At 34.5% G+C, this 72,089-nt stretch overlaps 1 pseudogene; it reads left to right on the top strand.

Moving 5' to 3' along the window:
* The first annotated feature begins 22,971 nt into the window (after nt 1–22,971).
* On the top strand, nt 22,972–55,968 carry LOC131755685 (chromobox protein homolog 1 pseudogene; annotated as a pseudogene).
* Nucleotides 55,969–72,089: the final 16,121 nt, after the last annotated feature.

Here is a 72,089-nt window from a genome sequence, read left to right as displayed (position 1 = left end):
GGAACAAACAAATTTTTAATTTGGATGGAAGCACAAAACACCCCAAAAAAACAAAACAGTCTTGAGAAAGAAGAACAGAGCTGATGGAATCATGTTCCCTGATTTCAGACTATACTACAAAACTATACTAATCAAAGAAGTATGATACTGGCATTAAAAACAGAGACAAAGATCAATGGAACAGGATAGATGGCCCAGAAACAAACCCATGCACTCATGGTCAATTAATCTACAACAAAGGAGCAAGAATATATAATGGAGAAAAAACAGTCTATTCAATATGTGGTGCCAGAAAACCAGACAGCTGCATGTAGAAGAATGAAATTAGAACATTTTCTAACCCCATATACAAAAGTAAACTCAAATTGGAATAAAGACAAATTTAAGTGTATACAGTAAGTCCCCTACATACAAACAAGTTCTGTTCCAAGAGCACGTTCATAAGTCTAATTTGTTCGTAAGTCCAACAAAGTTAGCCTGGTACCCAACTAACACAATTGGCTATATAGTACTGTACTGTAATAGGTTTATAGTACTTTTCACACAAATAATACATAAAAAACAATCATAAAAATAAAAGATTTTTAATTTTACAGTACAGTACCTTGAAAAGTACAGTAGTACAGTACAACAGCTGACATACAGGGGCTGGCATCGAGTGAACAGGCAAGAAGAGTTACTGATTGGAGGAGAGACAGGAGGTAGAAGATGGTAGAGCTGAAGGATCATCAGCAATAGGAGACAGAGGGCAAGCTGCAATTTCACTCACACCTGACGTAGATGGCACAGGTTCTGGTTCCTTGCTGAATTCAGTTCTATCTATCCTCTTGGAAAAATGATCCAGTGATACTCTTCTTTCTTCATCATAGATGACACAGTAGCACTGGATTGCATTCTGAATGGTTGCTGCAACCTTTGTGTACTAGTCTACATTCAGGTCCTGTGCCTCAGAAACTAATAGTGCCTCCTTAAATAAAGAAAATCCTCTTGCCATTTTCTGCATCGTGAATCTCTTCTTCAGTTACTTCTTCTTATTATTGTCTCTCTTTGTCCTTTCTCTGGGCTTCCAATTCCATCAGCTCTTCATTAGTAAGCTCCTCGTGTTGCACAGCAACAGTACTGTACAGTAAAGTACACAAAAGCACAACCACTTGTAGAGGATGCACGCACGTGACAATGTACACCAGACATGTGAATTAACTTACGTGGTTGGACATGCGCATACATGTTTGCATTTTTGAAAGTTCGCAACTTGAAGCTTTGTATGTAGGGGACTTACTGTACAATAAAACTCCTAGAGGCAAGCATAGGCAGAACACTCTCTGACATAAATCACAGCGATGTTTTTTTTGCTCTGTCTCCTAAAGTAAAGGAAATAAAAGCAAAAATAAACAAATGGGACCTAATTAAACTTAAAAGCTTTTGCACAGCAGAGGAAGTCATCAACAAAACAAAAAGACAACCTATTGAATGGGAGAAGATATTTGCAAATGATATGATTGATAAGGGGTTAATATCCAACATATGTAAACAGCTCATAGAACTCAACATCAAAACAAACAGCCTGATTAAAAATTAGGCAGAAAAACTGAATAGACATTTTTACAAAGAGGAAATGCATATGAACAATAGGGTCATGAAAAGATGCTCAGCATCACCAATCATCAGGGAAATGCAAGTCAAAACCACATGTGAGATTTCACCTTACACCTGTCAAAATGGCTATCATCAAAAAGAACAGAAATAAATGTTGGCAAGGATGTGGAGAAAATGGAACCCTGCTCCACTGTTGGTAGGAATGTAAACTGGTGCAGCCACTGTGGAAAACAGTGTGGAGGTTCCTCACAAAACTGAAAATAGAACTACCATATGATCTAGCAATTTCATTATTTGAAAAAAAAAGAAAACACTAAATTGAAAAGATACATGCTCCCTGATGTTCATAGTAACATTGTTTACAATAGGCAAAATATAGAAGCAACCCAAGTATCCATCAAGAGATGAATGAAATTCTGCCATTTGCAACAAGGTGGATGGACTTAGAGAGTACTGTGCTTAGAGAAATAAGTCAGAAAAAGGCACATACTGTTATCACTTATATGTGTAATCTAAAAATAAATATATATGTCAATAACAGAACAAAAACTGACTTACAGATAAAGAAAATAAACTAGTGGATACCAGTGGGGAGAAGGAAGGGGGAGCAAAATAGAGGTATGAGATTAAGAAATATAAACTACCATGTATAAAATAGATAAGCAACAAGTGTATATTGTACAGCACAAGGACATAGAGCCATAATTTTGTACTAATTTTTAATGGAGTATAAGCTATAAAAATATTGAATCACTGTACACCTGAAATTTTTATAATATTGTAAATAGATTATACTTCAATAAAGATTACTTTATAAAAAGTGTTGAAAACGACTTTTGTAATTGAAATACATTAATGTCCCAATTTATGATTTTGCATCCTCATTTCCTTTGATGGACTCTCCCAAACATCCAGTATCCCAACCTGCCTGCTCACAGCCTCTCCCTCTTCCTTCCACCCTCCATCCTTCCCCGTTTCTTTTTTCTTCTTCTGTTTCCACCTCTCACCTGTTGTGTTTCCTGCCTTTAGCTTCTCATGTGGTAAACAGTAGAGCCATATTCAGATTACATTAAGTATTTAGGGCATATGAAACTAATTTCTGGGGGAATTAGGTCAACAGAGCACAATGTCTCAGTAGACAAAAAGCCAGGCCTCAGACAGGATGAGATTTCAGTTTAGGATAATAGAGCAGAAAAAACTGGGGTCTGTCTGGCTTTGATGATTGTCAGTCTAGTAATTCAGCTTCTTTCTGTCTCCATCTGCTGCTCTAGTCATTTGGCCTGCTACTTTTATTTGCCTCACGTTTAAACTAGCTGAAATAAAGTCCATTTGAATCTATTAATCACTGGGAAAATAAAGCATATTGTTAGATACACCAGTCATGAGCTCCTGCACTAGCCTATTAAGGTGTAAAAGCTCTGCCAAATGGCATAGTTCTTGGCCTACCATTTATACAAGTACTCATCCTCTAACAGGGTGATAGGCATTCAGCCTAGATCAAGATCCCATAAATTTCATGTATACTAGTTTACTGTTCCTTTTCAACAATCTACTAAAGGCTTTGAGTTGTTTTCTAGTTTTAAGCTATCAGAGGAGACTGCTTAATATATGAGGCTCTTTGGGAATATGCAGCAGTGATGCCAAAGGCCATATATAGAGAGTCATAAAATTCTTTAATTCTTTGAGATCTGTATGAAAATCAGAAAAAGAAAAACTTACTATGATTTAAAATTGCAACCTGTCATATATGTTTCCTGTTAAATAATTCTTATCAGGCAGCTATAAATCACTTTTTTATTAGCACACACTAGTTTGTAATCTCTTCATTTATGTGTGCGTGTGTGTGTGTGTGTGTGCGTGCCTATGCATGTGTGTGTACTATATGTATAGTGTGTTTTATATTTATGTATATATAAAATAACACCAAAAACTAAATATTGAACTTAATGACTTACATTGCAAAACCCTGAAAAGAAATGGTCAATTCTTTATGTCATGTACTACACTATAGGGCATGCTTAGAACTCAGCAAACTAAAAAGATAATAATAATAAAAAATTTATGTAATAAAAATGGTCACAGAGGGAAGACAGGTAGCAGGAGAATTGAGCCCAGTAATAATAATTGATGTAATCTAATCTCTGGATGTACATGTAATTTTCCATCTCTTTTACCCCCAGGAGTCTCTTAAAATTATTCAGGTGAAGTCTGATTCACAGAACTCTAAGGATATGTAAATGTGAGGATTTATAGTCTAAGTTTGCTGTAAATAATGGGTCAGTGCATGTCTGGGACAAAAGCATAAAAGAATAGTCAGGTTGAGATATTTTATTTTTCATTTAATATCATTTATTTGCACATTTATAAGATCTGCACTGGGTGGCTACCTCACACTGAGGATAAGAGTCGCCAGCCCTCGGGAGCATCCATCCCAGTAAGGGGACATCTTGAGGGTCTACTTTGAGGAGAGTGACAAAGAGATGAAAAAGCTCAAAAACGTTCAACACCTTGCTCTATACATTTGTATAACATGCCTTGGTGAGGAATTCTCACTACTCAGTGCCCTTTTCTTCCAAGCCAAGTGTAATTTTAATATCTACACATATGCTATGTATACACATAGCCAGGGCACCTTCTGAGTTCAAATCAGGACTCTTAATGCAAGATAGGTAAGTACCAACCTACACACATTTTGGCTAAAGTGAAAAAAAAAAAGCCATTTTTCTAATAAAGATTTTAAAATAAATGTAGAAGAAATAGCAAGACAGGGACTGATTTCACTTACGTTGAATTGGGGAGTGGTAAGGGACACTGGGAAGAATTCACAGAGTTTTCCTGGGTAATTATAAGAACTTAAGAAGTAGGAGAGAAGAAGGACATAACTAATAGCAGCCTTGAATAAAGACACGTGCTGTGTAAACTACAAATGAGTCAGGGAGATTAGAATACTGGATATATCCAGGGGAGTAATTGCAAATGAGGGTGGAAAAATAAAGTCAAATTGTGAAAAGCCCAGTCTCAGGAATTTATAATAAATGGAGTGCCATTGATAAAATTTAAGCAGAAGACTATTACAGTCATATATAAATTTTGAAAATTTATTTCTGACAAAACATAAAAGATAAATTGGAAGCAGAAAAGGTAGAGATTAAGGATTATGAACTGAAGAAGTATGAGTATGCCATGGAAATGAGGATGGAGGTAAAGGGTTGGAAATGATAGGACTTAAAAGAATTGGGTTGGAAGATGAGGGAGAATAAAGAGTAGAGATGCATTCAGGTTTCTACTAACTGTGTGTGAAGCCATTCACTAAAATAGATAACATAGATTTATGAATGGGGAGAGGAAAAGAAATTTATTTAGTAGATTAAGTCAGGTTGCATTGTGTTACTCCTTTCATTCCTCCTGTGGCTATCATTTTCTTTTCTTCATATCTTCTTACATGGCATCTGTTATCATTGTACTTTAAGAATAAAGAACAAAGAAAATATCATTTGGGAATTATGGCAGTCAACTAAGAAAATGCAATCAAGAGGACTTTCAGTAGGAAGTGTCAAGTACCTGTGTCTCTCTTCTCTTAGCCGAGAAGACTCAGCCTCCTTTAACTTTGCATAGCAGGTATAACAACTTGAGCTGATGAATGTGTATTGATTTATTCATTTAACAAATAAACATGCATCTGCTCTGAAGTTGGTAAAAGAATTGTACAATGTACTGTGTATATTGAAAATGTGTAAATGTATACCAAGCTTGCTTCAGTTAAATCCAACATTTCAAAATATGGTAGGCAGAATAATAGCCCCCAAAATTATCTACATCCTAATTCCCAGATCCTATGCATATATTATGTTACATGACAAGGGTAGATTAAAGTTGCAGATGTAATTAAGTTTGCTATTCAGCAGAACTTGAGATGAGGAAATTTTATTGGGTTATCTAGGTAGGCCTAATAAAATCTGAATATCCTTATAAGTGAAAGAGCGAGGTATGATAGTCAGTGTCAGAATGCTGCAGTGTAAGAAAGACGCAACCAGCCATTGCTGGCTTCTAAGATGGAAGAGAGGCACAAGTCAAGGAATGCAGGCAACTTCTAGGAGCTGAAAGGGGAAAAAAACTAAAACAGGTTTTAGCCTAGAGCCTTCAAAAAAGAATACAGCCTTGCTAAACCCTTGATTTTAACCCAGTGAAACCCATTTTGAACTTCTGACCTCCAAAACCAAGATAATAAATTTGTGTTTTTGTAATCCACTAACTTTGTGGTAATCTGTTTTAGCAGCAAAAGGAAACTGCTACATAAAACACTCCATTTTTTACTGTTTGTTTTCTGTTGTTTAATTCTTTAACTGGATAACATAAATGTGGTAAATCAGCAAATGATTTTAATGTGTTATTTGAGGATATCAAAATTTTAATAATGTTTCTGCTTCATAAATGGCAAGATATTTCTGTAAGTCAAATTTTTTAATGGAAATGTTTTCCACTTAACCATCAGTCATCTCACATATCTTCATCTACATGGACAAGGAGGAATTATTTAATAGCTAAATTCTAGATAGAATTTTAACACAGATACTATGCAACTTTGAGACTAAAATTTTCCATTGGTGTATTAAAATATACACTGCTGCTTTGGAGGCTGATGAATGATAAATGTTTAACCATGGCAGAGACCATCTAAAATGGCCCCCAATCAGCCTGACCTCCTAGTTTTCATAAGCTTGGGTAATCTTCTACCCTAGTGTGAAAGCTAGACCTAGTAACTCACTTCTAAAAAATAGAATACAGCAAAAGCAATGGGATGTCAATTCTCTTGCTATAAACCTTTTTTGTCAGCTGCCCTATGGAGAGATCCAAGTGCTAGGGAACTGATATCTCTAGCCAACAGCCAGTGAGAAGTTGAGGTCTGTCGAAAAGCATGTGACTGATCTTGGAAGTGAATCCTCTCCCAGTCAAGTCTTGAGATGACTGCAGTACCAGCCAACTGTTTTATTGCAGGCTCATGAGAGATCCTGCACCAGAAGAGCCAGTTCAACTATGCCTAAATCCGTTATCCGCAGAATGGTAGGATCATATTCATTGTTTTAAACAGTGATGTTTCTGGGTAATTTGTGAAGCAGTAATAAATTAGTAATGCATAGCTGAAATACATGGAGAATAAATGCTATTGCATATATAGAAATTCAGTTGGGATTTGGAACCCCAATATTTTGACTCTGTCCTATATTTAAGTTTTGGCTCTATAGATAGAACCATAACCAAATTATCATTGACTTATATTTTATATTAAAAAGTCTAAACATATTATTGAAAGTTTTTATTTCCAAGTTCTATTTTTCAGCCAATAAAGATTCTGAGTGAGATTTGAGCCCAATAGGAAATGGCAGAGAATAGGTGAAGAATGTGGACATATCAATTATTAGAGTAAATTATGTGGAAAATTTCCAAAGAATATTTTTCTTCTATCACACCTTCATAAACTCAGAGCCAAGTTGAATATATTTGGAGGTAGTTTTTTGAATAAGCAATTTAAAGTTTATTTTTTACTGGTCACCATGACCCAGCCACTGAAATGTTTTGATCCCTGGTATTACTAAACTTTGCTTAAGACAAAAGTAATAGAGTCTATAATAGTAATTATACTCTGCTTTATTTGAGTTCTCCAAAGCAAAAGAGCAATAAAAGTCATCCCCTCTTTAAATTTAGGAACTTTGGGAGAGAGTTTCTACTCTGAGGGGTAAGAATGTGCCATGCAACATGGGAGATCCGGTCAGAAAGAGGGCCTCTGGGTGTTTGTTCACTCATTTGCTGGGCAGGGCCTGATCACTGAAGGATCTGGGCTTCTCCTCCTTGTCTATTCAATGAAAACTTGAAACCACATCCCAAATGGGGAGCAAGCTTTGCTGCGTAACAGTTAAAAGTAGGGTTCAAGAGCAAGATAATAGGAGACAAGTAGTTTTACAATATAAAAGTGAGGGGCTAGATTATCTATAAGAAAACTATAATTTTTTTAATGTTTTGCATCTTTCAAATCTTAGTCCAATATCTGCCTCAAAAGTATACAATGTTTGATGTGTTGAAACTGACCAAAGAAAGATACGATTTGTTTGGAGAATGTTGTTGGAGTGCTATGAAAATACCCTTCACTTCCTCCAATGGGTGAACCCAAGCCAATTGAAAAACCCCTTGGAAAAGTTGTCAAATGTTCATCCTGGTTGGGGGACCACAGTTGACTGAAATCTTATTCACCCTTGAAAAGTGCACAGCCAAGACACTGGCTAGACTGGACTATGAGAGCAGAATAGTGAAAGTAGGAGAAAGATAGTTATATTTTCCCGTGGACCACATGCAGACACCAAGAGAAAGTCCAACTAGGTCATTTTGAAAAGAACCATAAAACAAGATTATTTTCTTCCGAGGTTAATCAATCTTGGCATAAAGAGATACAGATGCACCATTAGATTCAGAAAGTACAAAAAAAGCAAGCATTACCTGTCAGAGAAAAGGACTCTTCAGTCACTGAAATGAAACTTTTGCGTGGGGAATTTTTATTATCTGAAAATGACCAAAATAACCCTCTGATTATAAATATAAAATATCAATTTTATATCAGTATAAAAAATACTCTTAATTGGGTACAGATTATTATTATGGAATTTCTTGGTATTATTTGGCAGTGATTCATTGTTAAATCTTGACATTTTAGTCACTCTCAATTTTATTTTGTCAATTTTTTGATATCAACTCTTTTAACTGATACAGATATGGTTAAGGTCAAGCAGATAATTTTTAAGAGCATCATGTAAAGCTTACTGAACCTCAGATCTATTTTAAGTAATAGTCCATAACCAAAGTAGATAATTTGTAAATAGATTATTTGCTATCAATAGATGTTTACAGGAATAGGCCAAGTGCAGAACAAAAAATAAAAAGCTTCAAACTATAAAGGGCCAATATCTGACCTTTTCTAACATGGCTTTGAAGAATCAATGTTTTTCATTTTCTTAACCTGAAAGGAAAGCACTATGTTAGTACCCAGAGACGTGTTGTCTGGATCTATTATTGTAGTTGCATTCCTAAAGTACACTTTGATATTAATAATTTAAAAATCACACTCAAATTTTTTAGAAAAATTCTTTTAAGCAAGGAAAATAAAATCTTGAAAATGATTAGATATTTGGATAAAATAAAAACTCTGTTTAAGCTGTGGAATATTAAACATTTGTTTAACAATTGTAGTATGGAAACTTATAGGAATATTAAGCTCAGTTGCTACTGAGTGAAGATGGACATTGTTTGAAAATATTCTCTTAGATATTCAAGAAAAATTAGGCTTAACCCACAAAGAGGTCTTTGGGAAGAACCTTCTCCCCATTTTAGAGAAATTTACCTTTCTTCCCCCCCTTCCTCTTTCCCTCCCTCCCTCCTTTCCTTCCTTCTTTCCTTCTTTCCTTTTTTCCTTCCTTCTTTCCTTCCTTCTTTTTTTCTTCCTTCCTATAAAATGCCAGTCATCTCACATAGTCATCTTTCCAGATTAAACAGGAAACGAATGTTGATTAATATAGAAAAATTTTATGATTGGCCTGAGTTCTCATTCTGGAGTGCTGTGTGAATGTTATTTCTGTTATTTAAGTTGATTCACTAGCATTAGGGAATCACATGACACAGTGTGATGCTAAATTCAGGGTACAAAATGGTACAGACACTATGATCCCATTTTGTAAATATTTGTACATAGATTCATATGTGAGTACTATGGAGAGGTGTGTACCAAGTGTTTACTCTTTGTATCTTGCTTGCAACATATAGATTTTTATTTTTCATCTTACAACTTTTGTTACATTCTAAATTTTCTACGAGTACACACACACACACACAACACAACTTTACTATTTTAAAAACCAGTGAGATTTTAAGAATAGAACTAGATTGTTTTCAAAAACAGAAAAATGTAAGCCAATTATAATTGTTATCATGCTAAATGAATAGTATTATAACTTGTATTTTGTCCACATTGTCCAAATAATATATTTCTGTGTATTAGTAATGTGAACATTTTCTGGACTTGGAAAAAGTCATAGATATCTTTACATGTCTATTCTGTATTCTGCCTTCAACCTAGTTATTAATCAAATGATTAGTGGCATTTCAATAGTATAGCAAAGGCAAAGTGATTGATTTGTCATGTAGACAAACTAAGAAAACTAGGGAGATACTGTGTAATAGCATACTGCTTAAGAAGGGAAACATAATTAAATACTTAACACATTCGTTACCTTCATTTACCACACCTAAGCCATGAAATGTCCAATAGGGAACACGACCAATTCCTTTTAAGTAATATTTCTGATATATTCTGAATTGCACATTCTTTATAAATAACTTGCTAATTTTTTAACATCTGAGAAATACTGATCATTTTCCTTATTAGCCTTTATCCTATCTGTTTTGACTTAGGTAGCATTATTGAGCATAGATTTAAACAGTTTTTAATCTGTCCCCAAATAATTTCAGAACAGTATATCATCCTAACACAAAGCAAGTGGCTCCATAAAATCTCACTTTTCATTAAACTATGAACCTCAGCAGCAGCTATGTCTTTCCTTTCCCCATCCTTGTAGCAGTGATGATGATAGAAGGAAAAGGAGGAGAAGAAAAAAAGAGGCAGAGGTAGAGGAGGAAGATGAAGGAGAAAGAGGAGGAGGAAAAGTAGGTAGAGAAAGGGGAAGGAAGAGGAGAAGGAAGAGAAAAAGAGAAACAAAAGGAAACGGAATCAACCATTTAATGAAATATGCCTGGCTTTAGAGTAAGCTATTCATATAAATTATTTTATTCAATCCATATAATAACCGTGTGAAGGTTGTATTAGTTTCTGCATTTTACAGATGAAAAAATCAACATTCACAAGGGTAAATAACTTAGTAAAGCTCACACGCATATTAGGTGAAACTGCACTCAGAGCCAGTTTTTCTGACTCCCAAGTGTTTCCCACTTTATTGCCTTGAGTTTTCTCTTCCCTTTTCAACACTCCTCCGTTTCTCGCCTCTCTGTTCCCCCTTTCAGTAAGTAAGCTACCCTCAGGGAGAAACACAGTCACAAGGTCACAGCTATATAAAATGACGCACTCTTTCCCATCTATTATGGATTTCCATCTCACACAGTTGCTAGACGTGTTTTATTGTGGTTGTACCATAAAATATTTGTGTGCATATTTTATAAATTTATTTATTTATTTGTGGCTGCATTGGGTCTTTGTTGTTGTGTGCGGGCTTTCTCTAGTTGCGGCCAGATGGGGCCACTCTACATCGCGGTGCATTGGCTTCCCATTCCGGTGGCCTCTCTTGCTGTGGAGCACAGGCTAGGCATGCAGCCTTCAGTAGTTGTGGCTCACGGAGTCCAGAGCGCAGCCTCAGCAGTTGTGGCACACAGGCTTAGTTGCTCCGTGGCATGTGGGATCCTCCCGGACCATGGCTCAAACCCGTGTCCCCTGAATTGGCAGGTGGACACCTAATCACTGCACCACAAGGGAAGTCCCTGTGCATATTTTAAGCAAACTAAAATACAAAAAATATTCACTTTCAAGTTCATTTTTACAGTGTTTCATTTTTCATATTTGCAAATAAACCTGCCAATGTTAAATACAGAATTTAACCTCCAACTAACTATACAAGTTAAAAGGCACATTTTAGGTAATTTCTATGAAAATACTAATTATTTTACCTTTCTGGGGGGTTAGGTTTAAGGGAAACCTTGATTAAATTCATCACTTATTCACTTAATTCTCTAAATTTGATATTCTAATGTATAGAATATTTTTACTGTTAGGTAATTATGAAAAAGACAAGTGTTCAAGATAGAACCAATACAATATGAAGTCACATAGGTAATTTAGATGAAATATTTTTGGTTTGAATTATCTTATTAATATTTATTTGATAACTATATTAAGCATTCAAACTATCAGTGATAAAATTTTTAATTTTGCAAAATTTTATACTTTAAGTGTTCAAGAAAAATATGCACACACATAGTTTGAATACATATCATTAAATGTCTAACTTTATAGCACATTGAAGATATAGATTTTTCACTGTATATATTAAAATATTTCATTTTCACACATCTGCCACACTCTATCATGATATTTAACCAATCTAATCCAAGAAATTGTGACTGAAATGACTAACTGGTATGCCTTCAGCTTAATTCTATTTCAAACCATAAAAAGAAGTAAAGTAAATATCTATATATTTTAATAACAAAATTTTGCTTAATAGAGAACTCAATCAACATTGAATTCTGGCTTATGGTTATGTTGACATAGTAACTATTATAGCTGTTGGTAAATGAAAGCAATGCATCCTTCTTCTGTGAGTTGGATTTATTTATTGAACTTTGGTATTTCATTTGTTATCTGACCTGCTTTTTGCAAAGTTTAAATCTATCCCCATAATTATTTATTAAATAAAACTAAACTTTACATTAAAGTTCAATCAAGGCATTTTAGTTGCCAATTAATAATGAAGAAAGAAAGCAACTGTACTCCAATAAAAATTAATTTAAAAAATAATGAAGAAAGCATGAAACAAAACTTATTTTAGCATGATAAAATTTTTGTTTTAATTAGTTTACAAAAAGTATAGAAAATAAATAATTGTTTACTTTCCAAATATGCCAGAATTATTATTTAGATCGATACTAATATTGAGTAAAATAAATGGAAACCTTGAACCAAATCTATAATAGTTAGCAGACTTGATGAATTACTACATAATTATTTAGTCATCATGAAACTGCACTTTGATTGCTTTGTTATTAAGTCAGTTTGCAGAATTGTGAAGATCAGTGTGTTTAGAGGGCATCAATAATCAAAATCGAAGGACTTCCCTGGTGGCACAGGTGTTAAGACTCCATGCTCCCAAAGCAAGGGGCCTGGGTTCAATCCCTGGTCCGGGAACTAGATCCCACATGCATGCCGCAACTAAGAGTTCGCATGCTACAATTGAGCGAGCAGGCTGCAACTAAGGAGCCTGTGAGTCACAACTAAAGACCCTGCAAGCCATAACAAAGGAGGCTACCTGCTGCAACTAAGGAGCCTGCCTGCTGCAACTAAGTCTCAACACAACCAAATAAATAAATAAATTTCTTTAAAGTTTAAAAAAATAATCAAAATCAAAGATAATAATTCAGAGAAGAAAAAAATTCAGTGCATATATGATTAAAGTTAAGACTCAAACAGGTCCCTTTTTAAATATAAAGCATATGGTACAAAAATTACAAACTGAAACATTTCTTATACATTTATAAATGTATCTCTTCAGCTGAGTTATCTGATTTTTTTAAATTGTTCTTTGGTTTTTATTTTCTTTTGGTTTGGGGTCACGATAATTATCTTCACAAATTTAACGCCGATGTTATAATACATATACAGATGTATCCATATATCTTTCTTTATACGTATAGGTATACTCAAACATGCTCACTGTTTATTCAGATTTAGTAAGAACACAGTTACAGCTCATAACAAATGCCATTTAGTTTTGGACGGTGTTGTTTTTGTCATTAATAAATTATTAACAAAAGTCAAGTATTTTACAGTTTAATATTTCCGGAAGTAGAAATACCCCAGTAAAGTAGTGAACATAAATCCGAGACAAGACAATAACCACGTTATTTTGGTTGTTTCACTGGGGAAGTGCTGAGCAGCGGGAATGTTAGAATCACAGCAGGAGGTTCAACTCAGTTCAGTGTCTCCTGTTGCTTTAAAAATGGCATTGATCTTATGCAGCAGATATGGTTCTTGCTTATTCTAAGCTCCTCCACTATGAAGAGCTTCCCTGACGTAAATGAAAACTTTACCCTTCCACGTTGGAAGCCCTGTTGTGGTTGACCCTACCTATCTTTCCAATGCCTTTACTGTTACCAGAGTTTCTGACCCTTCCTATTTTTGCTGCTTCTACACCTGTTTTTTAATATCTTGTTCAGGCATTCAGGTCTTCAGTGTTCAATTCAGTTTTCATTCTGAATTGAATCTGTCCTGCCTATTTTCTTTTTATTATGTCCATATTTAACTTCTAGTTAAAGATTCCTTAAGCATGGACTTTTATATCTAGCATTTGAAAGTAAAGAATAAAGCAGAACCAATAATGAGATACAAAATTCGCTGCTACACAATTTCAAGTTGATAAGGTTCAACTCAGAAAAAACTGCAGAGGATACATATGTTTGGGCTTTATTCTTTCTTCAACTCTGAATAAGAATGTTCTCTCACGTCCGCTTTCCACCCCCATCTCTTCCTCTTTCTCTCTAGAACAACCTGGCAGGTTTACACTCTTCTCTAACTGTCTGCTTGACTGAAATGTCACAAATCTGCAGGCACATCGTAAGTGTCATTTTAGACTTTTGCAAATACCTGTATTTGCACTTAACTCACTCTTTAGCAATTACTTGCATATATTTCCACCTTCACCACACGATTTTGAGCTCTTCAAACACAGGAAGTTTTTCTCACTGGCACAAGTTATTATTAAAACAGTGTTGAATTAATAAATAAATAAAATTAATGCTCAAGAGAATGAAGAAGGATAGAAAATAAGTTTGGGGACAAAAATCTATAATGGTGATTATGTATTTCCCTTCTTTATGCCACCCTCTCCTTGTTATGTAAATAGCACATTTTATCCTTATAGAAGATTGATTTTAGTCAACACTTAAACACTTTTATCATTAAGTCTTAAAATGATATTTTGAGTCTATATATTAAACAGCAACTACATAGCCCTGTCATATCTTTCATTCCATAATAATTTACTTAACATCAACACAACTGTGCAGTAGGGCCAAATTTTACTTTTACAACACAAGGAACCAAAATCTAGATGAATTATTGCTTTTATAAAATGCAACCCTGTAGCCAAGGAAAAGGAAATACAACCTCATTACAAACCACTTCAGATTTACTCACTTTAAAGCAGCCCTTGGATCTACACTTGTTTTGTTTCACATAGATACAAGGAACATAATAGAAAGAAGTAACAAGACTGCTACAAATATCAAAACAACCAAATATGTAATAAGACTGCCTATTATTTGTATCAAGGTTTTAACCTGATCAAGTTATTTAACCTAATGTCAATTTCATTGCCTGTTACGTGGACACGAAAAAACCTCCATCTTAAAGATGATCAGGGCTTCCCTGGTGGCGCAGTGGTTGAAAGCCCGCCTGCCGATGCAGGGGACACGGGTTCATGCTCTGGTCCAGGAGGATCCCACATGCCACGGAGCGGCTGGGCCCTTGAGCCATGGCCGCTGAGCCTGCGCATCCGGAGCCTGTGCTCCGCAATGGGAGAGGCCACACAACAGTGAAAGCCCCGTATACTGGAGGAAAAAAAAAAAAAAATCAAATGTGATTATGTATATTAAGCCTAGGGTAAAGAAAAAGCAAAGTACAAGTATTATCTATTATTATTTCACATCCAAGTTCTTCCAGCAGTTACTTAGCTATTATTCTTACATTATGTACAGATTTTATATATTTTCCAGGTTTTACTTTTATTACATACTGTGAAAGATTTTATTATTCCCCACTATTTGCACCCCCTTTATTCGTAGTAGGATTATACATCCTATTTATTGCCATGTGGCAAGCAATGCATTCTTTATCATCCTCACTTGTGACAAGAAGCTTGGGCATATTACTTGCCTTGGCCAATGAATGTGAACAAAGGTGACAGTGGATCCTTTTCCAGCAGACACTTTAAGAGCCATTATGTTCTTGTGTTGCCTTCTTGCTCTTTACCCTCTGTTATAATTAGAGCATATCCTGTTGGGAACTGTTCATTCAGCCTAGATCCTGGAATAAAAAAATACATAAATTAATTACTTAAAAAAAAAAAAACAAGGAGCAGTAGTGCAAACACCTGTGAACCCTACATTTAACACGAGCAAGAAATAAATCCTTTTGCTTTAAGCTGTGGTGACACTATAATTTATCAGCCAGACTAGGAATTGTTTGAGAATGAATGGTGTCCTATTAATAATTATAGCAAGACTGTAGACATAACACAGACAGTCGAAGCAAACAGGAAGAATGTGCAGTTTAGCTACATAAACAGAGTGTGAAAGTTCTTCGAGGCATATTACAAAAAAGGTATTACTCCCAATCTTCTCTATCCTTGCACTCATTCCCAATAAGACCTTTATCATGATTTATCTACCAACAGTATCTGCTAATATTATTTGGATTCTATAAATAGTTTTCTGTCTTGAATAGACATATTATGGTTGATTTTCATTTCCTGTATACATTTTCCCCTGGATTTAATTATCATTTATAACCTTTTGTTCGCTTTTTTATGAACGTGGCATTAATTCAACTCCCAACTCTCTTCCAGTTGTCTAAATCTCTTGTCTATAATACTGTGCATCAAAACTTTTCTCATTTAATTTCCTTGGATAACATGAAAGTTCTTGAAGAACTCCAAGAGGTTTTTTTTACTTTCTATAGACTGAACTACATGTCCTCTAAATCTGGTATGCATTTGTCGTCATTTTCCCTTCACCAGTATCTCATGTATTCTTTCATATTCCTTCATTTATTTCTCTCCTGAAATGGATTTCTGTTTTATTGAGTTTTTTTCTGTCTAGGTTTACCACCTTGTTTCAGTTGAAGCACATGCCTGTCTGAAACTATTTTCATTCTAGCTTTAATCATAATTAATGTTAAGCTAAGTGAAGAGTTTTACTTAGACATCATTTTCTATAAAATGTTTTAAAATTATTTTTCTGTTGCATTAACTTGCAATGCTGTATTGAGAACTTTAAAGCCATTATTATCCCTAACGTTTTTATGTGGACTGTCTAGTCCCTCCTCTTAGAAGCTTGCAGAATCTTTGTCCCCAGAAATATAAGATGCTGCATGCTTTGGTGTGGATGTAATTTCATTCACTATGCTGGCCTGTTGTTTGCTTTTAAATATTTATTTCATTTTTTTCCTCTCATCTATTTTCTTGGCTCGGTAAGTCAAAGTTAACTGAAGATAAATGTTGTGAATACTCAAGTCAACCATGCCAACAACAAAAACTCTTCTAAGCTGCTAATCTCTAGCAGTCAGGGGAGCCAGAACAGAGAGAGGCTTTGTGGTCTATTCTTCACCTCTTTATTGGAAAGAGATGATATGTGCTATTGCCTGTAGTTAGGAATAGGCAACCTATGGAGAAGATATCAAACTCCAGATACTAGCAAAATGTTCCCCAGAGTATATTCTACTCTGTCCATTGAGATAAGTTATTCCTCTTTCTTTCTGGATGATACACTAAGGAAGACAAGGTCAATATTATTTAATTCAGTACTTTTATTTTATGGGGAGGAATGTGATTGTCCACATCCTTTAAAAAAAAAGGTATTATAAAAGCCCATGCTGAGCAACAGATTTGATGTTTGAAAAACAACACCAGAAGAAACAAATAGACAGATGTTAAAATAGGGATGGAAGATCAAAACACATATTAATGAATAAGAAATAATATTCAAACCAGAAATCTAGAATAAAAATGGTTCTTGCATTTAGCACAGACATAACTTCATTTTATTGTGTTTTGCTTTATTGTGCTTTGCAGATACTGTGCTTTTTACAAATTGAGGTTTTGTGGTGACTGAGCATCTAGCGAGTCTATTGGCACTCTTTTTCCAACAGCATTTGCTCACTTGGTGTCTCTGTGTTACATTTTGGTAATTCTACAAATATTTCAAACTTTTTCATTATTATTATATCTGTTTCAGTGATCTGTGATCAGAGATCTTTGATGTTATTGTTGAAAAAAGATTATGACTTGCTGAAGGCTCAGGTGATGGTTGGCATTTTGATGTCTTTCTTCACTATGCAAAAAAGCTTTTTAGTTTTATGTAGTTCCATTTGTTTATTTTTGCTTTTGTTTCCCTTGCCTGAGGAGGTATATTAAAAAATCCTGCTAGGATTGATATCAAAGATCTGCTTATGTTTTCTTCTAGGAGATTTATAGTTTCAGATCTTACATTTAACTGTTTAATCCATTTTGAGTTTATTTTTGTATATGGTGTAAGAAAACATTTTACTTTCATTCTGTTGCATGTAGCTTTCCAGTTCTCCCAACACCATTTATTGAAGAGGCTGTATTTTCCCCATTGTGTAGTCTTGCCTTTTTTGTTATAGATTCATTGACCATGTAAGTGTGGATTCACTTCTGGGCTCTCTATTGATCCTTGTGTCTGGTTTTGTACCAATACCATAATGTTTGGATTACTGTAGCTTTTCAGTATAGTTTGAAATCAGGGAGCATGATGCCCCCCCACCTTTATTATTTTTTCTCAAGATTGCTTTGTTTATTTGGGATCTTTTGTGGTTATGTAAAAATTTTAGGATTATATGTTGCATACTCTGAAAAATGCCATTAGTATTTTGATAGGGTTTGTGTTGAATCTATAGGCTACTTTAGGTGGTATGGGCATTTTAACAGTATTCATTCTTTCAATCCATGAGCACAGTATTCATTTCCACTTATTTGTGTCATCTTCAATTTCTTTCATCAATGTCATAGTTTTCAGTACTGGTCTTTCAGCTCCTTGGTTCAATTTATTTATTCTTTATGATGCAATTGTGAATGGGATTGTTTCCTTAATTTCACTTTCTGATAGATCATTATTAAGGTATAGATATACAACTTATTTCTGTATATTAATTTTGTATCCTACCACTTTACCAAACTCATTGATGAGCTATAGTAGTTTTCTGGTGGCATCTTTAGGATTTTTCTATGTATAGTATCATGTCATCTGCAAACAGTGACAGTTTTACTTCTTCCTTTTCAATTTGATTTCTTTTCTTGTCTGATTGCTGTGGCTAGGACTTCCAATACTATGTTGATTAAAAGTGGCAAGTTGCCATCCTTGTCTTGTTGCTGATCGTAGAGGAAATGCTTTCAGCTTTTCACCACTGAGAAGTTAGCTGCGGGTTTTTCATATATGGCCTTTATTATGTTGAGGTATGTTCCCTCTATACCAGTTTTGTTGAGAGTTTCTGTCATAAACGGATGTTGAATTTTGTCAAAACGTTTTTTTACCCATTGAAATAATCATATGATTTTTATCCTTTGTTTTGTTAATGTGGTATATAACATTGATTTGTAGGTATTGAACTATCCTTGCATCCCTGGGATAAATCCCATTTGATCATGATGTATGATCCTTTTTATATATTGTTAAACTCAGTTTGCTAATTTTTTGAGGATTTTTACATCTATGTTCATCAGTGATATTGGCCTATAATTTTCTCTTTTTGTAGTGTCTGTCTAGTTTTGATATCAAGGTAATTCTGGCTTTGTAAAATGAGTTTGGAAGTGTTACTTTCTCTTCATTTTGTGTAATAGTTTGAGGATAATTAGTATTGAGGTTTCTTTAAATGTTTGATAGAATTCATCTGTGAATCAATTGGTCCTGGACGTTCATTACTTGGGAGTTTTTTTAATTACTGATTCAATTTTATTACATAATTAGCATAATCAGATTTTATATTTTTTCATGATTCAGTGTTAGAATATTGTATGTTTCTAGGAGTTTATCAGTTCCTTCTAGGTTGTTCAGTTTGTTGTTGTATAATTGCGGTGACCTCTTATGATCCATTGTATTTCTGTGGTATTGTTTGTAACTTCTCTTTTATTTCTGCTTTTCTTTATTTGAGCCCTGTCTCTTTCTCTTGATGAAAAAAAGAGGGCAATGGATAAAAGTTTATTGATTTTGCTTATCCTTTCAAAGAACCAGCCTTAGTTTTCTTGATCTTTTCTATTATTTCTTTAGTCTCTATTTCATTTATCTCCTCTCTGCTCTTTATTATTGCTGTCTTCTAACTTTAGGTTTGTCCTTATTTTTCTAGTTTCTTTGGGTATAAGGTTAGATTTTTGTTTGGTTGGTTGTTTTTTGTTTGTTTGTTTCCTGAGGTTGGACTGTATCGGTAGAAAGTTTTCCTCTTTAACTGCCTTTGTTGTGTCTGATAGATTTTGGATTGTTGTGTTTCCATATTCATTTTCTCAAGGTATTTTTTAAAATTTCCACTTTGATTTCTTCAGTGACTCATTGGTTGTTTGGTATTATGTTCTTTAGACTTCATGTGTTTGTGGGTTTTTTTTCCACTTTTTTGTGTTTTGGTAGCTATTTCTAGCCTCATACCATTATGGTCAGAAAAGATGCTTTATATGATGACAATCTTCTTAAATTTATTGAGACTTGTTTTGTGGCCTAATTTGTGCTCTACTCCAGAGAATTTTTATGTGCACTTGAAAAGAATGTGTATTCTGCTGTTTGGGGGTGGAATGTTCTATTAATTTTATTTGGTCTAACATCATTTAAGACCAGTGTTTTCTCATTGATTTTTCATCTGGATGATCTATCAGTTGATAAAAGTGGGATGTTAAAGTATCCTATTATTACTGTATTACAAGCAACCTCCCTTTATATCTGTTAATATTTGCTTTATGTATTTTGGTGCTATGTTGGATGCATATATATTTACAAGTGTTATAGTTTCTTGTTGGATTGATCCCTTTATCATTTATGTAATACCCTTCTTTGTGTCTTATTAACAGTGTTTGATTTGAAGTCTATTTTGTCTGATATAAGTATTGCTACCCCAACTATCTTTTTGTTTCTGTTTTTATGGAATATCTTTTGCTACCTCCTCACTTTCACTCTGTGTGTGTCTGTAGACCTGGATTGAGTCTCTTGTATATATAGGTATATACTTATTGCCATTTAGTGTATTGTTTTGTTTGTTGTTGTCATTGTTCTCTGTTCCTTTCTTTTGTTCTCTACCTTTATGATTTGATGACTGTCTTTAGATTTATATCTGTATTCCTTTCTCTTTATTTTTATATATCTGTTATCAGTTTTTGGTTTGTGGTTACCATGAAGTTCTGATAAGACAACCTGTGTATATAGCAGTCTATTTTAAGTTGCTTAAGTTTGGGCATATTCAAAAAGCACTACCTTATTATTGCCCCCAACATTTTATTTTTTGACATCATATTTTACATCTTTAATTTTTTGTATCCCTTAACTAATTATTGTAGATATGTATAAGATTTTACTAGTGCTGTTTTTTAATCTTTATACTATATCTATACAGGTGATCAATCCAGTACCTTTATTGTATGTTTGCCTTAATAGTCAGATTTTTTCTGTCATAATTTTCATATACCTCATTATGGTCTTTTCTGTTTAAAAAAGCCCCTTTAACATTTCTTGTGAGGTTGGTTTAGTGATGATGAAATGCTTTAGCTTGCTTGTCTGCAAAACTCTTTCTTTTCATTCTGAGTGATAACCTTGCCAGACAGACTGGTTGTAAGTTTTTCCCTTTCAGTATTTTGAATATATCATGACACTTTCTTTTGCCTGTAAGGTTTCTGCTGAAAAGTCAGCTGATTATCTTATGAGAGATCTTCTATATGTAACTAGTTGTTTATCTCTTGCTGCTTTTCAGATTTTCTCTTTAACTTTTGACATTTTAATTATAATGTGTTTTGGTGTGGGTTTCTTTGGATTTATCTTTTTGGTACTCTCTGTGCTTCCAAGACCTGGATGTCTGTTTCCTTTACCAGGATAGGGAAGTTTTCAGACATTATTTCTTCAGATAGTTTTTCTGTCCCTTTCTTTCTATCTCTTCTCCTTCTGGGTGTCTTATAATGCAAATTTTTCTTAGTATGCTTGATGTTGTCCAAGAATTCCCTTAAACTACCCTCATTTTTTTTTCTTTTTGCTGTAATGATTGGGTGATTTCCACTAGCCTCTCTTCCAAACCACTGTTCCGTTCTTCTGCATCATCTGCTGTTCGTTCCCTCTAGTATATTTTTCACTTTAGTTATCGTATTCTCAAGCACTGATTGGTTCTCTATTATACTTTCTCTCTTTGCTGAAGTTCTCATTGTGTTCCTTCATTTCTCTCCTGAGTTTGGTGAGCATCTTTATGACCATTCCTTTGAACTTTTTATCTGGAAGATTGCTTATTGCCATTTTGTTTTGTTCTTTTTCTGAGGTTTTGTCTTGTTCTGTTGTTTGGGACATTTTCCTTTGTCTCCTCATTTTTCCTAACTTTCTGTGTTTGCTCCTGTCTGTTAGGTAGATCAACTACATTCCCTGGTCTTGAAAGAGTAGCTTTGTGTACAGGGTGTCCTGTGAGGCCCAGTAGTGCAGTTCCCCTCTAGCCTCTGGAGCCAGGTGTTCAAGGAGGGTCCCCTGTGTGAGTTGCATGTGCCCTCCTGTTGTGGCTAGACCACAGTTGCTATGGGCATGCTAGTATGTGGTGCTGACCCCCCGTGCATCTGACTGTAAGGCCTAGATGCAACTGATGTACCAGTTCAGCCCCTAGGGGGAAGCCAATTTGAGGAGATGTCAATGCTGGCCAAAGTCACCTGCCAGGAGTTGTAGGGTGGAGGGCTGCTTTTGAGGGTTTCTGTTATAGGGCAAGGGTGCCTGCCTGGCCTGACAGGATGGGGGTCTGCTTTGGAGGAGCACAGGCTGGGTACATTCACAGGTGAACATGGGATGGGGTGAGTAGTGCATAAGTTAGATGAGAAGAGTTGGAAATTGTGCCTGCCAGCATCAAGTCAGCTAGGTGGAGAATGAGCCATAAACAAAACAAACCAAAAAAAAAAAAGGCACCTGATAATTCCTTTGTAGCCAGAGAAACTTGCAACAGATACCTGCCCCTTGTTCAAAAGCCCTAAAATTAGTCAGTGAATCTCCTTCACTTACAACCCACATGCCTTTGAAAATGCTACCTCTGCCGTCGGATTTAGAGTGTGTGAGACTTTTTACATGCCCTTTAAGAGCAGATTCTCAGTTTCCTACAACGTTCTAGTTTTCCCAGATATAAGCCCTACTGGTTTTCAAAGCCAAACATTATGGGGGTTCGTCTTCCCACTACAGGTCTCCCCAGGGCTAGAGAGCTCAATGTGGGACACAGAGCCCTCACTCCTCAGAGAGGACTTTCAAGGTTGTGAAATTCCTCCTGCCTGTGGTACACAGGGCTGGGGGTGTAGGTCCCACCCAGATTGTGTCTCTACCCTCCTACCCATCTCAATGTGGCTTTTTCTTTTTATCCTTAGTTGCAGAAAATTTTTTCTGGTAGACTTCATGTCATTTTCAGAGATGTATTAATAGATGCTCTATACATAGTTTGTAATTTTGTTTTTTTCATGGCAAGAGGCAAGCCCAGGATCTTCCTACTCCACCATCTTGTCTTAGTTGGTCAGTTTCTTTTCACGAATGAAGATATGAATGAAGTACAAGATACATGGAGAAAATGGAGAAAAATATTTGAGTCAGATTAAAAAGTAAATGTAAAAGCCCCGAATGGGACATTGTTTGGAATGTGCAAAGAACAACAATAAAGTTGATAAAGATACAGCTCCGGAGTGGATGAGAGTAGTGGGGATGAGGTAAGAAGTAAATGGGCTCAACCAGGTGAGACCAACTAAGCCTCTTTTGGGACTTCAACCTTTACTGCTCTTGATGTGAGATATACAGTGAAAGTTTTTGAAAAGAGTCAAAATGATCTTCTTTAACAATTTTACAGAATTGCTCTGAATGATATGTTGAGAATAGAGTGTAGAGGGAGCAAGCATTGAAATAGGGATATCGACTGGGTACATATTATAATAATCTAAATGAAGAGTGATGGTGGCTAGGACCAGGGTGGCAGCTATGAAAAAGCGAGAAATGGACAAATTTTTTATGCTTTTTAGAGAATTGATGTATCAGTATATATTGATCAATTGGATGTGAGGTATGTGAGGGAGTCAGGTATGACTCCAAAGTTTGGGACCTAAGCAGTTGGAAGGATATAGTTACCATTCACTGCGGTGGTACATATTGTGGGGAGGAGATTGGTTGGGGGAAAGAAATCAAGATTCTAAAATAACATCTAAAATATCTCTTAAATTTCCAAGTGGAAATGTAGATGAGACAATGTGATTGAATTCAAAGGATAAATTGACATGATATCGGCAGTCAACTTGATGAAGAATTTCAAAAGGTAACAGCAAAAAAATGCAGATGCCCTAGAGTCTCAAAACGGACAGTGTCACCACTAAGGTCACACAGGTGGGTTATTAGCAGTCACATCAAAACAGAGCAGATGGCAAGGCAAAAAATAGAGAAATAATGGACAAAGTAGGACTACTTGGGTCAATAGGGGCCTAGGAAGGATGATGACTGAGATCCTGCCACTTGGCAGGTAAGAAGGGACAAATTAACAAAGTGAGCTTTTCAAAGTTCTTCATCTTAGATGATTGATATTTGTTCTAATGGTCATTTGGCTCAATCTATAATATCAAAAATGTCAAATAACCCCAAATATTCCAGAATAGGTGATAGACAAGATCAATTATAGTATAATCACAGGAACATTAATATTTTATGACATGTAAAAAGGTTCATGAGTCTTGATGCCCTCACAGAACAACCAGGCCTATTCAGTAACAGGTGTAAGAACCTCTAGGCAATTACTGGAAATGTTAAGAAAGAGCAATATTAAATACTAGACTTCCTACAGTTAGGTAGCTGAGCTGCTCAGAGCTGTTGAAATTTACTTGTTTAGTATTACCACATTGACAAACATGACCTGATAGGGCATATAGGTTAACCGTTTAAACAGGAAATTATCAGTCATGATGGCATAAACCTATATATCATATATTGTTTGGGCCATGGAGTTAGCAGGACTGTCTCCCCTAAAGTCTACTTTAAGAGGAAAATTATTTCCTTGGTCCATATAAGGTTTGGGAATTGAGGAGGCCATTACTCCAACTAAAAGTCCTTATATCTAGATCTTGAAATTATTTTTTGGTGTAGAACCAGCAATACAGACAGCATAAAATTAAGCAGAACAAATTTAAGGAGGAAATACAATTTGCTTTAGATATGCACATTGATTGATTTATGAATAGAATTAAGTTTTGCTTCTGTCTTCTGTTATTGTTTTCTTTTATCTGTGCACATAATATATACTGTTCAAAAGACTGGAATATGTAAGAGTTATTTAACATTCATGTACATACCTTACAGTCTTTCTTACCAGGTAGCTAGATTATTTTATATTCTAGCATATGATTTCCCAGCATATCCCAGCAATGATTCCTGATGTTATTACTGGCCTACCCAAAGAGTTAAATGATTTATCATGACTAAAGGGAATGGAGTCAAATGCATGATAACAGGCAAGGTGTTATCTGAAAACAAGGCAGTTTTCTTAGAGATAAGACTGAGTTCTCAAGAGAGTGTGTAGCCAAATTGTGGTTAAGCAGAAGGAAAATTCAGTTGGGAAGTTCCATTATGGAGAAAGTTTCTGTTTTAAAATCCTTGGAAATGGTCAGTACCCTGCGGGAATACTAGTTCACCAAGGTTGGCCTCAGTTCCCCTAAGAGAGGTGTGCAGAGAAGAGAATAGAACCTTCTACAAGCATTCTTCTATTACAAAGGAATTTTCTCTGAAGGTTGCATGGCCAAAGTAAGAGATGGTTTTTGGCTCTTAAAAATTACTGAATTATAGAGCTTCCCTGGTGGCGCAGTGGTTGAGAGTCCGCATGCCGATGCAGCGGACACGGGTTCGTGCCCCGGTCTGGGAGGATCCCACGTGCTGCGGAGCGGCTGGGCCCGTGGGCTATGGCCGCTGGGCCGGTGCGTCTGCAGCCTGTGCTCCACAACGGGAGAGGCCACAATGGTGAGAGGCCTGTGTACCACAAAAAAAAAAAAAAAAAAAAAAAAAAAAAAAAAAAAAAAAAAAAAATTACTGAATTATAGTAATATACAAATATTAGCTGTAACTAATACTGCTGTTGTTATTAATGTTCCATAAAAATGGGGAAAAAAATCTTGACATGTGCAAAAGACTTCTGGGTAAAGGTTAAATATTTTATTTAATTTATGGTTCAAATGATACACCAAGACATGGTATCAGAAATCTGGTTTTGACCATTCCAACAACTCTAGAGAGCTTAATGGGAGAGTAAACCTCTTCTTTCCTTCCTTTCTCCCTCAGGATGAGCTTGCGTTACATTCAATCATTTATCCAGTCATTCACACATGCAAAAGATATTTATTATACACCAACTATGTGTCAAGCACTATTGGATATCAGTGAATCAAAAACATTTCTTAAAGAGAGAGCCTGAGGTTAAAACTTATAAGGATGTAATTCCCCCAAACAGAGGGGCTTGGACAGATAACTAAGGAGAACTAGAAATCTTTTGCAGAAACATGCATGGTTAATCAGAGAAAATGCTCTATTTCCTGCAAAATATTTGTGGGTATCACACAGCACAAGCAACAGACAAGCTCTAACCAAGTGTCCCCCGTCCCCCTGCTTCACTCCCATTGCACCTCTAGCCTTGATAATAAACAGTGGCAATGAGATGATATTCCAGTGTATACAGATGTTTGTATTTTCCAGGAAGGACCTAAACAAAACAACAAATAAGAGAAGTTTTATTTGGCTACTCTCCCAGTTCCTTTCCTTTGGAACAACTTCTCCATTCTAAATTTTGTTTTCCTCTATCCTTTCCCTTTATGATAAATTTGATATCTCCAACTGCCCGCATTATGGTGCCTTCCCTTTGGCCCTTCCTTTCAGAATCTTAATCTTGCATTGTTACTTATTCCTCTCCAAAAAGCATGTTTTCTTTCTCAGAATGACTGTTTTAGGTGTTAGATCACGTAATTAAATCAAACCACTTTTAATGTAGTAATTTACTAGTCTGGATGTTCACTAAGTCAGCTCGAAACTAAAATGAATAAAATTATTATATATTCACAGCATCAACCCCAGCAGCTATTAATATGAACCTCTGGATGTGAAGCTTAGGAAATCAAAGCTAAAAAGATGTTTCCTAATGCAACCTGGCCCATAAATTGATTTTGGGGTGTATTTGCTTTACCATTTAGGAGTGATGGCAGAAGCAAGAATGTCAGAGTGAAGCAGAAGGGCATAAAGGTAAAGTCTCTGACTAGTTAAAGCTAATTATAGAGACCTAGTTTCCCTAATGAGTGAGGCAGAATTCTCCCCCATGCTTCTGTTACTTCTTCTGACTTCCAGCATAGAATTTCTTCCTGACTTTTTTGATTTTTCTCTGTACTTAAAATTTCAGATCAAGCCAAATCCTTCCATGAAGGCTTTGAAAAGTATGCATGGCCTTGATTTCTATTTGAATATTTTCTACCTCCTTGAACCCTTTGAAAGCTAAATATGAGAGTTGAGGAAACAGAGGGGAGATCATGAAACTTCTCTGGGCAAGAAAGAAATAAGAATTCTAGTGTAAAAGACAGAAGAGGAGGGAGAAGAAAACAGTTCATGGAGAGCAGAGTGAGAGAGGGTCGAGCAGCTTAGAAGCAGACTAGAGCCTAATTCCTGGGAAATGTTGCTCAGGATAAAAATGAAAAATATTCAAACTAAGTTGTTTATTACATTTTGATGTTTTTCTTCCATCTTCTCAAATCTTCAAGAATTTGGTTGCACACACATAAATGCTCTGTGAAGAAATCAAGGAAAAGAGGAACCATATTTTACTTCTGAGGCTCAGACTTGGGGAATCAGAGTCAATTTGAATATGCATGACAGACTCCCTTCTTCTGTCATAGAATACTTGTCAGTTATTAAACCTCTTCGTTTGCTACCAGTGTAGGCAGTTGGCTCATGAGCAAAATGTAACTTTCTATAATCTGCTGACCGACCTCTCCATGGAACATGGAAAGTGTTGAAGTAATTGTGAGGGTGTGTGTATGTAGCAGGGAAGGTATCCAAGAATGCATAGGACTGTAGCGGGCTGTGGTACCACATATTCCATCACACAATGAATTACACCACTGTTTTCTGGAATTTTTCCCAGCCATGGGTGAGTAGTGCTTGTTGGGGCAGAAACCAGGACTGGAAGGAATCAGAAATGTTCATCTTCTTGTCATGGTTATAGGAAAGCAAGATTTCCCAGACAAAATATACCCCTGTGCTACTGAGGACTCAGTGACAGGTGGAATTTTCCCATTGACTGTTAGAAATGTGCCATTGCTGGGTCAGGAGTGCTTATGGGGATGAACCCTGGATGTTTAGAAGCAGAAATCCTTTAGTTATGGTGGTTGAGAATCTGAAATTTCCAGATAAAATGCAGTTGCATTATTTCAGGGATACATTTTTTTTTCAGATTTTAACATATCTGAATTTAGATGACATAATTGTTGTCATCCAGGAGCAGGTAGGCTAGATAGTTGTTATTGCCTGCCCCTGTGTATCAAAAATTATAAAATAGAGTTAGCTGCTTGGACAATAATTCTACAGAAAATAATGCAGCATTTTTTAGGAAATAATGAATCACCAATGCTTGTGTAGCCATAGAGGATGATTCTACATGGAAAAAAAAAATGCACTGATAATCCCAGCTCAAAAAGTTGGACCCTGAATGTAAAGAAGTTTTAGTTTTAAAATCAGTTAATTAGTTATTTCACTTAAATGTTCTTTTTGTTATTGCACAAGCGTGATATATAAGAAAAGAGGTATTTCAGTAAGAATAAAATAAAAACTGTAAGTGATAGGAAACATTGTATCAGTATTAAATTGGCAGAGATTTTCCCCTTTTCATTTAATGGTACATATAATAATGGTGCATGTATTATAGATGGCATTTTAGATCTAATTGCATTCACTATTCTGAAAATTTGGCCCTGGTCAAGCAGAGGTTAAAGCTTATTTAGAGGTGCTGAGTACAGAATAGGAAAGATTAATGACAACCACTTCAGAAGGAAGCAGGAATCCTTGACTGAGGGCCTAAAAGAGCCAGGGTAGTAATCTAATTTCTTAATATCTGTGTATAGAACCAGACCCTACACACTGCCTAGTCAGCCTGTTTTCCCTTCAGGCATAATCCCTTACGCTGAAGATATTGTGGCAATAACAGCTGTTTATCTCCCAATTACCATATGCCTACCAGAGACTCTGTCTGGTGCACAGAAATTTTGCCTGGCACAGTTAACCCAGCTCTAGAGAAAACGGCACTAGACTTGAGATTTAGTGTGAATAGCTAACATCCTATGGGAAAGGATGAATAACAATACCCTATCTATGCGCCTGAATATAATTCACCACCAACTGGAAGACAGAGGGGAAAGATGTGAGTCAGAGAGGAAGGATGAAGAAATGAGTGACCTAGAGTGAACCAGTTCTCAATCTTCTTTCTACCTCAGAAATTATTCCAAATTCAGGACACCTTAAACTGAGCAGTGCACCTAGAGAGGGTTCCATAGAATTAGAAGACAAACATCTAGGAGAAAGAGATAACATAGTGTAACACAATGTAATGCATAGGATAGTATAGCATAACATATAACATAGCATAGCATACATAGCATACTACAGCACAACATGTAACATAACATAGCATAACATAACAATATAACATGTAATAACATGCATGCATCCCCTTTGGAAGATAGAAAACATTTACGTCTTCTTTAGTTTACATTCTCTGTGGACCACATGGGAAAGATATCACGTTCATTGTTAACCATTATTTGATATACAACATGGACCATCTTCATAAAACTGGTTGAAAATATCTTTCATCTGCATAATGTTTCAACTACATAATTAATGTATTTTGTCATGACTACATCATATTTGGGGAGCAGAGACAGCTTTTGCAGGATCTGTAAAATATTACTAGAGGAAAATAATAGCTGTTCAAAAACATATTACTTCATTTTAATAATGATTATATTATTATATTTTAAAATTATTATGAAATATAATTATAATACTTTTTAAAAGTATTATTTAATTACCTAGCACTGTAGTTCCATTTGGGAAGAATTTTTTTCAAGAATATATTGAATAAATGGAATGGGAATACTGTAGATAAAACCAACAAACATGGTGGTATCCAAGAGCTTGTGAATGGTGGCCAATGAACTTTGAAAAACTAAGCTTTTCTGTATTTAAAATTTATGCTTTCATGTTCTTATGGAAACACCCATATTGATTTTTCCAGACCTAAAATGTAATCAATTGTGTAAGTTAGTTTTGTTTCATTTTTTTGTTTGCTTGCTTGTTATGTTGATACTGGTATATAAATTAAATAAAGTGGGCCATATTTCATATCCAGGACAGTGTGACCGATCACATCAAAACAGGAACAAACTGTTGGGAATGGTAAGATGATCCATAAAGCAATCAAAGCCAGTGGTGACAATAAGGAAGTGAAGCCAACTTCTTACCTCAGACTCCAAACCATGGAGATGATAGGAATCATGCAGATCTCAAATGTATGTGGAAGAAGGTACTTCAACTGATATTTGTCTTACCCTGAAATAGTAGCAATCTTACCAAATATGACTTCTAGGAAGCAGTAGACTCTACATCAAGGTTAAAAATTTACTAGATACTAGCTGATTTAGGCTTTTATTTTTCCTCTAAGGCAATTGAATTTTCATTAAAAGGGATTCTGGGAAATTCTCTGAACAAAATCCAACACAATTGACTGCACCTCTAAATGTAAATGAAACAATAAGTGCAGATAAATTCCAAGTTTATTTAAAATGTTCATTAACATTATAAGAATATTTAAAAATTTTAAAACAATGTTCTTTAAAAATTTTTCCTATTTCAAGTTTTACTCCATTTATTATAAGATTTAACATAATTTGGAAAATGTATTCTTTTAAAATTTTCCCCAAACATTTATTTTTATCCATTTAAAATCTTTGACCTTCTGAGAGTTTCACCATCTTATTGTCTAATAGAAGTATCATGGACTTCAAGTCTTCTTTTAAGAAATATGTTAAAAGTTTAAAAGTAGAGATCGAAGTTCTAGCTACAGAATCCTAGTTAATTCCTGAGAATCTCTAAATTTCAATAGCAAAATTATTCTACTTCACACAGTCTTCTCATCAGTCACCTCAAGTTTGACAGGAAGACAAAACATGAAAATAAAATTTCATGAAATTATAATAAAATTATTCTAATGCTTCTAATGATTATTCTAATGATTCTCAAAAAGGAATCATTGAAAGTCGTTTAAAAGCAATTCAGTTACACCTACTGTTTTTCTAATGGAGGATATGCTTTAGTGTTGATAACAATAAAAAGTTTAAGCGATTCAAGCAATTTTCAAACATGTTTTTCTCTTCTTTTGAGGTTCATACAACTCCCTTTCCCCTTATTGATAAAATTAAATTATGTCTCTTTTTTTGCTCTCTCCCTTTTTGCAATACAGAGTAAGCCCATCTTTTCCAAGTGAAATAGAGATCTCAAGACTGACATTCATTTCATACCAGTTTGTAGCAGGATTCTAAAATTTATCAGGTTGAAAGGTATTTCTTTAAGACTAAGGTTTAGGGACAGTTCATGAATACATGTGAGTGTGAGGAAGTGAAGCTTCCAGTAAATTTTCAGAAACTGGGCACACAGATTCTTCCTCAGTCTTTTTGGTTTATGTCCGTAATTGCAGTCAAGCCCTTAATTATTGACTGATTGATTGTTCAGCAGAGGTGGAGCAAAATCATATCTAAGACATTTGCCAAATTTAAACAAATGAAAATCCACAGTTTATGGAAAGAAAATTATTTTGAGGTAATAAAAGACTGCTTATTAAAATGTATCTTTTGAATTATCTGTGGAATTATGGAAAGAAATTGCTGAGTACTTGGTATCAGAGAATTTGTCTTCAAGTTCCTGCTTCATTTATAAGTTTGTGTGATCTAAGGCAAGTTACTTAATCCTTTAAGCTTATGTTTTCTCACCTATAAAATTAGAATGCTCATAGATTGCAGTGAGCCTTGAAGAAAAGGACTGCCAGCTATTATCATTACTGCTCCATAAAGATGTCCCAAATATAGAACTAACAGGCTTCAGTGTTAACTTACTTTGAAAGATGATCATCCAGACACATGCAGGATCCAAGGCCATTCAGAAAGATGAAGATTTGGTGATGTGTGCTTAGAGGATAGTCTGGCCTGAAAGCAAGTACAGGGGTAGTTTTCTGGCCTGAATGTTCATAGAGCTCTGTGAATCTGCCAAGAGGTAAAAAACTGAAACTTCTGAGACCCATAATCTCTTCAAGGAGTTTGGCTCAGCCCTCAATCCTCTGCAGTTCCCTAACCTCTTCTCTTCTTGGAAATGTCATGGTCAATTTTTAGGCTAACTGGATGTAGGTAGACTGTACTTGTGACTCCTCTTATTCATCTACCCCTCCTGAATTCCATAATCAAAATATATTGCTTCAGGTATATCATATGCTGGAGTCAGTCATTATCATGTATTTTGGTCTATCCTTTGCTACCCAAATTTGAGAATACTGAGATTAACCTACAGAACACATTTTTTTTCTGTTGTATTGTATTCACCTAAATGAATGTGCTTTGGATGTTTCACTCCTCTGAGAACAAGCCAGGCAAGGAAAAAAAAAGGAATTTTCTTACCAGAACAGTTCATATCTGGAATAAGACTATCTATGTAATGGAAAAAAAAAAAAGGAAAGAAAATGGAAAGCATTTTATTCAATCCACAGATTGAGAAACTCTTGAGTATAGGCTGTATACATATGTTCACAGAAACATGTGATTATTTAAAAAAGAGGTAATGCCAACAACTTCAAGAAAATAGTTGAAAATACAGGAAAAGAACTCCAGATGAGAAATTTACTAATTCTGAGATGATAGAATGTAAATAAATGTAAATGCCTCTGACCAAGTTCTGCCTGAGTTTGACTGTCCCTTTTGTAGTAGGGAATATTTTCCTTCACCTCATAGTATCCTTCGTATTCTCAGAACTGCTTAATGAGGTTTCTAATATTTTAATAATAGTTAAGAGTTTAGAATAGTCCAAATACCACCTTGATCGTAAAACATTGTTAAGTGCTCATGGCAATAGTGTCAAAGTTCTGGGCCCAGGAACATTTACATTGTACAGAGCACCAAGGCAAAGAAAACCCTAATGTATAGGGAAATTAGTATGTGTTGCAATTCCAGGATCCAAAGAGCCCTGATATTTTTCATATAATGACAAAACTAAACCTATACTGATGTATGATTATTTACTGATTTTTTTTCTTTTTTAAATCAAATATTCATATTGTTTGTATATTTTGAAGTATTAACATATCTGAGTAGGGGGAGCTGCTCCAGGCCCCACTGAGTGTTAACATAATATAAGATACATGCAAGATGTTACCTTTAATAAATTCAGACAAAATCCCAATTCTGGAATACATCTGCCCCCTGGGGATTGGATAAGGAATTGTAGATCTGATCATATTTCATAAGCAATGTATTTCTATCTCTCTAGCTCTTCTATTTTAAGTCATATGATTTATATTAGGGAATTTATTCCTTAACATGTTTATTTTGATTTCAAGTAACTGAATCAAATTAATTATAAATGAAATACCTTAAAGCATATTTATATAGTAAATAAATCCTTTGGTTTCCTTCTACCAATTGATTTACAAGCTCCTTTAGACTAGTTTCAATAATTTTATAATATTTTCTTTAACTACAAAATCATGCATCCAAATGAAAAGATTACACTGAAACCATTATCTAATTCTAAATAATTTTAATCACAAGTCATATTTTTAACTCTTTTCTAATCATTATTTGAACTAAACTCAGAAAATATTGTATTTGCATATGCTTAATTGAATATCTTAGGAATGTGCCTCATACACAATATAGAGGTCTATAAGCATAAAGTTATGGTGACTATTATTTATGGTAATGAATTTATATAAAAGCAACCAACTAGCACTCCTTTGCCTTGAATTCAGCATAATATTTCAGGAGAAATTTTAAAAGGAATGGTTAACCAGGAACATATTTATGACAACTAAGAATGCTCTCATTTCAAGAGAAATTTTTAAGTCATGGATTACATCTAGGAAACTAAAGTGCAGTAATTTTTAAAATTCAAGAGACCCTCTTTCAGGAAGAAAATTATTTATTGCTTTCCAGAAACATGTAGCTTGATTGATTATATTATCTTTATTAACAAGAAAATTGTCATCTTCATACTCATTTTGCCAATTTATATGTTTGGCTAATCAATTAATTTATAAAAAGTGTGTTACTTCTATTTCACATCTCCACCTAAGTCCCATGTTTATGATTTACAAATTTTAATTTAGTGTCACATTACAGAGGACATAATTAAAGCAAGTGAAAAATCAAAATTGACTTAATTTTCTCAAAAATACCAGGTGAGAAAAATTGACACAGATGCAGCTGTGATAATGCATATTTTTAGTATTCTCTTTATTGTCTCCTGTTTACTGAAACATCTGCTTCATTTTCTAAACTAGTAAAAAGTCTTCAAGCCCTAATACACTCCACACTGAGTTTTATGGATCATATTAGTTGAGTTCTTCTTTCTTTCCCCTTATTCATCCAAGGAACATCTTTCTCATAAATCACTGTTTAACTTGACAATTTAGTAGGAATATTGTTGTTTCTTGTTTATAAATCTCTTAAACATTTATTTGAAAGGATTCTTTTATTTTTAAATTTAAAAGTACTTGTACAAAAAAGTCCATTTATCAAAATAATAGATTTTAAAGGAGCAAACTCTTCAAAATTAAAGAATAATGTATAATTGTCAAAGTTCAATGAACTGGTTTGTGAGTACCTATGTATGTGTTTCATATCTAAGTGCATGTGAAAATATAGAATCTACATGAAAATATACATTGTATATTTATTTAATTAGGAATGCTCACTAATTTTTTACAATGAGAGTAGATGGGTCATTGTGGAATTATGGATTATCATAACATTTCACTAGACTATAATAGAGTACCTAGTGGGTTGATATTATTTTCCAAAGTACACAATTACCACAGAATTTTAAAAGGTCATACCAATTAAATGAAAAAGGATGACATGAATAGCCAATAGGAAATTATACCTATATATGTATATATGTGTGTGCGTATACACACACACTTCTTTTTAACAAGAGATAAAATGATTAAAACAAGAAAAAGTATTCACATTTATTGTAAAACTTTCCTGAAATGTCCAAAGACCTAATTCTATCATTAAAAGGTCCACCTCTTTGAATATCAATTTTTAAAAATGGAGATTTAGTCATATCCAATGAATATAAGGAAAATTTTGTGGATAAATAAAATAGCATGTACAACTCTGTGCATAAGTCTCCTATGAAGGAAAAAGAAAATTAGACTCACTTCATCTCTCCTCTCAATGTGAGAAGTCAATAGTTGTATCTAAACAGTGGGGTAAACATTATTTCCCATGAAATGTTTTCCATTTTGAAGAAACCAGGAAATTTTGAGTGAGTTGACCTCTTCCCCAGTTCCAGGTGGCACTGATACCAATGCCCTTGCCAGTATGATTGGGCCAGTGGTGAGCACATCACTGTACTGGCTGATTAGCCAATCCTATAGGTGATATCCTATGGGCACAGTGATTGTTTTTGAGGTGAGTTTCTAAACTACACTGATAAATCAGAATGATGTTCAAGAATTTTGTATGATGGCTGACAATAATAAAAAATGAACAACTTTGCTTTGGACAGTGTGATGTAAAGTAAGAAAGTGATAGAATAAGGCCATCAGAAAATTAAAACTAGAGCATAACCAAAAAAACACAGTTTATCTAAAAAACTATGAAAAACAATAAAACTTTAAAAAATTGTGTCAAATACAAGGCAAAGTAAGGATTTTTTTTTCTGTTTTTTCAAATAATTGGATATGAGATGTAGACTTGTACTATTATAGTCAGAATGGAAAGAGAGACTTCTGATTTTTCCTATCAATGGATTAATTTTTATACCAAACATATAATAATAATTTTAAATAAAATTTTGTTTTATTTAAATTAAAATAAATTTTTAGTGCAATTTTTTTCTTAAAAGGTGACAATCTTCCTTGAATCTACATCTTTATGCCTAAATATCATGAGGAGTTTTCAAAATAAATTTTAGAGGCCACACTCTATTGTAAGCCCACCAGTTTTTAAAGAGCACATACTAACTGTGTAATGCTGGACCTCTTGTTTAATCTTGCTATCCCTCAATTTATTCACCTGAAATGTATGAAAATAGTACATGCTATGGTCTAACTGTTTGTGTCCCTCATGTGAATTTCAATTCACATGTTGAAATCCTAACCCCCAAAGGTGATAAGGTGATGATGCTATTAGTAGGTGGAGTCTTTGGGAGGTTTGTATGAGGGTGGATCCCTCATAAATGAGATTTGTCCCTGTATTATAGCAGACTGAATGGTCTAAGACACATTTCAGTATGGCTGTGTAATGATTAATATGTTTTATATATATACATATGTATATATATATGTGTGTGTGTATATATATATATATATATATGTATATATATCACCCTTAAAACAGCCTTGACCTGTAGGCATCATTCAATAAGAGCATTGGCATTGCCCATTCTTGCAGAAAGAATACATGGCATTTAAATTTGTGCTAATAATGTAGAAGTACATACAAATGTAATAGTATGGAAAAGTGAGATCTCAAAATGCTAGCTACTGGATGGATGAATTTTTTCAGTTTTTTACCTCAGATTTTGGGAAAGAGTAATTACTTTAGAAACACCTAATTTTTTCTGTCTAAATGCTGCTAAATTTATTACCCACTGTTTGGAAAAAAATGTTTTAGTTCAGGTATCAAAGGATATCTGTAAGATGTTCTCTGCTTTCAAGCCTGGCTCACTAAGATTGGAATGTAGCAGCAGTTGGGATTCACAGTTCAATGTGTTTCAAAATGGCTTGACATCTAAGTGCACAATTTTTGCTTTAGAAAACTTATATTGGCATAGTAAGCTAAAAAAAAAGTCTCCTCAGAGCAAGCATACTTGCTTGATCAAAATCTTAATAGAGGGCTTACCTGGTGGCGCAGTGGTTGCGAGCCCGCCTGCTGATGCAGGGGATGTGGGTTTGTGCCCCGGTCCAGGAAGATCCCACATGCTGCGGAGCGGCTGGGCCCGTGAGCCATGGCCTCTGGGCTTGCACGTCTGAAGCCTGTGCTCCGCGAAGGGAGAGGCCACAACAGTGAGAGGCCCGCGTACCGCAAAAAAAAAAAAAAAATATATATATATATATATATATATATATATATCTTAATAGATACTGTCTACATTTATACCTATGTTTTGATGAAATTAAATAATGTGTATAATATATAATATCTACACCTGTTTATATGTATATGAAAGAGAAAAAGGAAGAGAGGAAAACATCTAAGGGAAATAAAGTTTAAACAAATCAAATAGTTTTATGAAGTTAATAATTTATGCTACACAAAACTTTGAAATAAACTTTATTATAATGTTAATATACTATATTTAAATAACCATTTTAACAATAATGCTAGAGTTGGTTTGTTAAAAATTGAATTATCTGAACATTTTAGTTATGGCAGTCAGAGTTTTCCATCTTATAGCACTTTCTAGATGATATATATATATATATATATATTTTTTTTTTTTTTTTTTTTTTTTGCGGGCCTCTCACTGTTGTGGCCTCTCCCGTTGCGGAGCACAGGCTCCGGACGCTCAGGCTCAGTGGCCATGGCTCACGGGCCTAGTGACTCCGCGGCATGTGGGATCTTCCCGGACCAGGACACGAACCCGTATCCACTGCATCGGCAGGCAGACTCAACCACTGTGCCACCAGGGAAGCCCTATATCTATGTTTAATATTTGTAAAATACAGGTATATAAATGTATACATAAAAAACAGCAAGTAGTTTACAGTGGGGTTCAGGAGTCATTATCCTAAGGTCTAAATCTAAATTCTGATACATCGCTTACTAGCTGTATCACACTTTGGGCATGTTGCTGACGTCTGTAGCCTTTATTCAGATAATTAATTTAAATATATAAGTAACATACTTAAAAGTACCTTATACAGTATAACAATTTGGGTATCATTCTAAACTCATTAAGTAGGAAAAGGGATTAATTCACATAAGCAACTACAGGTAACACCTGAGAATTTGACCTATGCATAATATATTCAAATTGACACAAAATATTGGTGAAGATCTCTGAGACCAGCATTAGGTAAAGCCCTGATGAATCAACTTCAGCTGTCTTATGAGGAATTCAGAAAGTGTCCTGAGATTAACCTTTCATTAAGATGTATTTCTGAAGAATATAAAGTTCCAGTTTCTTCCATGTAACCAGCGACTCTTTGTTTACTAGATTCTGATTCTATAATTCATTATAACTTCTGCTCTTTTCTGTTACTTTCCTTCACTTTAATATACAAAATTAACACAAATCAAATCAGTGGACTTAAAAATCTAATTTTACTTATATAATATTTGACTGCTGCCATTAATAATTTCCACTGGATCTGCTATAAGTTTGTAACATTAAGATAATTATTCTGGGTGACGCAAGAGGGAAGAGATATGGGAACATATGTATATGTATAACTGATTCACTTTGTTGTAAAGAAGAAACTAACACACTATTGTAAAACAGTTATACTCACATAAAGATGTTAAAAAAAAAAGATAATTATTCTAACTGCGTGAGCAACTTTGTTAGCTGGCATCTCTTCTTGGTGCAATTATATGGAAAAGCTCTATCAGATAATCAAAACAACTAAAATGGTTGATGTAATTCTTGCAGAATAGAAATTAGACGTCAGAATTTTAAACAAGCATTAATTTATGTTTCAGGATAATTTTAAAAAGGAGTCTTGGGCTTCCCTGGTGGCGCAGTGGTTGAGAATCTGCCTGCTGATGCAGGGGACACGGGTTCGCGCCCCGATCCAGGAAGATCCCACATGCCGTGGAGCGGCTGGGTCCGTGAGCCATGGCCACTGAGCCTGCGCGTCCGGAGCCTGTACTTCGCAATGGGAGACGCCACAACAGTGAGAGGCCCATGTACCGCAAAAAAAAAAAAAAAAAAAAAAAAAAGTTTAAAAAGGAGTCTTTTATATGACTATGCACAGAGACAAAAAAAAAAAAAAAAAAAAAAAAAGAAAAAAAGGCTGTTTTTCTCTGTCTCATCATCAAAGATATAAAGTATCCTAGTTTTCAGACACAAAGATGAAACTAGTGACCCATAATAAGTAAAGTATAAGATTTGAATAATTTTTTTCTGAAGTAGTCATTTTACAGATGTAATCTCACACTTTAGTTGCTATTTCAGTTAATGATACACAACAGTGGTGACTTACTGAGGTGAGAAGTCAATCTGTGGGCACTTAAATGGAACTGAGCTTACTATAAAATCTGTAGCTATAACCTCATTAGTATCCTGCCCTGATCAATTAAATTAACTAAATTCAAGAAACACGTAATTATCAGCATCATCATGTTAACAAAAACAATATTTACTGAATGTTTCCAATGTTCTCTGAGATAGTACCCATGTACAAAAAAAAAAGTCAGTTTAAGCATTTGTCAATCACTCCTACAATTACTTTGTCTGTAAGATGGCCTCTAACTCCTTTATTTTAATGTTTTCTTATTTTAGTGTTATTTAGACATGTATAATGGGAAATTGAGTTCTATTTACCTTATAAAAAATTTTGTTCTCAATAAATCCATGTACTTAACCACAGATATTCTGTCTTTTCTAACTCTAATCTTTTGTCCAATCCACTGCTATTTTGGTTTTAGTAAACACCCATTCAAGTTTCAGCATAAATGAAAAAAGATGGTAAAAATAGAGGGAACTTTTATTATTTTAAGTTCAGCAAGATCTCATAGATCCCAAGAGCCTAAAGAGTAGTAGAGCTTGCTGTTCTGCAAGAGCAAAGTCGGAAACACAAAGTGATCTTCTCTTCTCTCTGACTCAGGAGTCCATCTTTACTACTCTTTTCTAGCATTTCCACTACCTTCTGTGACTGTTGTCTCTGTTTCTTTAGCTTATCTCAGCCAGAGTGTTTTTAAATCAGAGTGTGAAGACTTCATTCTGTTCAAATTTAAAAGTTTTAGCTGAGCTCATAGGTGCCCTGGGGCTTTGCCTTCCCTGTGGTCACAGGGCTGTGGGGAAAAGTTCCCCCAGCCCAAAGCTATGGACTGAATTGCAGAAAACAGAGAGTGGTACTAGCCAAATTTCAGAAGTAGTCTTTTTGACCATGTTAAAAATTTTGACCTTCACCCCAAAATCAAAGAATGGATTTATTTTTCATGCAAAATCATCTTTGTGCTTTGAAAAGGTAATTCAAACTGCAGGGTTGAGAGTGGATTGAGGACAATAGATAGTACATTGAGACCAATAAAGAAGCTCTTGCCAAACCTCAGGCAAGTATTAGTGATCAAATGAGCCAGAGTAGCAAAAGCAGAAAGAGAGAAAAATGGGAAAATCTGAAAGAGATTTAGAGTCAAGGTCATCCAGGACAAATGGTGGATTGGAATTTGGGGTAGGGGCACAGGAGAGGGCAGTGAAGGAGAAGGATATGTCTTAGGTGTCTGGTTTAGGAGAATAGATGGTACTGTTCTCAGACAGAGATGCTAGAAGAAACCATTCTCAGACACAAAGATACCTGAAGAAGAGTTATGCACTGTAGCTTAAACTTTATTTAAAACTCCTAGAAGAGTATCACCTAGCATAGCGCTAGATTCTGGGAAATTACATTATGACTCAAAATTCACTAAGAAGCTTTGAGTTAAATAAGTACTTTAATCACTATATATGTATGAGGAATTAGACTTTGAAAATATGAAGGTTGCTATAAAGGGATGTGGTAGGCTGAATAATGTCCCCCCAAAGATAGCTATATCATAATGCCTGAAACCTGTGAACCTTACTTTTACTGACAAATAGACACTTTGCAGATGTGATAAATTAAGTATCTTCAGATGGGGAGATTATCCTGGATTAGCCTAGTAGACCTTAAATACAATCACATGTCTCTTTATAAGAGGGAGGCAGAGAAAGATTTGACAGATGGAAGAGAAGGCAATGTGACAACAGAGGCTGAAATTTGAGAGATGGGACCACAGGCCAAGGAATGTGGTAGCCACTGGAAGCTAGATGAGGTAAGGGAGGGATTCTCCCCTAAAGCTTCCAGTAGTGTGGCCCTACTGACACCTTGATTTTGGCCCAGTGATACTGACTTTCGACTTCAGAATGGTGACATAACAAATTCCCCTTGTTTTAAGCTGCCATTTATGGTAATTTGTTATAGCAGCCATAAGAAACTGATAAAAGGGGCTTTCTGGAAATTGCCTTTATACTTAAAATATATACTTTTGACATAAATATCTTCTGATAGGGCATTTAAAATGTTTTATTCAAGCTAGGATATTCTGTATCACTGAAGGACATCTGCAGTTATTGTGTACTATATAGCCAAAAAAAAAAAAAGGAAAATTGATGTCTGCTCTTCAGATAGAATTTAGTCTCAGAAAATTGCAGCTATGTATTTGAAGAATTTACAGGCTAACTGCAATATTAGTATGATGTTGAAATTCAGATAGTATATTTCTAGGTAAATTGAATTGAATGAATATTTTTAATGTTTTTCTAATGAATGCAAGTGTTATTGAAATTTACTTGCATAATATAACACATACTCAGTTTTGGAAACCACTTGAATAATTAACTGCACTCTTCTGTTAGCATTACCAGCATAGACCCAGCTCCAGAACACCAAACACAGAAACATTGCTCTTAGAACTATAATTCTAAACTTCTACTTTACTGTTTTGGATTTAAGTAGAACAGTATTAGAAACATGTTTTCAATTATTTTTGGACTCATCACCTAGAGAGAGTCAAATAAATTATGAATATAAAGTACCATAAAATGGTGGCTAGAATCCTCTAGGTAACTTTGTTGGTAACAAGTGAATCAATAAAACTGTAATAAATTTTCAGGTATATGTAAACAATAGACAAAAATGAAAAATATATTCATATGCAGATGAGTGAAGATAAGCAGATAGCTATTCTGCTAATCTGTATGTTTATAGAGACATTTTTTAAGGGAATTATATCAGCATGAATTCTGTATAAGAAGCAACTAATCATAGAGAACAATTTCAGAAGACATATTGTTCCATAGGGTAGGTCCCAAGAGATGTTTATAACCTGATAAATGTTTTTAAACTAGTAGAAGCATTGATGCAAACTAAATCAAATGTAAAATTTGAGCAGGGATTTCTTACCTTGTATATTCAATCATTTTTTCCTAGGTTAATAATTAAGTGGAGATCATATTTCTTTCTTAATATTACATTAGTGATTGTGTTTCACTCTTATTGTACCCCAAAGATATTAGAAATGGCTCTGTAGGTATGCACAAAGTGAAACATTCAATGCTGTTTAACAATCACAGGCATATATAAAACTAATATTTCATGAAATTGCTTCCCATAATTCTGAGATGGAGTAATGCTCTGTGTTATCAGATATCCAGTTGTTTAAAGCTTTGGCTACTTGGTTCCAAAGTGACAATCTCTTCATTCAAAATATATGTCTTGGGCTTCCCTGGTGGCGCGGTGGTTGGGAGTCCGCCTGCCGATGCAGGGGACGCGGGTTCGTGCCCTGGTCCGGGAGGATCCCACATGCCGCGGAGCGACTGGGCCCGTGAGCCGTGGCCGCTGGGCCTGCGCGTCCGGAGCCTGTGCTCCGCGACGGGAGGGGCCGCGGCAGTGAGAGGTCCGCATACCGCAAAAAAAAAAAAAAAAAAAAAAAATATATATATATGTCTTGGGCTTCCCTGGTGGCGCAGTGGTTGAGAATCCGCCTGCCGATGCAGGAGACTCGGGTTCGTGCCCTGGTCCGGGAAGATCCCACATGCCGCGGAGCAACTAAGCCCGTGAGCCATGGCCGCTAGGCCTGCGCGTCCGGAGCCTGTGCTCCTCAACGGGAGAGGCCACAACAGTGAGAGGCCCGCATACCGCAAAAAAAAAAAAAAAAAAAAAAACAAAATATATGTCTTTTCAGGAGGAAATTTGAGATAAATGAATTGAGGATTGTGTATACATAATATACATATTGGAACTTAGGGTATTTCCTAATTCTTTGTCTTTTCTTAGTTGTGTTTTACTAGATTTTTGTTAGTTTACAATTTGTTCATTACTTTTTCAATTAATTTCAGTAAATAATCGTCAAATCACACATCTAAAATGGGTGCAGAAAAAGAGAAAGAACTGTTGAAGAAATGAAAATTATAGGTAAGTAAATTTCAACAATTTGAGAATATCAAAGAAGGGTGTTTGAGAATTATGTATACTATTCTCGCAACCTTTCTGTGATTCTGAAATTATGTCAAAATAAAAATTTAAAGGTGAAAAGTCCCTTTGTTTAAAGAGATTAGCAACCTTCCTGCATATTGTCACTTCCGCCACCACCACTATCAAAGCTTCAGCACATGCTTAACCACTGGCTTTTTGTTTTCTCCCTTTTGGAGAAAACCTATGAACTTTCCTTACTGCCCTGACAGCTCAGCTATACAATATCAGCATGTTTTTAATATTTTATGGAGAATGTCTTACGGTGTTGTAGCTAGAGTGTTTTCAGCTTATCTGATTTCCTGTAGTACCAAAAGTGGAGGGCATCTTATGTTTTTTAATGGATGTATTATCCTCTCAAAGTAACTTCCAAGATACTTATTTCATTCACTTGAGTGATTTGGTCTTTCCTTCATTGAGTATATTATTTGTTGGTAAGTTCTTCTGTTTCAAATGTTTGGTTCCCATATATCATGCTGTTTTACTTGTTTTTCACTTTAAATCATTGGTGATTCTAAGTTTTCTCTTCATATTTTCAATTAGGGGATACTTTGAACAGCACTGGCAATGGCAGAATTATCTGGGTCACAGACATTAAACAGTATTTTTCTCTGTTATATCTCAAGTAAATCAATGCCTAGTACATAGGAGGTACTATGTAAAGAATAAATAAATGAGAGAGTAAATAAAATGAATACAGAAAATTAATAGAATGAATAAATAAAATATGAATGTAGACTCTGGAATCATCAACAGTAATCCTTATGCAAAAACAAAATGCAATAATTAAAACTTTTCTATCTTGTTTAGTATATAAAACTGGGAATGTAAGATTCTTGAGACAGAATTCACAATGAAGAGTCAGTCCTGGTAAATTTGGAATATCAAATAATGAAGAAAATCATTGGACGAGAGGTTTTACAATTCAGAGATTAGATATAAAACAATAAGATACAGCAGTTCATGAAGACAAATAGGATAAATTATAGCTCAGAATTGTCTGCCTTGAGAATTTTTGGTTGTCATCTTTATGGAAACCTAGTTGATTTGAAATGATATTTGCATGACACTTAGTTCAATGTATGAGTAAAGCATGTGGTCAAAATTTTTCCATTATATTTATTACCTACCTAAATAATTGTTCTGTCCATGGTACCTCTACAACAAATTTCTCAGTTACTCAGTTTGAGTTTGTTTCTTTTCCTTGCAATCAGTGTAGTCTTCATCAAGATAGAACTCTTCTTTGCTCAGAGAAAGGAGACTCCTTTCATCAATCAGTAATGCTTTTGGAAGTTAAGTTCACAGGGCTTTGTGCATATACTTGCCCTCACCAATTTGGTAAATACCAAGATTTGAGGTGACAAAGCACAGAATGCTAAAATATTACCTTTTCTTGAAAATTCCCTCATTAAATAAAAAAGAAAAATTATATATGTTCATTTGTTTCCTCATGAAATTTGTATCCAGATACTTCTTGTTACATTTCATTATCTTTCATTTACTTTCTTGGCCCCACCACTGCATTATCAGCAACTCAAAGACCATAGAATGGTTCAGTTAAATTTGAATCTATAGTATGCAGAACAGTCCTTGGTATATTGTAAGACATCAAACATAAATTGATAATGAATGAAATTATTTGGTGATGCAGAATTAAAATGAGCCACATTTGTTCAATAAAAATTAAGTGTCTGCTCTTGGTAATGCATATTGTCAGGTGCTAGAGATGGTGTTCTGATCAACACAATCTTATAGGCAACATTTTAATAAAGGAGATAGATATTATATATCTAAGTGCACCACTTATTATTTAATTACAATTATAAGAAAGTTCTATGAACAAGAATTAAAGGTGCCATGAGAAAGTAAACAAAATAATATGTAGTTGTGCAGGTCACTGCATCTTTGAAGAAGCAATCTCTCAGATCTGACACATGGTAGGAATTACCTAAAAATGTATGGAGAAGAACCTTTGGACATAAGGAACAGCATTTGCTAAAGCCCTAGGACAGGAAGCATTTCAGCATGTTCTGGAAATGAAGGATGATTTGTATGGTGGACAGCAGGTAAGAGAATGGCAAGGAAGGAAATGTGAGTCAGTTAGATTAGCTTTTGTGGAGCTGACTTAAAGAAATGGGCCTATTGTAAAAAGATTTAGTAGATAAAAATCAAATGGCTGCAGTAAATAAATTGGAAACAGACAAAGGTAGATGTAAGGTGATCAGTTCAGAAGTCAATGCAATGGTCCAGGCAAGAAAAATGATAATTTGATCTCAAGTTATGCCAAATAGGTGGAAAGAAGTAGATGGATTTAAGAAATATTTAGAGGTAAAATGACCTTTAGAGAAAATTGGTTTTTAGGGTCATAAAACAAACAGAGGGGAAAGGAAAGGAACTAGGTCTGTCCAAAGGAAAAACAGATATCACAAATACACTAGATATAGTTCATTTTACATGGTCAACCTAACAATAATTTCCAGTGGATTTAAAAGATAAATAATTGCCACTCTTACTTATCCATCTTTATATGACTGACTTCCACATCATTATTGGAAAAAAAAAGAATGCGGAAGCCACCAATTCAATTGAGATTCCTTATGAATGTTAAGTACCATCGTGCTGTTTTTTCAAGCTCTTTTAAGGTAGATAAAATCTTAATGTTACAGTTATCATGTATGTTCCTGGTTCATCAGATGAAAATCAACCCTGTTTCCTTGCCCTGGGTATACAGAAAGACTACAGTTTGCAGCCTTTGTTCTTCTTGGTCAGGGCCATGTCATTCAGGACTGGCTGGTGGAACATGGGTAAAATTATGCACCTCTCATAAAACATCCTAAGCGAGCCTCTACACACTCTTTTCATTTATCTTTTGACGAGTTGATGCAGAAGATACCTGGGACTTACGTAAGGATGAGAGACCCACAAAATTAAGTAGCCTGGGTCCCTGTTTAACTACAGAATAGGATTTTTCAGTAGAGCCTCCAAACTCACATGGGACTGTGATAAATAAATCATATTAACTTGAGCCACTGAAACTTTGGGAGTGTTTAATATAGACACTAACGAACATAATATACAATGCTACCCTTTTTGTTTTATTTATTAACAACAACAACAAATATATATGCCAAGGAATTCTCCTAAGCACTTTGTGAATATTAAATCATTAACCATATGAAATAAGTAGTATTATTTCCATTATACAAGAGAGGAAACAAAACACAAGTTCACACAGCTAGTAAGTAGCAGAGCCAATAATCACGTTCGTCACTCTGACTGCAGTTTCTGCTGTTAGTTTCATACTGTACTACCTGAATTTAAATGAGCGTTCTTTTAAAAAAAATACTCATTTATGGGAGCTACACTTTTTGTTTTTCCATACCCTTGAGTATTTTAGGAGTTTCATATCAAGGCTAATTTACTGAGAGACCAGAAAGTCCACTTGGCCTAAGTCTCATATCCAAGAAGAACCTCAAATGTAATGTGGTTACATTTAAGTCACTGTATTTTGTATGTTTATATTTAACTACATGTTAGTTAAATATAAAATATTAAAATTTTTGTAACTTTGTTTTCACACTTTATTTTCTTTCAAATTACCAGGGAGCATTAATAATTGGAAGTGGTCCAGGCAGGCTCTTAGTCTCTAAGGGCCCTGTTTGGCACACTCACTGATAAGTATCTTAAAAAAATTAATTTCGTATTCTCTGGAGTTCTAAGTGAACTTAACACAAGATCTCATCGAGTATGGAAAAGGTCATAGAACCTTAAGAGTTATGGGAACATTCCATGGTACCACCAGGTAAGCCTCTGATGAAGCTGCAGTAGGCAAAGATAAATGGCACAAAGGGGCTGAATAAAGGTAATCACTTGTCTTGAAATAAACTTCAAAAACTTTAAATTTTCATCAAATTCTGGGGGGAAATACATGGTTCAGTCTTTTCTATATTCCATAAGAAATTGTTATGCCACATCTAATTAGAAGTTATGTTATTGGCAAGGGAATTATTTGACTAAGGAACTTGTTCCACCTCTGACTCACTTTGAAAAGAGTCATGGGATCTGTAACGCTTACTTGGCTCTACTGAAAAAAAAGGAAAGCTCTGTGGCTAATGAAATGTCAAAAATGTAACATCTCTAAGGGTTTGGCTCATCCCTTCAGAGTGCACCAGAGTGTCAGTACCAGGCTTAAACTTAAGTCCCTACACAAGCTGAGAGCTTTGAGTTGTGAAGAATATTTGGGTTTCTTTCTCTATTTGTCTGTAAGTTATTGTTTCCTGTTTTCCTAAACTAAAATTATTTCTCCCTTTAAGGAATAATTGCATTCATGGGACTTAAGATTTAAGTGGCATGATTCCTATATATTGTGCTGTCATTTTACCTATTTACATATGTAATATGCATATGTGACTTTTGGCAGATAGCTAATATGGTCCTTAGTGGCACTAGTGAAATTGTATGTGCTTGTGTTTATTTTTGCCTGTCATAATTTATTAACTTTAATTATCCAAATCCCTCTTTCATACACAGAACTAATTCAATTTAAACTCTGTTTATGGTTTTATTGGTCTTCTAAAGAGATCTAATCAGGGAGAATAATCAATTGAGTAAGCATCTTTTAAAAAGATGTCTTGAGTTGTGTAGGGGAAGAAAAAATCTTTCCTCTACCCATCTTAGGTCTAGGGATCTGTAACAAAAGACAGTTTAACAAAAAAGCATTCAATTTTATTTCTTATAAGTTTTATGTGGCCTGGGAGTCTCCCAAAGGATTGGCAAAACCTAAGTGCTATATATGAAGCTGAGCAAAGAGAAGCAATTGTGGAAAAGTAAAATATATGTAGAGACGAAAGGAAGACAGAAGTCATTTTAATAATGTCTGTACAGAATTCTCTCAGCCTGGACTCCCTGTCTCTGGTAATAAGAATGTTTCTTTCCTTCTGGTACAGGGAGGACATATTTCACATGGGAGTTTTATCTCCTGCTTTCAAGAGAAAAAGGGGGGTCAGAGTGCTTTTCTTGCACCTGCTCCTTTTCAAGTGCCTTTAAATCAAAATAATCTTCATGCCAGAGTGACGTATTTTGGGGTGACATATTCTGCCACCCTTCAGTGGAATAATAAAAGAGATCAAGGAATTGAAGTTGGATGGTCAAGATTTTAGTTCCAGATCATTTTTACTAATATTTGAATGAAATTTTTGAGACTCAATTTTCCCATCTGTTAAACCAAGATAAGAATTACTAGTGAAATTATTATAATAATGTAAATAAAGTAATAACTTCTGTGGAAACACTTAAAACACTAAAGTTTAATGCAAATGTTAGACTTTTTAATTTTTAAAATAAATAATGAAAAGGATAATGTAGACAATCATGGTAAAATGAAAGTCATTATTATTATGAAACATGTCCCATTTTGGCATTTTTGTAACAAAAATATTAATGTTTTTAAATGCTCTCACTAAGTAACTATTGAAGGTATATAACAATACAGTAAAGATTTTAAGTGTCTTTTCTAAAATTTCACTCATTAGTCTTTACTAATCTAAGGAAAGCATTATAAGTATAAGTGAAGATTGAAGAAAATATGCATGACACTTTAATTTTAAACATTAGAAATTTTAAATAAAGGAAAACTATTTTGTTGAACATTAATTTATTATATGTATCATCCACTTAGAAATGTAAATTAATTATTGAACAAGACAACTTTATATTGGGTGTTAATATTTGGCTCAAGAAACATCTATTAAATAATGAATTTATTTGTTGTTATATATTTCTTTATGACAGAAAAAAATTTACTGAATCTCTTTGGTATTCAATATATTTGTATTTTTTCCAAACAGTTTTAGCTCAGTATTCCACACTAATTATCTATTGTAATTCAGATGGAGCATAACTCAAACTAGCATAAAACTCAATGTGGAAAATGTGACCAAAGTATTTTTCTTTTGAAAAAAAATAATTTTTCAATAGATAAACACTCTGCTATCTATATATGGCCAAGTTTCTTTTTAAGGAAAAATATAACCTCAAGTAAAGTTAACAGAAGAAAAGAGACTGTAATAGTATAATTTAAGTTATTTAGATAGTTAAAAATTTTGAGATTACCCAAACTGCCAAATAAGGGCATAAGGGCCTACTACTTTTATATTTTCCTATCCCACTGAGTAATCCAAAATGTGTTTTAAAATTTTTATGTCTATGATTTTTTGACACATTTGAAATGTTATTTATGGTATAGTTTACAAATTGGCATGCATTGTTTGTTTATTTTGGCTTTCACACTTTTGAATGAGATTTACTGTATTCTTTCCAAAAGAATGCTTTTCAGTTTCCTAATGAAAAAGAAATATAGTTATTACAAACTTTATTTTTCCAAAAGTTATAACTCATATAATACTACTGAAATACATACTATTTTCATGTAGACAAAATTGATCCTGAAAATACATGCTGCCTTCAGAGTTTCTAAAAAATAGACATAGAATATTAGTCTGAAAAGATTAACTTTTTAGTGATCAAATATATTTATTTGCTTTTTCTTCTATAAGTACATTTGGAATTTAGATTCATACATTCAAGTATTAAGTTGTTTTTTTTTTTCATAGACCCATGGATCATAGTTAACTTTTGAGTGAGTTACATGTAACAATGACTGTGGAGTCAAGTAATAATTGGGGAAATTTCTCCAGCAGTTCATAAAATTGTATCTGTGTCTTACTTGCAAGCACTGAGGGGTGGCAGGTTAAACAGGTTAAGATCTTTCTAGAGTGGCATCAAAAGTTGTTTAAATTGCAATTACAGTTTATAGTGCAGCTGTTAAAATCCACCAAACCAAACTTCCACAATGACATTTTCCATTTATCTAAGGAATTTTGCCAAATGTTTAATTTATAGGCATCTCACCTGGGCTCTTTTCCAAACATACACCTTTGAATGAATTATCTCATCTTTAGCTTTTACGCACAAAACTGAATGTCTGTAGGTGACCTGTAATGTCAGTGAAGTTAAATCTGCTTCATATTGGTGGTGCTTTCAGACATGTAACTTGCATTTAAATAAGATAAAATAGTTACTAACCCTCCTGAAAAGAGATTTCTTAAAGGATTTCTTTTTTAATGTCTGTTAGAGCTATCTTATAAATATTATGAATTCAGTTTCTGAAATCTACATGTAATATTGGAGAAAATCATGGAAATGGCAACATCAGTGCACTTATCTGACCCTTGTAAATGTCAAGTGACAAATGAAGAAAATACATTAGGGTGTACTTAATAATTTTTGTTTAGCCATATGAATATTAATTATATTTTCAACCTCCAAGAACATTATGTACTTAATTTTTTCATTGAATCAAATAGTTACAACATTAGCCAAACAGGAGAATACTATTTGAAAGTCGATTTTGCTATGTATGGCCTGTCTTGCTATCAGAATGGACTAGCTCTAAATTACAGCAAGCAAATCAGACAAGGGTAAAAAATGTAGGTAGCTGAATTAGTCACTTTTCTTCTGTAGGTCAGGAAAAGGTGATAAATTCCTGGAAGAATTCCAACCCTTCTCCTAGGTAAAATGGCCTTCTCTGTATCATCTTAAATGTTCAAACAGAGCTCTGTTCTCTCACTAGCTGCACTACCAGAATATTTGAATAATAAAACCTTAAGTATAGAATCTAAAAATAAATAGAACTATCCCAGAATGTAAATCCAAGCTTTTGTAGAACATAACATATAAATGAGAACATTGAGCATTGTGTAGTTTGTAGTCATTAAAAATGAAGACTCAGAGGATCTCAAGTTAAATGTAGACCCCACCACATAGAAGCTGTGAGACCTTGGAAAAACTAATGTATTGAGGCCTGAGTTTCCTCATCTAAAAAATGAGAACAATGATTGTACCTGCCTGTTAAAGTGTTTGGTAGGAAAATACCAAATATTGAAGAACATGCCCTCAGCACAGAGCCTGGCAAATTGCAAGTACTCAGTAAATGATACCCATTATTATAGGTAAATTAGAATTAATATAATCAACGAATATTTCATTAGCTCCAAGGTCAAGTGTCTAAAGGTCTAGAAGTTATTGTCCTTGGAAGAAAGTAAGAGAAATACATATGGGAAATAAGTAAATGCTGGGTGGAAGGAAATAGAGAATCATGGTGGAAATTAGACAAGCCAATTGTACTACCTCTAGTGAATTAATTTGCTAGTGTGGGAGATGGGATTCACCCCAGGTCTGTCTGCTCCTGACCTGGCCCATACTCTTTACATCTATGTTATACAGCCTCTCTTTAACAAAGTTTCAGACATGTATTTGGATATACTGTTGTTGCAGAAATAAGAACATGTATCATTAGACTGAAAAGGAAGTCTCATCTGAGCAACTGAGAAGGAAAAGTTGGAAAAAACCATTTCAGTGGGTCACTCTCTGAGGCAATGAAGCCTTAGTCGTTGAAAGCCTGTTTGAACTTTGCATAACATGAACTTGATTTGTATCCCAGTTCTAACCATTTTTCTTGTGTAACATTGTTCTGGGACTTTTACCTCTTTAAATCTTGGTTATCTTTTTAAAAAAATGAAAATAGTAAGGTAGCTTTTAGTACAGAATAAAATAATGTATTTAAAACATTCAGCACAGATTCTAATAAACAATGATGTGGGTATATCATTGTTATTGTTATGTTGTTTAAATAACAGAGGTAGTCCATGACCTGAAAGATGAAACACACATTGGTAAAGATGAAGAACAAAATTAATACCTTTGTGAGCATAGATGTAATTTCCATAGACAAATTAAGCTTTGGATATAAAATTAGCAACCAAAGGTCCTGAGTCCTGGGGTCAGATAAGCCAGGATTTCAATTCTAGTCTGCCACTTAAGTACTCTGTGATCTTGTCCAAGTTAATTACTCTCTTTAAGCTTCAATTTCTACATCTATAAATGATATTGGTAATAACAATGTGGAGTTATCTGATTCAGAATTGATTTAGATTATATTATAATTGATAACAATCCAGTCTACATGTCCTTCACAGATGTTCAAGTTTAATTCCTTTAGTTTATAAAAACAGATTTATTTCTTATTAGATTTTAAAAATGCCAAGTAGTAGTAATTGCTAACTAAAAGTATGTTTCTATGGAAAGCACTTAATATATGTTAGCTATTCTAAAAGCTATACATTGAGAAAGTTGTGCTTCTACTAATTTAATACATGAAGACTTAAAATAATTCTGTTATGGAAGTTATTTTCATGCCAATCAAATAGCTAATAAGTTTATTATTCTTTTTTTTGTTTTATTTCAGTCAGTGCAAAGAAAATAAAATCTTGCTTATTTGACTTAAAAATCTTAGACCACATTATCTTTTACAAAAGGAAATATATAGAGTACAACTTCAAATACTAGTAGGATTTTAGTGCTATATATAGAGGAAAAATACCAAAATTATTATACACTGGAGCACTCTGGTAATATTCCTTCCAGCTTTAGTCAAGACATTGTTTGGTGCTAGAGTACTAAAGGTGATTTATTATAGATATCAATTTTATTTTCTGATATGGCCTTTATTGAAATTTTCTCTAGTATTTCTCCCTTTAGAGAAATTCACAGTCCTCTCAAGAAAGCTGTGAGGAAATTGCTATTTGTCATGTAAAATACTTACATTATTTCATTCTGTTGTCTGTGAAAAAATTCTGTTTACAACCTAAGATTTAACTCTGAATGTTTACAGCAGAAGAAGCCTTAGTAATGAAATAGAAATGAAAATATAGTATTTCCAATTATAATAGAAAAAAAAAAAGATCCAAGCCCAAAACACAGAGGTCTTTTATAGCCACATGCAAATGGATGGGAAAAGAGAAAGAATATATTCAGCCCCCAAACAGAAGATAAGGATAAGGAAGTATTATGGCTTTCAACTCTCATCTGCGTTGCTTCCACCTCAAAGCATCATCACATATCATAAGTTCATGTTCTGCAGTCGTAATGATGCAGTTTCAAATATAATGGTAAAGGAAAGTGAGCCATATGAAAAAGCAGCAGGGAATTGTGCCAAAATCTAACTTCTTTTAGAAGAAGGATTTAATAGGAATCTCACTGTGCATGAAAACAAGTTATGCAGATGTAGGTACACTGACATTTCAGTCATTTCAGCTCTTTGTAGCTTGGGCATGGATATGATCTCACATGTGAATTGAGTTTTTAGAGCTTCTTGCGTAGCCACATGTTGGGATATGATTAAACTGAGTCCAGGTACTGAATCAGGCAAACAAAGACTCAAATGCATTTAGACAAGTTTTTACTTATTCCTGTCTGAATATAGACAGGAAGACTATTATACATATACCTTTGGCATTGTATTATAAAATATTTTAAAAGGAGAAACTCAGTTCTTTTTCATTTTTGCTGGGATATGAGTTAAGCTTGGCTCTCACATCACTTTAATTCAGAACAAACTAGAATGTGTTCTAGGATATTTTTAAATAAACTTTACTGAGATACAGTAAATTGCAAGTAAGTTTTTCATTAATGGATATTTGATTTGTGTCTAACTTTGAGCTATTTTGTTTATAGAAGCTGTGTTCATTCATGAGCCCATCTTTGCATTAACAGAAGTTTTTATTATCTTTGGTAAATATTTAAGTGAATGGCTAAAGTTGGGTATATGTTTAAGATTTTAAGGTACTGCTAAGTAAACTTTTAAAATTATTATACCATTTTACATTGTCATCAACAGGGTATGAGATTTCCAGTTGCTCCAAATCCTCATCAACACTTTGTACTGTCAGACTCTTCACTTTCCTCCATTATCATGGGTGTGTAATGGTATCTCACTGTGCTTTTAATCTGCATTTCTCTGATATCTAGTGATATCTAACATTTTATCAGGTGCTTATTGGACAACTATATATATATAAGAATATATATATATATTCTTTTGTGAAGTCTCATAAATATTTTGCCCATTTTCAAATGTGGTTGATTGTTTTCTTACTGTTGAGCTACAAGAAGACTTTCTATATTCTAGAAGAAAGTCCTTTGTCAGATTTAGCATTTCAGATATTTTCTCCAGTTCTGTGGCTTGCCTTTTCATTTTCATAATTGTCATTCAAAGAGTAAACATTGTTAATTTGAACAATGTCCAATTTCTCAAACTCTGGGGTCATTTTAAAATAGTTGAAAATCATTTCCCTTAAAGCTGTCTAAATCAGTATATAGGTATTCTGGTTTCTCATTCAAATGTGAGTTTATCCCTCTCTCTTCTTCCAGCCATTTTCCACCTTGTTAGCCATCATTTACCTTACTGAGCCAAGAGAACACAGGCCTCTGTCAGCTGCCAACACTCAAAGGACTCATGAATTCACAAACCTCCCATGAAAGCAATAAAGGAAAAGAAAGTAAACATCATATTCCATTTCTTTAGGCTCTTTGCCCATTTGATTAGGCCCCCAAATTTTTGAGTTTGTACAAATAAGCAGAACCAGGATCAGTTTTAAGCAGAACAGGGAGAGGATGTTAAAACCATACTAAGTGTGTTGATTTGAAGCCAGTAAAATTAAGTAAATTTAAAAAAAGCAAGCAAGAATAAATAGTATAATATAATACAATAAAGAGAAAGAGTATCAAATGTCCACAATTAGGGGGAGGAAAATTTTGCATGGTTTCCCCATAACGTATCTCAATCTGGAAAGGTATAAATATACATAATAAATTGGATCATGAATTGCATGGTTATAAAATATAACAAGTAACAAACAAGTCCAAGTGTACTAACAAATTAACCATAAAAAATAATGGAATAATTGTCATACTGGTGAAGGATTAAACACTTGATAATATTCTAACTTGATGCAATTAAATGAACTACACAAAAAATATTGGCAGCTACAAATAAAAACTTTAATTTTTTGCAAAATGAAAAAGAAGAAAATTAAAAGAAACAACTGTCATCAAATATTTTAACCTCAAATATGAGAAGGTTAACATCTATGATGACATAGGTGTATTTGACAAAACATACCATAAACATATAATGTAATTAAATATGCAGTAATCAAGGAAATTAAAACAAAGCAGGCTTAGAATATAGCTCTTCTTTAAAATAGTATATTAAAAATTATGTAGTATACAATGTTTATGAGATTGTGATGAAGACAGCACATTTAAACACGGGAGGTAATGTAAATATTTGTAGCTATTTTTGAGAATAGTCTGGCAGTATGTATGAAGGAAGATCGTATGTCTATTTTTTGATATTGAAATTGATTTGAAATAATTTACCTAAAGAACAAAAGGAAATAAAGCTATTATAAATACACATATATAATAATTAAATAATCTCTAATGATAAATATCTAAAAACTTAACAAGAAAAATGAAACAATGGGGGAGGGCCATTGGCCAGGGCCTGCGGTACGCCACTTCAGTGAGGGGCTCAACCGCGGTCAACGGGCTTGCTGCTTTCCTGGTTGCCACTCCCCCGGGCCGGCCCGACAAAACACGCCAGTAGCGCGACACCGATTCTTCTCGGGCTCGTGGGCGCTGCTCTGAAAAGCATCACCCTTTATACCAGAAAGCTGGGGGGCACTATGGGGAAAAACAAAACTAGAAGTGGAGGAGGTGCTAGAAGAAGAATATGTGGTGGAAAAAGTTCTCGACCCATCGGGTGGTAAAAGGCAAAGTGGAGTACCTTCTAAAGTGGAAGGGGTTCTCAGATGAGGACAACACATGGGAGCCAGAAGAAAACCTGGATTGCCCCTACCTCATTGCTGAATTCCTGCAGTCAGAAAACAACACATGAGACATCAATCAGAGGGAGGCAAGCACAAAGCTGCTCCTGATTTGGAAGATAAGGGGGAGGAGAGCAAACCAAAGAAGAAGAAAGAAGAGTCAGAAAAGCCACTAGGCTTTGCCCAGGGTTTGGAACTGGAGCGGATTATTGGAGCTACAGACTCCAGTGGAGAACTTGTGTTCCTGATGAAATGGAAAAAAACTCTGATGAGCCTGACCTGGTCCCTGCCAAGGAAGCCAATGTCAAGTGCCCACAGGTTGTCATAACCTTCTATAAGGAAAGGCTGATGTGGCATTCCTACCCCTCAGAGGATGATGACAAAAAAGATGACAAGAATTAACTCCCTTGAGTACCAATCTCTGTCACATCTGACTGTGGGTTTCAAGTGGGGAAAGAAGGAGTTCTACTTGTCTTGACACCATAAAGCTGGCTTGAAAAGATGTCCATTGAAGAGCCAGTATAGTTTCTGTGCCCTACAGCAGCCCAAGTGCTTTAAAGCTGTTCCTTGCTGTATAGTTTGCACACCCATCCTAGTGGAGGGGAAGGAGGGTCAGTGTTTCAAGGCAACCCATTCTGAACTTTATGAGAAAAAGCAAAGGGCCTTCTATGAAGGACAAAACTTGCAGAATGGGTTGTGGGAGAGCAGAAGATACTGTAGATCTTCAAAGAGCATCTCCACAACCCGTAGCCTTCTTCCCAATAGTGTTAACTCTGCATTTTTACAGTGTAGCATGTATGTAGTGTTTGGCTATTACTGGTGTATTATTTGGGATGTGAGGGATGGGGTGGGAAAGAAGGGAGATGGGTTAGGATCAATTTTGTTAAAATTTGGGGCCTGATGGCAGAAATGGTGAAACAAAGGAAAGTACAACTAATGATGATTTGGTTCTGTGTCCAGAATATTTTATCCTTTCAAAGAATGTCATTGGCAACCTAAATGAGAACTGCAAGAGACTGTTTAAAAGCTGTGAATGCCTGAAACTTAGAAGCCAAGGTGTTCCCTGCCTGAACTTAATGCTGTTCCCAACAAAGGACCAAGCCGGTTAAGAAGTTACCAAAGCTGCCATTTGGGGGATGGAAACTGGTTGAGGAGGAACAGTCTTATTGGAATGTATACACAGGCAGATCATCCTGTCTTATAGGTGCTAATTATTGAAATTGACAAGAAAACCCTTTCTTTTCCAATTATGAAGTTATAAATATCAGCTTCTCTATCCAAGCCACTGGCTGAAGTATTTGAGGAAGGGCAGAGGGTGGTATAGGAGACGAGAGAGTAGGGAAAGACAAGGGCCGGTGCTCTTGAGGTGGAAAACTCTTGGAACCTCTGTTTTTTGAACTTTGAAACCATTGGTGGCAGGGTTCAGTCACTGACAGCACAAGTTCACTGAATCACTTCAAGAGTTGAATGATTTCAGAAGCCCTGGTCTCAGGAGAAGATTAAATTTTCATACTGAGGCAGTGGTTCACTTTAAAACAAAACCGACTTTTTTAATCCTAAGAATTAACTAAAACCCAAAACGCTGTCTTGAATCATGAGATCCATCATTTCTTGACATCGTCTAGACCTGCATCTAGAACTCCATTGTAAATTCTTTTTAGGCATGTGTTAGATTTCTGTGAAAACTTTTGTTTAAATGTTAAACTTCATACCAACACTGTCAGTTTTTGTCTTAATAAAACTGTAGATTTATTTTTAAAAATGAAACAATGACTATTTTATGGCTATTTAAATTTTGAAATGCCAATCTAATAAAAATATTATGTAAGCCTTTCAAATAATAACCATTAAGACTGTGTATCAGTGGAAAATAACTAATATTACAGAAATTTACTATTTATAAAATGACTTCATTTACTGCATATGACCCTCAAGCAACCATATAGTCAAGGATAATATAGTATAGTATAATAATCAGTGGTAATATAGTATAGTAGATAACAGCTTGACCCTCAAAATAGGCAGTATTCAAACCCCAACTTACAAACTTTGTAAACTTGGTCACATTATTCATCCTCTCTGGGATTACTGGCTTTCTAATCTGTAAGGAGAATAATAATTAGACCTACCCTGTGGATTTCCTTAAAAGATTTAGATAAAGCATTAATGATATTATAAGAAACTTTTATTATTCCATTGTTCTGATAATAAAACTGGCCTTTGGAAAAACATGTATTATCTAATATAATTTATTAAGTAAGTATTTGCATCAGAATTTGAATACAGGCATCCAGATAACACAACTGTCACAAGTATGATATGTTATTTTCGTCTGTCCATAGTTATATATTTTGCTACCTCAGCAAAAAATGTAATCTCCTGAAAAAAATTGAGTCAAATACATGTTTTATTTCTTCCAACTCCTCCAGCCCTCAGCAGTGTATATTAATGGTGTTCCTTAGTTGAGGAATTCCCTTCACACCAGTTCTAACAAGATGATTGAGACAGTTTAAAGTGCCCCAGTGTGAACTTCTTCAACTTACTTCATTTCTACCTAAAAATCTCTTTGTTCATTCACCTTCCTTCATTATTTCTTGTAAGAATAAATCTGTCACCATTTTATTGGTAATTTATTTCTATGATTCAAAACTGAGAACATTATCATTCCTCCAGTCATCTGATAGACTGTTCCAATTATATGCCTTGTGATATAATTAGGATAGGGGATATAAAATTCCAACTATATAAAATATAGATGCATGCAGAAAAAAAAGCTGCAATGTAATAAATAGAAACCAAGTGATTGCTATTTTAGGGTTATGGAATAATATGCCAACTTTTTAATATCAATTTTCTTTTTAATGTTGTACTACTTCAAAAGAAAAAAAATTAAAGAAGCACGAGATAAGAAAAAAAAGTCTGGTAAGGGACTCATAATAAATCATTCCTCCTAAATGAGCATGTACAACATTGTACTACAAAACATTTTTTGGCCCAATGAAAATCATAGAGTTTAATATACAATTTATTTTAATTTTATGCTGGTATGTGCCCTATAAGTTTTGTCCACCTTACCTTTTTTTCCACATAATTTTCAAAATTAGTGGACATTTTTATACATAAAAGTTTGTAGAATATTTTAAATGTATAGTTTCTTTTTATCACTATTGCAAAATTGCTACAGTACAATATAAAAGTAATTGTTGCAGGATAATTTCAAATGATTAACTTTTCTCTATTAGTCCAAAAATTAATTTTGTAATATTCGTCACATTTCCTTACTTATTTTAAGGTAGTTCTAATGGTCAGTTTTATGTGTCAACTTGGTTAGGCTATAATCCCCAGTTAATCAATCTAGGTATCACACTAATCTAGATATCACAGCTAATCTAGGTATTTCTGTGAAGGCATTTTGTAGATGTAATTAACATCTACAATTAGTTGACTTTAAGAAATTATCCTTGATAATCTAGGTGGGCCTGATCCAATCAGTTGAAAGGCCTTAAGAGCAGAACTGAGGTTTTCCCAAGGAAGAAGAAATCCCACCTGTGAACTATATCAGTGTCAGTGTCAGCTCCTGCCAGACTTTTTTCAGTCTTACCTTTCTGACAGCTGCTATAAAGATTCAGACTTGCCTAGCTAAACCCCTCCCATATATATCCACCTAATTATTAAAATCCTTTGATGAGCATTTATATAGGACACAAACAGCTTCACCTTCTTTGCCCATCCAGACAGGTCTATCCACATATCTCTTTCCAGATCACCTCATCACCAGTTTTCCAATGATGTTCCTTCCAAGTCCCTGACTATCCAGCCAAATCATTGGCCATAGCTCATGGATCAATATAGACTTATGGTTCTGGCTATCCCCTTATAGGCAAAATGAACAACCAAGTACACTACTCAAAGTTCAGCCCACTGGAAGGATTTCCCATCACTGTTGTCTTCAATGATGATCCAGAAGAGGGCTATAGGACTGCAGCTATCCACTCTCAGATGGTGTCTTCATATTAACTGGATCTAAATTTTGTTTTCTTCAGTCAACTTGTTGTAGAGAACTTATGAGACCATGGGTACTAGCTGGACAAACAATATAATATAGCAAAGTAGGGGCCATGGGCATTTGAACCACTATCTCATGTAACTTCCATGTGCCTTCATGGTCTGCTTGAGTCCAATATTATAAATATACTTCCATTTGATAATGGACAGCTGATGGGCACACTCAATTTAATAACTTAGCACATGAGACAACATCCAGTTTGTGATGGAAAGTTCACATTGCATGGTAACTTGGTGGCCCAGAGTTAAGTATCCAGTGTCTACTGAAGCCCAATAGCAAACCAAGAACTGTTTCTCAAAAAAGGATAGGTATTGACAGAGGATAGCAGGGCTTCCCTCCAAAATTCTAAGGGTCTGAACTATGATTCATTTATAGAGGCCAGACAGAGGCACCAAACAACATCTTATTTGCCACTGACACTTCAAGCATCACTGAATCTTCTGGATTATATGGCATCAAGTGGTAGAATATCTGGAAAGAGCATCCTGGACCTGTTGCAGAGACTTCTCTTATTCTAGGTCCCACCCAAAACTCCCAGCTTTTTGGGTCACTCAAGAAATGGGCCAGAGAAGCACACACAAATAAGAAATATGTTGTCTCCAAAAGAGGCCATGAGGTGTCATGCCCCTCTTTTTATTTGTAGGATAAATACAGATAGAGCAACTTATCCTTCACTTTCAACAGAATATATTGGCATGCCTTACACCACAGGACATCTAGAAATTTCACAGAGGTGGAAAGCCGTTGCATTTTTGTCAAATTTGTTTCTAAATGTCTGACATGGAATTATCTTACCAATATGTTTGCAGTAGCTACTTCTTATCTTTCCAGCCTCTTTTACCACCTACTCCAGTGATTGTCCAATGGGCTTATGAACAAAGTGGCCATGGTAACAGAGATAGAGGAAATGCATGGGCGGCCTCAGTGACATGGAGTTTTACTCACCAAGCCAACCTGGCAACATTCACCGTTAAGTGACCTGTCTGCCAGCAGCAGAGACCAGCACTGAATTCCAAAAATGGCACCATTCTTGGGGTGATCAACCAGTTACCTAGTGGTTGGTTGATTACAGTGGGTCACTTTCAACAGGATGGGGCAGTGCTTTGTTCTCACTGGAATAAACACTCTGCACACAGATTTGCCCTCTGTGCATACAGTACTTCTGTCAAAACTACTGTCCGTGGACCTACAGAAAGCCTCATCCACCATCATGGTATTCTACAAAGCTTTGCAGTGATCAAGAAACTCACTTCACAGCAAATGAAGTGTGACAATGGACTAAGTGGTGTCCACATGGGCAGGCATACTTCATTTAAATCAAAATATAGTCAAAGAAGGAGTTGATGGTAGAGAGTACTTTACTGCTCATTGACTAAGAATTCCAGAGTTAATAGCAGGAGAATTTGGGAGGAAGGGAACTATAGTAACTCAGGACAGAGGAACAGAGTTATGTACATTGTGAAGAACAGAGTGTGAGAAAACATGAATGATCCTAGAGGCTTGCTTATTGAGTGGAGAGGAAGAAAACAGGAATAAAAAGTAGGATATATTTAGTTTTGATAGTGTATTGAAGAGAGACTCTTAATTCTAATGGAATTTACCTGTTTTTGCAATGGTTCACACCCTGGACTGCAGCCTAAAATCCACCAATACTGAATAGAAGCCCTATCCCCAAACTTATTTAATTATTCAAGTATTTGCTCCAGCAAAAGATCTGATATAATTTTAAAGCCCCCCATGTGGTTCTAATGCATAGTTAGTGTTGACTACTAGTCATTAACTACTGAGGCATTATCTTGAAATGAGTCCCAATGATAACAGATTTGGATTTATGTTTCTCCTGGTCATCTGGTCAGTAGCCATCTGGTATAGGAAGAGTATAGAATGGAAAGCAGTACAGGAAGTTAAGCACGGTCCCTGTGTTTCTTCACCTAAGGGAAGAATGAAGATTCTGTAATTCTAAGCAAGTTCAGTACATGTGTAAGATAAATAGGCAAAGAAACTGTTTATAATTGAGTTTTCTCACTTGAATGTCCCCAGGGTTGGTGTGTTCAAAAACCTTGCAATAACTGTAGGCTGGTGCTCCCTTCTGAGATGTAATCATTTGTGTGGTAGGTCCTTGGTGGAAGTTGCATCAGTGAAAGAAGCTGAGTCTTAATAGAATTAGCTTGATGAAATGTTTAGTGTTCTCTTCAGGTTTTGAGAACACCAAATTAAGTTAGAACAGAATCTAGATCACATTAGAGAACATATATTTGGGAATGGAAAAAAATGATTGCAAGATATTAGGATTCAAGGGAGTGCTTAGTGATATTTATGGTGCCAAAGTAAAGTATCATTGTAGACAGGTGTAATTAGATTTCTGTTGTTCTTAGCAGTTAAGTGACATTAATGATCTAGCAATATATTATCTCCAAAAAGTAAGATTGTAACCTCCAGACACTTGGAAAAAAACCATTACCTGGAATAAAATCATTTACAATGAGGCAAGTTTACAGAAGAAAAAAAAAAAAACTCTTTTGCAGATTATTTAATGCTTTAAGAAGGACATGGATTCTCACATTAATATATGGAATGTCTAGCCATAAATTTAGTCTGAGTAAGTTTGGAATATATAACTATACATATTGATTTATCTCAAGGAAGTAGGTTTCCATGATTTAACAAAATATAATTGTATAGTAAAATTAAATAAGTAAAAGAAAAAAGATGAAGTTATTTTTTCTCAGCTTAACAGCTTAATTTTTTTTAAGAAACACGAGCTAAAGTTCAAAATAATTGGTAACAATGTTATGAATCCTAAAATTAGCTCTTCTTAATGATTAATGTCTTACTAAAGGAAACCCATCCAACTGGAACTTTTTAAATAAAATGGTAATAATAACAAAAATAACAATATGAGATCAAGAACTTTTCAGAAATAAACCTAAGTGACAAGATTCAGTTGGGCTGTACTGATTACATTCGTATTAACTATTTAACTATTAACTATTTTCCTTCATACTTAACTATTTAATATGAACTCAGGAAGGCACATTCCAGTCACTAATCCTCTCATCTTTGTTCATCACTGCTCTTGTTCTAGCTCATCCCAACCATTTGGGTCTTCCCTCAGTTATCAAGTGTTACTTGGAGGACTTTTACGCTGTATTTCTAAATCATTAAACCAGAATAATATCACTTATTTTCTTATAACTAGTTCTTATTTGTTATATAATTGAATTTTTCAAGCAGATAAAAACATACAACCTTAATATAATCTTTACAAAGTAAAAACAAATACATGTGATTATCTATTTCATCCCTTTGTACCACCCCATCCTGTTCTCCATAAGTAACTATTTCAGTTGTTCTTAATTTTAGGCTTTACATTACTAAATAGCATAAGTGTACTTGGATTCATCAATTTTAGGCATTACTTACTTGTTATGGTAGATAATGACTTAGCCTTTTTTCATATCACTTGTCACTCCACCACTTTCCAATATCATTATATCACAAGTGGGGTTAAAGTAATGTATTAATAATAAAATACTAATATTTTATTATTATTAATGATTAATATTGCATAATCATGCAGTATATTAGTAATACCTTTTCCTTTTGATACCAACTTTTTATTTTCCTACATTTCTTTTATATAAATAAATACTAGAAATCTATACAAATAAACAAAAGCATCAACTAAAGATGATCCAAAAACTAATAACAGATGCTTCATAAGAGTGGATGTTCAAGAGACTAATAAGCATATGAAAATGTGTAAACATCATTAACTATCATGAAAAAGCAAACTAATACTAAAATTAAATAATACTGCACAACCTTTAGAATGGATAGGATTTAAAATAATTACAATATCAAATGCTGACAAGGATGTGGAGTAACTGGTAGGTTGCTGGTGAGTGTGTAAATTATTAAAATAACATTGGGAAACTATGTGTTAATTTCAATACAACTGAATATATAGCTAACCATGATGTAAAAATTTCACTTTTAGGTATATTCCCAGGAGAATTGAGTTCATATGTCCACCCCCGCAAAAGGCATATATAGGAAAGTAGATTACAACTTTACTCATAATAGCCATTTATAGAAAACAATCTAAATATTTCACAACAGTAGAATGTATAAGTACATCATGGTTTATTCACACAGTGGAATACTACACAGCAATTTAATTTTTAACTTAAAAAAACAGCTACACTTAGACACAGCAAGGGTGTGTGTGAATCTAACAGACATAGCAATGAATGAAAGAAACCAGATGCCCCCCCAAAAGTATACACTGCATGAGTCTATTAATTTGGAGTTAAAAAACAGACAAAACTGGGTTATTCAAATATTTGTTATCTTAGTTGAGGTGATGATTCCACAGTCTATATATATATATTTGTCAAATCTAATCAAATTGTATAATTTAAATATATGCAGTTTAGTGCAATTAATTTAAACCTCAATAAAGTTTAAAATGCATAAAAAATAAATACAGGTAAAAGGTAATAAAAGTCAAAAATAATGATATTTTGGGAGGATATTGAATAAGAAAGAGCCCAAGGAAGCTTTCTAGAGTGTTGATACTGTCCCATATATTTATCTGGCATGTATGGTGTGTATGTGTGTTTCATTTACAGGATGAGTTTTAAAGGATGAGGCAACACCAGTTTCTAAGAGTTGATACATGATGTGAGGGAAACATAAATCAAGAAGAGCTCCTGAGGTTTTCCCCTGAATTAGTGGATGAATTGTGGTGTTATTTATTGAAACAGAGAGTAATGGATCAGGTGTAGGTATATGAGTAGGAGTGATGGAGGGAGGGACAGATAATGTTTTCTTCTTATCTTTAATATTTTGGAATATATTATTTTGAGAAGCCTACCAAACATCCAAGTGGATAAGGTTAATAAAAGGTTAATATATGAATCTGGAGTTTAGCAGAAAGATTAAAACTTGAGATAAATATTCAGGAGTCAAACTCATATAGATGGTATTTAAAGCTTTGGCAATACATGAGCTCATTTAGGGAGTTTTTGTTCAATGATTGAATACTGTGGCGCTCCAATAGTTGAAATTCAGAAAGTATAGTAGGATTGTTCATTCAACCAAGAAGTTATGGCTGAAGATATGAGGGAAAATAAGGATATGATATTTTAGAATCCAAAGATAGATTGTTTAAAGAAGAATAAAATCCAGTAATTCCAATCCAAGTTCATCCTGGCCATCCATAATCAGCTGGCATATAAGAGGAAAGAGGGAAGATCAGACATGGGAGATTTTGCATGCCAAACCTAGAAGTGGTGCATATCACTTCTATCTACATACCTCTCATCAGAACCTTGTTATGTGACTGCAGACAACTGCAAGAAAAGCTGGAAAACACAGGCTAGCCTGAGTATGTGTGGCAAATAAGTTGGTATGATGAGAGGCCATCTAGCTTCTGCAACAAATATCAAAACTCTCTCAGACTTGCTTTTCATTTACTGAAAGCAACTTTTTTTCTTCTTTGTGTTTCCTATGTTCTATTACATTTCATATAATTTTTTTCAGTGCAATTACATATCTGCCTATAACAGATGCCCTTCAGACCTTTACCTTCATGGATCCAAGCAAACAAATCAGCATAGAATAGAGAAATTTCTGATGACATTTTAATTATGATCTAAGTTACTACACAATTTGGCTAAGCACACCTGTTGAGATCTTGTAGTTGAGCCTTAGCAAACCATTCTAATAAGAAATGCTATGTCCAGTTTCATTCGATTTTGTTACAGACACACACACACAGAGGGAATGAAGTTGCTAGTAGAGATTCTTTGAAAGAGACAACAAACACTTTGAAAAGAGAAAGGATAATGTCTAAACATTTAGACCCCTGACTTTGCAGTAGGCCTACTCTAATTAATTTTAGTCCTAAAAGCGGCAATTCCTGGGGTTCTGTTGTGGCTAATATTGAGGGAAGTCCAAATCAAAGTAGAATCCAGTTTCCATGAAAGCATAAGGCCAGAAAGAACACTGCACTTAGGACTAGTGTAATAAAGTCTATACTTCTTCAACTAATGGTCCACCGAACTGAGAAAATGCACTTAACTTCTCCATGAAGTCAGATAATGACATCTACTTCACAGGACTGTTGTTAAATATTAAATGTAGTGATGCAAATAAAATGATTTTCAAATCAAAAAGAATGAAGTTCAAAAAAGTATCATTTCTTCCTTTCTTGAATATTTTTATTGGCAATTTCTTTTTCATGGCCAGATTTACATACTTGTATTTGTGTAATTGCTCGTATAAACTCTATCACCCCCTTTACCTTGGTTTATACCATAAAACTGAGTAATAATGCATGTGCCTAATTCCATTTACCTCTCCAAGAGATGGAAAATGTAAATATTCTGGTTGCTTCCTGTCAAAAAAGGCAGAGTTTATTCTTGCTACTGAGACCTTACTGGCTTGTAGTGGATTGCTAACATGATTCTGGTCCTCACAAATTAGAATATTTGATTTTTATAATCTCTAAATAACTGACAGAGTAGGAGAAAAAATACTGTTAGTATTTATTATATAATTTAAGTTCTATAATTGAAATCATTAGAGAATGTTATTTAGAACTTATTGCAATATATATTTTAATAGACTTGTGGTTCATTAATAAAATTAATATTTTAAATTTATGAGTTTACTTATATAAACATATGGCCTTTGGACTTAGTTATCTTGGAGCACAAAATGCTAATGACACACGCATGTATATAACATATATATGTATACACACATAAACGCACACATATATGTTTATATATACATAAAATATATGTATAATCAATATATAATAGTGAAACAAACACATGATTTATTGATCAAATACCAAGCCATAATATTTAAATATTGCACAAATGAAATCAAATTTCACCTAATAAGGAAATAGCAAAAGAAATTAAACATCGAATGTAACACAAAGGGAAAAAATAGACATACAGGGACTACGAATAGTTTCTTATACACTTGAACATCTGTGCATGTTTTCTGGATGCTGAAATGTGACTCTTTTATAAACTTGGTTCTTTATAGTCACTATCACAGGGAAGCACACATGTTAAGAACAGTAGTGGAGTAGTTCCAAGGGTCTTTAGGATTGTCTTAATTGCCACTCAATGTTGATATCTCTTGGCTTGAAGAGAAAAATTATGGATAGAACTCGTACCGAAGTCTGTAAACAATAAATAAAAGCTGTTGAGTAGGAATAAGATTATGGATAAAGGCTAGCAGAAATTGAAATAATTTTATAGAATAAGTTTTGAAGTATAATTTTGTTATTTCTGTAGTCTATCAATAAACAATACAGCATAGAACATTAAATTATAGTGGTATAGTTCCTCTGTTATATTTTCAATTTATTTAAAGACAGACTAATGGCAGAAGTAAAATCACCAAAGCACCTTTTTCCCCCCACAGGTTACAGCCACATATAATGTTCCTTTGCTTTCTATTTATTTCTATCACAGAGTTGTTCTATAACCTAGAAATTTCTCCTCACAGCTTGGGTGAAACCTAGGCTTGATGAGACGTTTTACAGTTCACCAGTGTTTTTTATCCAGGCAGTGTTTTCTTTAAGACTTTTGAAATACTGCCAATTGTTAAAACATTTTTATAGCACGTGCAGACTGAACATATACTACAAGTTTCTGAAAGTCCCATAAAAAAGTAAAGTCAATTAGGAACCCCAATAATAGTGCACTGACCTTTAGAATACAATAAACCTGTATTTAGCTTGTCCATAAAAAAAAAAAAAAAAAAAGAAAAGAAATAATCCTTCCTACAGACCCATGCCCAGTAGCAGTAATGATGAAGTACCTATGGTAGTTCTGAAGAAAACAAAAAATAGGAATTAGGAAAAGATTCAGCTTTTCCAGAAGGGAAACACTAAAATGATATGCCAGTGATATGTTGGAGGGGAGGGAGTATGTTAAAGTAGTAAGAAAGCCCTTTATTTAAATGGTGCACAATTCAGATACACCTAGCCTTGGGAGGAAAGCAAATAAATTTTGAAATCTAAGATGCACCACACACAGTAATGAATTCTTACTATTCTACAAAGACTCAAAATATTATGTGTATTATGCTACTGTAACAAATTACCACAAACTTAGTGACTTAAAACTTTAACACAAATTTATTATCTCACTCTTGTGTAAGTCAGAAGTCTGAAAAAGTGTCCACAGGACTGCATTCCTTCTGGAGGCTCAAGAGAAAATCCATTTCCTTGCCTTTTCCAGCTTGTAGAGGCCACTCACATTCCACATTGGCTTGTGGCCCCTTCCTCTACCTTCAAAGTCAGCACTGTAGCATCTTCTCTCCTCTCCAAGTTTTATTTCCATCTTCACATCTTCTTGTCTGACTGTGACTTGCCAACCTCCCTCTTATAAGAACCCATGTATCAATAATTGTGTTGGACCCATCTGGATAATCCAGAATAATCTCATCATCACAAAATCCATAATTTAATCACATGTGTACAATCCTATAAAGTAACATATTCACAGGTTCCAAGAATTAGAACATGGACATTTTAGAGGGCCCATTATTCAATCTACCACACTAATTTTTTTTTAACATCTTTATTGGAGTATAATTGCTTTACAATGGTGTGTTAGTTTCTGCTTTACAACAAAGTGAATCAGTTATACATATACATATGTTCCCATATCTATTCTCTCTTGCATCTCCCTCCCTCCCACCCTCCCTATCCCACCCCTCTAGGTGGTCACAAACCACCTAGCTGATCTCCCTGTGCCATGTGGCTGCTTCCCACTAGCTATCCACCCTACGTTTGGTAGTGTATATATGTCCATGCCACTCTTCCACTTCATCACAGCTTATCCTTCCCCCTCCCCATATCCTCAAGGCCATGCTCTAGTAGGTCTGTGTTTTATTCCCATCCTACCCCTAGGCTCTTCATGACATTTTTTCTTAGATTCTATATATTTGTGTTAGCATACGGTGTTTGTTTTTCTCCTTCTGCCTTACTTCACTCTGTATGACAGACTCCAGGTCCATCCACCTCACTACAAATAAATCAGTTTCGTTTCTTTTTATGGCTGAGTAATATTCTGTTGTATATATGTGCCACATCTTTATCGATTCATCTGTTGATGGACACTTAGGTTGCTTCCATGTCCTGGCTATTGTAAATAGAGCTGCAATGAACATTTTGGTACATGACTCTTTTTGAATTATGGTTTTCTCAGGGTATATGCCCAGTAGTGGGATTGATGGGTCGTATGGTAATTCTATTTTTAGTTTTTTAAGGAAGCTCCATACTGTTCTCCGTAGTGGCTGTATCAATTTACATTTCCACCAACAGTGCAAGAGTGTTCCCTTTTCTCCACACCCTCTCCAGCATTTATTGTTTCTAGAGTTTTTGATGATGGCCAATCTGACTGGTGTGAGATGATATCTCATTGTAGTTTTGATTTGCATTTCTCTAATGATTAATGATGTTGAGCATTCTTTCATGTGTCTGTTGGCAATCTGTATATCTTCTTTGGAGAAATGTCTATTTAGATATTCTGCCCATTTTTGGATTGGGCTGTTTGTTTTTTTGTTATTGAGTTGCATGAGTTGATTATAAATTTTAGATATTAATCCTTTGTCAGTTGCTTCATTTGCAAATATTTTTCTCCCATTCTGAGGGTTGTCTTTTGGTCTTGTTTATGGTATCCTTTGCTGTGCAAAAGCTTTTAAGTTTCATTAGGTCCTATTTGTTTATTTTTATTTTTATTTCCATTTCTCTAGGAGGTGGATCAAAAAGGATCTTGCTGTGATTTATGCCATAGAGTGTTCTGCCTATGTTTTCCTCTAAGAGTTTGATAAGTGTCTGGACTTACATTTAGGCCTTTAACCCATTTTGAGTTTATTTTTGTGTATGGTGTTAGGGAATGTTCTAATTTCATACTTTTACATGTACCTGTCCAGTTTTCCCAGCACCACTTATTGAAGAGGCTGCCTTTTATCCACTGTATATTCTTGCCTCCTTTATCAAAGATAAGGTGACCATATGTGTGGGGGTCTATCTCTGGGCTTTCCATACTGTTCCATTGATCTATATTTCTGTTTTTGTGCCAGTACCATACTGTCTTGACTACTGTAGCTTTGTAGTATAGTCTGAAGTCAGGGAGCCTGATTCCTCCAGCTCCATTTTTCGTTCTCAAGATTGCTTTGGCTATTTAGGCTCTTTTGTGTTTCCATACAAATTGTGAAATTTTTTGTTCTTGTTTTGTAAAAAATGCCAGTGGTAATTTGGTAGGGATTGCATTGAATCTGTAGATTGCTCTGGGTAGTAGAGTCATTTTCACAATGTTGATTCTTTCAATCCAAGAACATGGTATATTTCTCCACCTATTTGTATCATCTTTAATTTCTCTCATCAGTGTCTTATAGTTTTCTGCACACAAGTCTTTTGTCTCCTTAGGTAGGTTTATTCCTAGATATTTTATTCTTTTTGTTGCACTGGTAAATGGGAGTGTTTTCTTAATTTCACTCTCAGATTTTTCATCATTAGTGTATTTAAGAGAATGTGCTTTCTTTACTTTCCAGCATGTATTTTCCTATCATAACTTTAAATTTTAGATCTGATACTGAAACCTGTGAAGTCTGGGGTCTACAACTCAGTGTATTTTATTTGTTTAATTTAATGAAAGAACTCTTCAAACAACAACAAAAAAACCTTTTTTGTTGCTCTTAAAAGCTGTATTATCTTCAGATCAAGATCATGAAATTTATTTACTACTAAAGAAAAACAATTTCAACTTGCAAAATCAATATTCTTCAAATATATGTTATCTAAATATGAGCTGAACCTTAACCTGCACATTTGGCTTCTGCTGCCATTAGTTTTTCCCTTCCTCTCACTTTATTATGTACAAAACCCCTTCAACCAATTTTCACAAGTTCTTGTCATACCAAGTATTTCAGATATTAAGTTTCTGAAAGGACCTATCACCCACGTCAAGGCATAATTTACTCAGTACCTCTCAAAATCTTTTATTTTCATTCTCTTCTCACTTGCCACACAGTGCCTTCTCAGAAGCAGCACAAACCTCTCCCCTGGCTTCCTGCACAGCAGTTTAAGGCTATTATTTCATCAAATCTAGCAGAGGTTATCAAATTTTTTTTTCATTCTAAACAATTCGACATGTTGAGTACACTTTTCCCTACCACATTTCACATAATATATTCAATTCATTTAGTAATTCAAAGAGCAGATGAGAAAAACATAAATCACTGCCTGTTTCTTCAATTTGTAGACTTTGAATGTAATGCCAAAAGTAGTAAATGCTAGTAGGACTTTTACTCTTTGTGACCCAGGATGTCTCAGAGAGAATTCAAAGCCTTAGTGTTGATAATTATTCTGAGTGATTTACAGAGGGATTTTGGAATTATTTGTTGTTGGAGAGCTCCACAAGTAGGAACTTTCAGCTATGAAAAGTATTAGAAGAAATGGATCATCATGTAATGTTTTCTACACTATTAAATATTTATGGTTTTAATCACAACAAAGAAGTTGAAGAATTCTTTAATGTTATTCAGTGAGAAGAGTTAAGAACTTTCTTTAGCTTACAGAATTACTGAAATAAGGAAAATAAATGTTTATTTATTTTTCAAAAATTATATTACAGTCATTTTATCTGACAAATATTAAATGTTTGTTACAAATGCCCTTGAGAATGAATCTCTCTAAATACAAGGAAATGTCTTTGTTTTCTTCCTTTCATTTAATTTTATGTTATTCAATATCTGAATTGTAGTAATATTGGCAAAACTAATATAAAACAATTTATTTGTTCCAATTCTCAAGGACTAAGTAATTAAACACTTCCATAATTTTGAAGTATCTAAATTATCAATTTACTGTGGCAGGTGTGATGATTAGTTATCCAAAATCATCCACACCCCACGTCTCCCTTGTCTTCCTTAACTATAACATTGTAAAACGTTAAAACATTAACCTTCCCCTACTCTTGCAGCTGGCGAAACCAAGGACCCAGTTCTAAAAGATGAACCATAGCAGAAATTGCTTGGAAGGGCTCCAAGAAATCACTTTAAAGGTGGGTGGAATCAGCTGGAACACTTCCCCCTTAATTCCCCCTCCCATTTACCTTTCCTACTTCTTCTTGCCTGGATTAGAGATCTGATCTCTGGAAGTGAGTGGCTAGCTTCAGACCATAAAAATTAAGGGTCACATGCCAAAGGTAGCAGAGTAGGAAAAGGAAAGGACCTAGATCCTAAGAACTTAATCCACTACGCTAACATTGGGTATTCTACATCTTTCCTTTTTCCTTTTTTAAATCCATTATTTATTTAAGTTGATTTTAAGTTTTATTTTCCTTGCATTAGAATGGAATCTTGTTAGTTTTTACTTATTCTTTTTTGGCATTGTTTCCAATTTCCATATGTGTGT

This window comes from Kogia breviceps, chromosome 4 (assembly GCF_026419965.1).
Source record: "Kogia breviceps isolate mKogBre1 chromosome 4, mKogBre1 haplotype 1, whole genome shotgun sequence".
Lineage (NCBI taxonomy): Eukaryota > Metazoa > Chordata > Mammalia > Artiodactyla > Physeteridae > Kogia > Kogia breviceps.
Note: the sequence above shows the minus strand (reverse complement) of the source record. Positions and strands in the feature narration are given on the sequence as shown.